At 48.9% G+C, this 72,089-nt stretch overlaps 1 protein-coding gene across 1 annotated transcript; it reads left to right on the top strand.

Annotated features, from left to right (window-relative positions):
* The first annotated feature begins 13,377 nt into the window (after positions 1 to 13,377).
* LOC144145501 (uncharacterized) lies at positions 13,378 to 66,666 on the top strand. The gene is made up of 9 exons (XM_077677153.1): positions 13,378 to 13,487; positions 28,286 to 28,344; positions 29,313 to 29,364; positions 35,719 to 35,786; positions 43,037 to 43,140; positions 51,223 to 51,282; positions 53,321 to 53,428; positions 56,793 to 56,824; positions 66,493 to 66,666. The coding sequence occupies exons 2-9, from the start codon at positions 28,293 to 28,295 to the stop codon at positions 66,614 to 66,616; spliced, it is 600 nt and encodes a 199-aa protein (XP_077533279.1). The 5' UTR covers positions 13,378 to 13,487; positions 28,286 to 28,292; the 3' UTR covers positions 66,617 to 66,666.
* Positions 66,667 to 72,089: the final 5,423 nt, after the last annotated feature.

The following is a 72,089-nucleotide window of genomic DNA, read 5'->3' as shown; positions in this document are numbered from 1 at the left end:
GTCCGCAGCGCATCTGTGGCCATTTTCAGTTTGCGAAGCGAAGAAATTGACAGCCAAACTTTTCAGTTCGTGTATGCATTTCCTATACTGACATGCATTTCTCAAGGTTCATCTAAATGTAGCTTAATGAGTACAGATTAGCATCTGCCCACGCTCGCAGCAGCGCTCGCATCTGCCTCTGTTGCTGTACAAGCGCTACATTGCATCCCAAACTTGCTGGATGCTAGCCGCTTCTTCAGGTGGTAAGGCGTATGGATCACGGTTCGGCTTTGCATGTTCTTGCACCGACCATGGATCACGATTGCCTCAGGCGAATGCTCACGTTGTGGGCACCGAACTCCCTGCGAAAGCTTGAACGGCAGCTCGTGCTCTTTGTTGCGGCACGTGCTGTCGTGCCTCTGACGCGTCTCGGACATCTGATTCCAAAGCGTGGAAAACCTCCGAAGCGTCTTACAAACCTCAGGCCTTTGCATCTCACGTCATGCCTTTGTATGATCATAAAAACCATGGTAAACGCCCGCCTGACTTGCTGGCTAGAAGACAAGCAAAAATTGACCCCCGTTCAGTCGACATCCTCAATCCGATGTCTCGATTTCCGCGCACTGTAGCAGGAGTCCATGTGAGAAAAGCCTTTGATGCCATGCCTGATGTCTCCAATATAGTGCAAGCGGTGAAAGAATAGGGAAACAGAGGGCGCATGCATAACTTCATTGCCACGTTCCTAGAATATGGGACCTCTCAAGTTGAAGTCGCAAAAGAAATTAACACAACCGAGTACGAGGGCTCCGTCATATACCCCACTCCTTTTAATGTCGTGAAGGCAGGCCTCCCACAACAACTAGTTCATCACCCGGTATTGAACATGCAATCTACGCGGACGTCACAGCATGGGCAGAAGCGGGACCTCTCGGAGAGCAGGAAACAGCCCTCACGGCGGCCATAGACGCCATTGACGTTTTCACAAAAATCTAGGGGTGTCAACAGCCCCGAAACTACGGAGATTGTGGCATGGAGGCAGGCGTACAACTTGATACAATTTGGTACAACTTGGTACAAGTATCTTGGTACAACTTCGGCAGAGCCCAGCATAGCGGAAAACCGTAATCCGCATCGTTGTACCGTTCCTAGATGAGGCATGCTCGTGCAACACATTGCACGTACGGATAATAAGCACAATGAAGCAGGTCAGGTTAGTTTTCGCCTGGAAAAAAAATCGACAGTGGGGAGTGAAAAAAAATCATGCACCTTCTGTATAAAGACGACGGTTGAACGCGAAGCCTTCTCGTGACGAATTCTTCGGCTGTCGTTCGCTCCGAGTTTGGATCAAGTTTCCACCATGTCGAAATAGTGAAATCGGACAGACGCCGCCGGCTTCATAACGCGAGGGACCCAGGTTCAATTCCGGCCACTGAAGAGTTTTTTTTTTACGGTCATTCATCATCATCATCACCAGAGAAAGTTGGCTTTCCGGCAGCGTTTTCGCGTTACATGCGCCATCAGTGAGAACACTGAAGCTTCGCTTTCAAACGAGAACTGCGCCACTTCATCCAAGCTTTCATCCACGCGCGCATACTGTACGGAGCACATATCCTTCTGACAAAAACGCAGTTCCTTGATTGATTGATTGATTGTAGGGTTTAACGCGCCGACGCAACGCAGGCGATGAGGCGCGCCGTAGTGGGGGGCTCCGGATTAATTTCGACCACCTGGGGATCTTTATCGTGCGCCGAAATCTCGTACACACGGGCGTTTTTGCTTTTCGCCTCCATCAGAAAAGCGGCCGCCGCGGCCGGGAATCGAACCCGCGACCTCGTGCTCAGCAGCGCAACGCCTTAGCCACTGAGCCACCGCGGCGGGTAAAAAAAAAAAAACGCAGTTCCTGAACGTATAGCACCTTAACAACGAAGCTTGCAGGACTGCAACCAACCTTACTGGATACAGTCCCTTAGATGCTGTCAACAGCTACAGCATGACAAATACTGTTGCATATCTCATCGTGGTTCAAATTCTCACGCAAGTCGTACGCTTGCAGTCGACATTAGCGGGGATTAATGAACACACTGGCGAAACTTGCGCATGACGTTAGTGTACTCCCCCTCTCAACAGTTGCCGCCATGGGAATGCATCTCCCTAACAGAGGCAAAGCCGTTACTACGGGACATGGCGAATGATCAAGAAGCCAGAAGGCGGGCATACGGCAAACGGCACGGGAAGTGGCTTCGTTATTTAAAAGACAACCCCTCCTGAGGCGAACAGAGTCACGTTTTCTACACCGATGCGGCATGTTTTACGCCCCCTCCCAACTTCGCCACCGCGTGGGTCAATAAGGACGGCACGTCACAAGAGGACGCGGGTTTGTTTCCCTGCAGCGGCGGCCGCTTTTGCGATGGAGGCGAAAAGCAAAACCCCCCGTGTGTTCGAGATGCCGGCGTACGTTAAAGATCCCCAGGTGGCCAAAATTTATCCGGAGCCCTCCGCTGCGGCTCGCCTGATCGCCTGAGTAGAGTCGGCGCGTTAAACCGGCAATCAATCAATCAATCAATCAATCAATCAATCACATCACAAGGCCGCAAACTTCCCATCACAAGAGAACCAGGACCAAGCACCGGCCCCGGGACAAAACCTCATGCATATTGAATTTAATCAAGCACCTTGGCTTCCAGCACAGTTCAGAAGACCGTAGTGCTCCGGATTAATTTTGACCTCCTGGGGATCTTTAATGTGCGTGAAATCTTGTACACACGGGCGTTTTTGCTTTTCGCTTCCATCGGAAAAGCCGCCGCGGCCGGGAATCGAACCCGCGTCCTCATGCTCAGCAGCACAACGCCTTAACTACTGAGCCACCGCGGCGGGTAACGATCATAGCAAACAATACTGATTGTACCGATCGTAACATATAATACCGGGCAGCAACGAGAATTCACGGTTAATTCTAGACCAGTTCTTAGCTATGCAAATGCCAACGTACACAAGTAAACCATATTGCTACCATGTTCGCCTGCTCGACTAGCATTATTTTTTTCGAGCATTTTGAAACTTTAAAACATGCAGTAATTTTGTCTGCTTTCGCTTTACGTCTAGGAGCTTTCTTTTGACGCGAAGCTCGTCTATGCACGTGAAGAATTTCAGAGGGAAGGCTGGAATTTGCATAAACACCCCAACTGGGCAATTCTGTGCGTGAAAGCGCTGTCATTCTTTTCCGAATAATTGTGCAGCGAAGGGAACACTAATCGACCGAAACCTTCTCAGCAGCTTCGGTGTTTTCACCATACGTGTAGCGCCACGCTTCTACGAGCTCCGTCCGGGCGACTTACAAGCGCAACAAATGGCAAAGTTGGGTAGGTCAGCAGTCCCTGATCAATGACTGCAGCGTGAATGCCTGTACAGTTATTCAAGATGTCTTTTTGAGAGACTGCCCCCGTACCGAAGCGATAGGAACCTGGTGAAAACGAATTGGCTTTAACGTGCGCCAGCCGGGCTTCCTCAGCTGCGCGCAACAAATACCATCGCGTACGATATGTTCAGTGAAAGTATGATGCAAAAATGCTGCAGGATCTTTCCGCAATTCTCTCGTGGGAAGGTTTCCCTTGGCTGGGTCAGTCGCCGGGCCGGCTGACTAAGTCGATTATAACTTTCAACCTCGTTATCAGACTCACTATAGCGACTTGTTCAACAAATACTATTCATGCTGCTGCTACACTGCCTCCACAGAAGCTGAAGGCCATACAAGACTACGAGACTACGCGGAACATTTCTGCCGCACGCTTGCTTTTTTCTAGTGCAGAGCACTTTAGGCGCTCGCCTTGTCAGCGTAGCTCGCTCGCTGGACCGAAGTAGAGCGACACGGCGTTCCGTCGTAGCGGTTGTCGTCCCCGCCGCGTAACCCGCAGGCTTCGGAAGCCAAGCGGTTCATATTGCCGTGAACCATGCATTGGGTTTGCTCGTTTACGTTTTGCTTTTACCGCCCGGCTGCGCCGGTCTGTGTTATCTGTGTGCCAAGGGAAGCGCGTGTTCCATTCTTTGTTTATATTTTATATGCTTCACGTGTTCTTTATTTTGATAGGGAGAGCGTTTCCAACTAATGTCAACAGCTTAGAATAATCTTCTTTGATCTACAATTTTCTGGATGTAAATTGACGGTAAATCGACGTCGTTTTTGGCTTCGTGACATCTGGGGGTGGTGCTGGGTACATGTACCCTAAACCCTCTTGACGTCGTCAACCAAGCCCAACTCGTGCCAGCCGCCGACAGCAAGGCCTAAAGCCGGACTTTGGACTACTGCCGGATAATTTGAAGGCGGAGTACGCCCCGACCGGTGCCATGAACAACGCATCCACGATGACCAACGCAGCGAGCACTCCTGTAGTACTGCAGCAACCCTAGGAGCCACCATCTTTTCACGGGTCACCTACGGAAGATGTTGAGGAATGTCTGGAGCATCTAGAGAGGCTCCGAACGTTAACCGATGGGATGACGACAAGTGAAGGCAAGTGTTTTTCTACCTTGAAGACTCCGCACGGATTTGGTTCGAGAACCACGAACCAGCTGACAACCTGGGAGTTTGAAAACGTTCGCGACTCTGGTACGCAAGGAACGGGCCGAGCAACTGCTGCATGCACGCACGCAGGATCCCAATGAAAGCGTGCTCGTGTTCGTTGACGAGTTCAAGCGACTTTTTCGCCGTGCGGACCCAGAAATGAGCGAAGGAAAGAAACTAAGGTTTCTGATGCGAGGGGTTAAGCAGGAGCTCTTCGCATGCCTTGTCCGCAACGCCCCGAAGACTGTGGCCGAATTCGCGTCTGAGGCGGCCGCGTCGGAGAAGACCTGGAAATTCGTACAAAGCAGTATACGACCGCTCCATCAATGCGATTACATCGGAGACGATCGGTGCCGGGCTATTAGCTCCGATACACTAAGCCAGACAATCCGTGCAGTCGTCAGGGAGGAGCTTCGGAATTTTTTTCCAACGACGCCGCAACCTCCAGTCGCTTCCCTGACTGACGTCGTCTGAGAAGAGGTTCAACAGGCACTGGGGACTTTTACGCCATCCGAAGCACCCTGCGCGCCAGAAGATATATGACCTACTCGGCAGCTGTTCGTCGACCCCGACCGGCCCCAACACGTCGTCAAGAGGCACCGCCGTACCGCCGCCCACTGTCGCCCGACCGACCCCCTGTAGTCCGCAACCAGACGCCGACGAAGACGCACGTATGGTGAACACGGGGTAATCGTCCTTTGTGCTACCACTGCGGAGAGGCCGATCACATCTACCGTCGCTGCCCCAGAGGCTCGGTTTGCGAGGGTTCTCCGTCGGCGCTCCACGACCCCGACCCGGCCAGCACCCTACTGAAATCGAAGATAATCTGTCCAACACCTACCGAGGTCCAGCGCGCTTCAACCGTTCGCCGTGACCTTGCCCATACCGATCACCAAGCCGTCGACGTAACGCGGTCTTTACGCGTAAAAGTTCCCCAAGCCCACGTAGGGGAAACTGAAAGCAGCAACTTCTGGAGGTAAAGTTGCACGACGGCGGAAAAATAAAAACCCTCCAACGACGCAACCACTCTCCGAAGACCATTATTCATGACATGCCCTCAGCCCAACGACCCGATCCAACCCGGACGTGACTACGGAACTCGACGAAAACGACACGACGCGACGCATACCCGAAATGACAGAGCCTGCCGCTGAGAAGACAACGACAATAACGACGCATAGTGCCCGACCGCCATCACGCACAAGCCGAGATACGACGCCCCGACGCACCCGAAACTCCGGGAAAGCGGCGTCCGACGTGCAGTTGTCCATCGACGGCTTTGGCGTAGTCGCCCTCATCGTCACAGGAGCCGACTACTCAGTAATGAGGGGGTCATTCATGTCTAAGCTGAAGAAAGTTATGACCAGATGGGACGGTCCGCACATACGCACAGCAGGAGGCCACCTCGTAACACCAAGTGGAACGTGCATATCGCGCATCACCATAGACGGCACCGCGTACTCTGCTGCATTCGTCATTTTGCCTGAGTGCTCCCGCGATGTAATTCTTGGGATGGACTTTTCGACAGACAATGGTGCAATAATTCATCGGCAGAAAAGGTCCATAACTTTTGCCTCCGTCATTCCACGACGCCAGTACGGAACTCCGAACACCGTGTTGCTGTAAGGATCGCCGATGATCACGTCACCCTGCCACCCAGCGCAAGCTTGATTATCATTGTCTACTGTGAGGATGCTGCTCCTGACATCGACGCTATCCTAGAGTGACCAAAGTTTGCTTCTCGACCGCGGTGTGTCCGTCGCAAGAGTCATTGCGCGCTTTAAGCTAATTTAAGCTAATTTAAGCTAATTTCACCGAGGGTACCAGCATCTAAACAAGGGCGCTGCAATTGCGTTACTCGAAGAAACGCAAGAAACAAGTCAAGTGATCGTGGTTGCCAACTTTGAACGCGCACGCTCAATGCTTTCAAGCTGCCACATTCTTTCGACGTGAACCCGGCGCTGCCACAAGAAAACCGGGACAAATTATTGGACTGGCTGCGTCGCTACAGCGAGTGTTTTTCGTCGAACTCAAAACTACGCCAGACACCCCTCGCAAAGCACCGAATTATAAGTGAAGATGGAGCACGACCCACCCGACAGTCACCGCACCGCGTGTCTTCACACGAGCGGGAAGCCATCCTCACACAAGTCGAAGACATGCTCAGCGACGACATTATACAGCCATCGAAAAGCCCCTGGTCTGCTCCGGTCGTACTCGGGAAGAAAAAAGACGGCACATTGAAGTTCTGCGTTGACTTCCGGCGACTGAACAAAATCACCAAAAATGACGTGTACCCCCTGCCACGAATCGACGACGCCCTCGACCACCTCTGCCACGCGAAGTACTTCTCATCGATGGATCTGAAGACCGGCTACTGGCAAATTGAAGTGGACGAGAGAGACCGAGAGAAGACTGCATTCATAACCCCGGATAGCCTATACGAGTTCAAGGTGATGCCGTTCGGGCTGTGCACAGCGCCAGCAACGTTTCAAAGAGTCATGAACATGGGCTAGCTGGCTTGAAGTGGTACACCTGCCTCGTATACCTCGACGACATTGTTGTATTCTCCCGGACTTTCGACGAACACATTGCAAGGTTGGAGTCTGTACTCGAGGCCATTTGTATCGGGGTTAACGCTAAAGCCTGAAAAGTACTGCTTCGCCTACGAGCAGCTCAAGTTCTTGGGCCACGTCGTCAACGCCGCGGGAGTCCTGCTTGATCCGGCGAAAACTTCAGTCATGGCGAAATTCCCAAGACCGAAAGACAAGGGCGTGCGAAGATTTCTCGGATTATGCGGTTACTACCAGCGCTTCGTCGCAAACTTTGCACGCCTTGAGGACTTACTCGCGCGCTTGACGAAAGATAGCACCCCTTTCTGCTGGGAAAGCGCCCAAGAGGAAGCATTCTGCCACCTTCAACATCGCCTGCAAAGCCCGCCTGTGCTCGCTCATTTCGACGAAAACGCCGAAACGGAAATGCACACTGACGCCAGTGATATCGGCTTGGGTGCCGTCCTCGTCCAAAAGCAAAGCGGTTGCGAAAAGGTGATCGCGTATGCCAGCCGAGGTCTGTCAAAGGAGGAGAAAAACTACTTTGTCTCCGAGAAAGAGTGTCTCGCTATTATATGGGCCATTTAAAAATTTCGCCCATATTTGTATGGTGGACCGTTCAAGGTTGTGACAGACCACCATTCGCTCTGTTGGCTCGCCAATTTGAATGACCCCTCTGGCCGTCTTGGGCGATGGAGCTTGCGCCTGCAAGAATTCAACGGCACAATCGTCTATAAAACCGGCAGGAAACACTCCGACGCCGACTGTTCGTCCCGCGTCCCCGTCGACCCACCACCTCAAGACTCCGATGAAGACAGCGCGTTCTTCGGAGTCGTGACTGAGAGCGACCTGGCTGCCCAGCAGCAGGCCGACTCCGATCTACGCGTAATGATCGACTACGTTTAAGGACGCAACGTCGCCGTTCCCACGGCCTTCAAACGCAACTTACCTGCATTCAGCCTGGAAAACTCCGTCCTCGTGAAGAATTTCAGCCCCGGAACGAGAACGAATTATCTTCTTGTCATCCCGGTAGATCTTCCTGACGAAATTTTGGAAGCCTGCCACGACGACCCGTCATTCGGACATCTTGGCACTGTACGCACTATTGAAAAAATCAAGGCGAAGTACTACTGGCCCCACCTTACAAACGATGTGTCCCACTTTGTCCGGAGGTGCCATGACTGCCAACGACGAAACACGCCGCGGACGAGACCCGCCGGATTTCCGCAGCCGATCGCCGTCCTATTGAGGCCCTTCCAACAGATTGGAATGGACCTTTTTGGGCCCGTTCCCTACGTCACGATCCGAGAAGTGGATTATCGGAGCGACAGACTACATGACACGCTACGCAGAGTCCACCGCTCGACTGCACAAGAAGTCGCAAAGTTCTTCATAAGCCAAGTTGTGCTGCGACATGGAGCCCCGGAAGCCCTAATCACGGACGGCGGAATGACCTTTACTGCGGAGCTGATGCAAGGAATCTTACGCTACAGCAACACGGATCACCGAAGAACGACGGCGTACCACCCCCAAACGAACGGACTAACGGAACGTTTGAACAAGACGATTACGGATATGCTGTCCACGTACGTCGACGTTGAACATAAGACCTGGCACGAAGTTCTCCCTTATGTCACGTTTGCGTATAACACGGCTATCTAAGAAACCACGCAGATGACACCGTTCGAACTTGTCTACGGAAGACGGCCGACTACGATGCTTGACGCCATGCTGTCGCCCGTAGAAGATTACGATCTCAACGCAGACGTCCAAGGATACCTTCAGCGTGCGGAGGAGGCCCGCCAGCTCGCATGAGTTCGTACAACGAACCAGCAGCTAGTGGATGCCGGAGGCTACAATCTCCGAAGGCGAGACGGCGATCACCACGCATGGGATCGTGTGTGGGTTTGGACTCCCATATGACGACGCGGGCTCAGTGAAAAGCTTCTGCGACGGTATTTCGGACCCTACCGGATTCTACGACGAGTTGGCCAGGTTACCTACGAGGTGATCCCCGACGGTGATTCCGGAGCATCCCGACGACGCACGCGGCCCGAAGTCGTCCACGTGGTTCGCCTGAAACCTTACCACGCACGATGAGGGACACTTGTGTTGTTTGCTCGGACTCCTTCATTTTAGCATCGGCTCGATGCACTGTAGAGGGGGGTAATGCCGCGAACCATGCATTGGGTTTGCTTATTTACGTTTTGCTTTTACCGCCCGGCTGCGCCGGTCTGTGTTATCTCTGTGCCAAGGGAAGCGCGTGTTCCTTCTTTTTTCTATGCCGCACGTGTTATCTCTTTCTCTTTTGATAGGGAGAGCTTTTCCAACTAATGTGAACAGCCTAGAATAATGTTTGATCTACAATGTTCTGGGTGTAAATCGACGGTTCAAGAAACACTCGTGCCGAAAGATAGAAGCGTGCAGAGCAAACGCCGCGGTATTCGACTCGCCGACGCTCGCCTGCACACGTCACTTTGTTGACTGCTGCTTCGCCGCCTGTGTATTCTTTGAGTTCTTAGGGGAGCACAAGTTCGCTCCAATAAACGTGTTTTCCTTCAAGACAACTGCGTCGTCTTTGCCTTCGTGACAATATAGTCATAAGCGTTAGAACCTCGTGAACCGCTGGCGCTTGTCATACATCCCCCAGTTGTTTAGCGCAAAGAAAACTGTAGGTACATTTGAGGCAAAATATACCTAGTTAACCGTCAGCGCCGCGGTCATTTAGTTAGGAACGCTCGTTAGGTTGGTTTTTACCATAGTAAGCGAAAACAGGTGGCAGTGCAACGCCGGCCCGTGCGGCAGGAAAAGCAAGCACAAAGAGAACAGACCTCCCGCTGGCGCTGCTTCAGGCAGGAGGCGCGCGAGCACTGCGAAGGCGGGAAAATTGAAATGCATTGGGTGGCAGCAGTGAGCGGATAACGGCGCTACAGCCCATATATGGCGAATCACTGCTATGCACTTCCGACAGCTTTTAAGTGCAATGCACTTCTTAAGCGACCCTGAACCTGCGTCCACCGGCGATGTCCGCGCACGTGGAGATGGGCGCGCGCAGCCTGGCCGCTGACATGGCACATATCCACGTGGGGGATTGGCCAGGAATCTCCTCGTCTTCCTTGGCAACGGGGGGAGATGGGCGCGCGCTGCCTGGCCGCTGACATGGCACATACCCACGTGGGGGATTGGCCAAGAATCGGGCGTGAGAAGGGCTAATGCACCTGCTTAAAGGAGTACTGACACGAAATTTCAAAGCTGAGATCCGCTCTAGCAATCAAGTACAACGACAACACAAATAGGTGTCTGTGAATAAATGCATCTTTCTTTCTTTGTAGTTGTGTGTGTGTGTGTGATCTCTCTTTCGCGAACATTACCGAATCGCGCAAATTCAACTCGTGCATTCGCACTTTCACATTCTTCCCCTCGGGGAAATGCGCGGAATTTTTACGTTGAGTTGAACGGCTTTAATTTTTTTGTTTACTCCTGATATGGATTGTAGGCCTGTGAGAATTGACGGCGCGCTGAGTGTTTTCTTTTCTTCCGTTCTCTTTTGGTGGGCTATATGATATAACGCACGTAAAGTGCTTCTTACTGCTCATTTTTTCTGATCCATGCTTGAGAAACCGCGCTGGGTGGGGTGGGGGGGTGGGGGGGTGGTACTTTTTTAAATGTACGCGCGCAATGAAACGCGTGGAACGCCATGGAACACGTTAGGAAAAAGTTGGCTACTGTGGGCCTTTTTGTGCATACGATATCCCGGTGGGTGCGCATTCGGTGGACGCTGAGCTGGGTGCGTGCTTTCGTCAACCAAGCCGAGCAACAATTTTGTGTTAAAAACGCCAACTTGAGGGCACCGTCAAGTCCACAAGAAGGTGCGCACTTTCCCCAGTGTGAATCGGCAAAAACTGAGCCGAACTGACCGAGAAAAATACAAACAGCGACCGCAGGCCGAGCTAGCGAGTATACAGCAGAGAAATAGAGATTAGTTGCAGTGCCAGCGGCCGCAGTGCTTTCGGAAAGAACCAAAAAATGGCAGAATATCCACTCCGTGGATGATGGAGAGGGTGCGGAGTACGGGGTCCCGAAATGACATCCAAAGTTCGCCCCGAGTGACATCCGATTTGCGCCCCGACTGTCGTTCGATTTGATTTTTTATTTGATTTTGATTTTTTTTTATTGTAGGGTTTAACGCGCCGACGCAACGCAGGCGATGAGGCGCGCCGTAGTGGAGGGCTTCGGATTAATTTTGACCACCTGGGGATCTTTAACGTGAGCCGAAATCTCGTACACACGGGCGTTTTTGCTTTTCGCCTCCATCAGTAAAGCGGCCGCCGCGGCCGGGAATGGAACCCGCGACCTCGTGCTCAGCAGCACAGCGCCTTAGCCACTGAGCCACCGCGGCGGGTTGTCATTCGATTTGAGCCGTGAGTTGCACCTTGATTATTCCCTAAATGAAACTGCGACTCGCGGCTGGCTCAAAGTGAATTTCGCTTAATTTTTGCTTGATGGTGGTGTGCACACGGATGGACGGGGACGGACACTGGAAGGTCCCAAGGTACTCCGCACCGTTACAGGCGAGGGAGTAAGCCGTTTGACTCTCGAGTACTAACTCACGGTCGTAGACCAATGGGTAAGACGACTGACACTAACTCTGTGTGGTCTACCAGTCACACGTCCGAATCCTGCCGGTGCCTGTGTGATTTTTTGCAACTGTAAATGGTATGCGCACGGACGCGGACGAACATTAGGCGGCTCCGCACCTAAAAAAAAGCCAAACAAGGAATAACAAATTCGGTATGCGGCATGGGTGAGCATGGGCAGGTTGCTATCTATAAAGCCGCTCGTGGTGCAGTTACGGTACAGTGCTCTAACTTGCGCCGCCGTTCGAAGCAGTTCACGCAGCTGATAACGTGGCGGAGAGGGGCGCAGTCGCTGGCTGTTTACCTACGCATGCCATTTGGTCGTCCCCTGACCTTGCGCTCCTGCCCGCGCTGTCATTACTGCAATGCCGCCGATACGGCCGCAACCACCCATTAAGGAAGCCCGAAAATTGAGGAATCCTGAGCCCTTCCGCGTATTACAGCCCACGATTACAAATGATTACTTTTGCAACTTTAAGGCGTCACGCTAAAGCATGGGTCCGTGTATAACTTCATGCATACGGAGCGCCTATACTTAAATATGTGTCGCGTTTCTCATTTTCACGCGTTTCTAATTTTCAAGCCTTTCCAATTTCTTGTTACAAATTCAGCATTACCAACCACCCACATTTGCACTGTTATAACGAAGCAATGTGTTCACTTGATCATCATCATCAACAACAACAGCCTATCTGCGCCCATTACTGAGGCAAAGGACTCTCCCATTAATCTCCAGTTACCCCGGTGCTGTGCTAACTGCGACCAATTTATCCCCGCAAACTTCTTGATCAGTTAGGCCTATTTTATTTCGTGTCGACTGGATGATTAAGGGGCAACGCACAGACTCCGCGCTGAGATGTAGTGGTGGTCGGTGATAAAGTGGGAAAGCCCGTGGCTCCGTCTGGGAAAGTAAAATTTCCCCACCCCTGCTTTTAACACGAAAGTGTTTTATGCCGGGATCCACCGAGATCTGGCTGACGTCATATCCGTCACGGAAATGACATCGCCAGAAAAACGCGGCCGCGCCAGGATTCGGCCGGGTGCTGCGTCGCCGCAACGGCAGGTGCAAGGCGCTTTACCGACTCCGCTACGGCTACGAGCTGGAGCGCAGACAGCCGTATGAACGCGCCATATATCTTTCGCATAACCTCCTCTATTTCGTTGGTGCTGCCATCTGAGAAGTCAAGCGAAGTAGTGCGTCCCGCTGCTAATGAGCGCCGACAGCTGGCGCCAGCTAGCGACGCGCCGGCAGGTTGCGCTCGCCAAGCGCACCCCAAAGACAGCCCCGAAAATCATGCTATTTCGCTGCAGCGGACCGTGAGTTCACCAAGCGATTCGCTGGCAACCCGTTCGGCTTTGCTCGCATGGTTTGCGAGCGCGTGTGGTTTCATTCGGGTTTGCGCAATGCTCCGGCGTGTGCAACCCAGTGTCTAAAGTTAATTCTGACGGTGCTATACCGACGAAATATAAATAGCGATGTGCAAGTTCATACCGATGCAGAATAAACATTTAACTGAGCGATCCTGTGAAGGCACATCTCACTTTCGTGTTTTACCGATTCCTATGAAAGAGGGATCGACCACATTTTTTTGGTCAAAACTTTATGCCTACTAATGGGTTTGCTTGTGCTCTTGCTATTTTGCAGCCAGTAGTTCCAGGTGAGGGCGACTTCGCTAAACTTATAGAGAACAGGAAAAAGTTTTTCGAAGCGTACTGGAAGCTTACGCCGACACCGATTGACAGGAAGTACCTGATCGCACGGTAAGACGCACCACTTTACAGAATCTTGCCGGTACGACAACGCGCAACATTGTGGGCGTGAAAATGTGTCGCGAAACTGAGAGCGCCAGCTGCAAGCTCCTGGGTGCCCAAGTATTGGACCCGTAAGAGATCGCTAGCTACGGTGGGTCAATTTCATTACCTGCCTCCTCCACGTGGTCGCAATATAAAGGATGATGGCAGTGATATAATTTAGGTTCACGATTGGCGCCCGTTTTACACACGCGTTAGCAAAAGCAGATGCATTTATCGCGACATTGCATCAGCACTGATTTCTATGCTAAAAAAATCATATGACCGCTTAAGTATGCTTCATTGCTTTGACGGGGAAAGCCTACAGCCTGTTTTTTTTTCTTTGGCGCGAATTATTTCGACCGTACTCGGATTCTCAGTGGGGATAGTTTAACCCTTTGATGCCCGAAACTTTATTTTCTTTGCTCAGTGTTGCGAAAACCTTTTTATTATCTATGAGGACTTCAGACATCACAAATATGAAGTCCAGATGACGATGTTTGGATTTTCATGGCGCAAGGCCAACTAAGGGCAAAGAGCGCCACAAATATGAATTCAGAAATAAATTTGGTTCATTAGCATGGACAAATCGTGCTTGCGGCTCTTTCTTCGTTGTCGTTTATTTATTTATTTATTTATTTATTTATTTATTTATTTATTTATTTATTAACACGAAGGTGTTTTGTTCCCGGCTGCGCGAAGATTTTGCTGACGTCATATCCGTCACGGAAGTGGCGCCTGTACAACGAAGCTAGCGGCCTGTAAAACGTATATACCCCTGCACACAGGGCCTTCTTGTGGGGAAGCAACCTTTAGTACTAAAGAGTACGTTATACTTACGGTTGTTCGTTTTCGGGTTTTATATTTCAACGCGAAAACGTTTTATGTCGCGATACCCCAAGATTTAACTGACGTCATACCCGTCACGGAAATGACTCCAGTACACCTTTGCCGAAGCGACCCGCCAGCAGGACATCACTCGCCAAGCACACCCAAAAGATAGCTGCCGACCCGCAAATCGCGCTCAGCTGCAGATTTCGAGGCACATTTCACTTTCGTGTTTGACTGATTCCTTGATTGATTGATTGTGGGGGTTCAACGCGCCGACGCAACGCAGGCGATGAGGCGCACCGTAGTAGAGGGCTCGAGATTAATTTTGACCACCTGGGGATCTTTAACGTGCGCCGAAATCTCGTACACACGGGCGTTTTTGCTTTTCGCCTCCATCAGAAAAGCGGCCGCCGCAGCCGGGAATCGAACCCGCTTTGACTGATTCCTACGACAGAGGAATCAACCACAGTTATTTATTTATTTATTTATTTATTTCGGTCTTTTAAACACTCAGGTAGTTTTGCAGAAGGGAATGGATTTTTGTACGAGCATTGGAAGAAAAAAGCAACACAAAGGGAAGAGTGCACGGAAAAACAGCGAAGCCGTTAATGCAAGAACAAAGACACAACTCACCGCTGGAAATGTATGCAAATACACAGGACAGAGAAAAAAAGATAACGCTGGGAAAGTGACACAAGCAAGGAGAATACACAGAACGACACTTGTGAAAAATATCCACATACATTATTATTTCCAAGAAAAAAATATACAAACGCGCAGAGCATTATACACACGAAAGGGACGTTCACTTTAAAAGGGTGATCTATGCGCTATGATAAGAGACTGGACATCATCACAATTCCCACTCGGATCCTCGGTGGGGATAGTTTCATTTGGAGCATTAAGAGGGCCAGGACTTGCCTCAATGTCTCCTCCTAAGAGTAGCAGCTTCACAACAAAAATTCATTCACAAACAATGTCACATATGTACAGTGCCCGGGCTTAGGAGAAGTGGCAAGTTGACATTGCTAGAGCGCTTAGCAAACTGAAAAGCTCGAGGACCAACCTGGGCAAGGCAGAGCAAAACGTGAGGCAACCGCATGGCAGCTGCTCTCCCAAGCCCACCGAAGAAGTGCGTAGTCGGGCCGTCCTTATATGGGCGCCGAAGCACTGATGTTGATGACGAGGGTAGTTGTACGGGAGCGGCCACAGGAGGCAGATCCTCGTGGAAGTAAGCGGGCGGCGCCGGGCTTCGCTCCTCCGCCACCTCCGCGAGAAAGGAGCACAAAGAATACAGTGACGTACCCGTTCGGTGGGCATACTAATCCCGAATTGGGTACAGACATAACCGAGGCAGAGGCACGACTGGCGATTCGCAAAGATATATCTAACTAGGCTTCTGGTCCTGGCCGCCATGCATCTAGACAGCCTCGTCTCAGACACTATCCCGCTAGGCAGTCGAGGCACTCCACAAGGAGCCGTCCTGTCACCATTACTTTTCAATCTAGCAATAATAAATATTCCCCTAAAATTAACATAGATTCCCCGCGACACATCGAAAACGGCAGGAACAACGAAAACGGCAGGAACTTATCGAAGCGTGAACGTTGATTGACAACGCCTGTGCTAAACAGAGCAAAACGCGAGGCAACCGCATGGCAGCTGCTCTCCCAAGCCCACCGAAGAAGTGCGCAGCCGGGTCGTCCTTATAAGGGCGCCGAAGCACTGATGTCGATGACGAGGGTAGTTGTACGGGAGCGGCCACAGGACGCAGAAGATCGTCGTGGAAGTAAGCGGGCGGCGCCGGGCTTCGCTCCTCCGCCACTTCCGCAGGAAACGAGCACAAAGAATACAGTGGCGTACCCGTTCAGTGGGAATCCTAATCCCGAATTTGATACAGACATAACCGAGGCAGAGGCCCGACTGGCGGTTCCCAAACTTAGGTCTCACCCGGCTTCTGGTCCTGGCCGCCATACATCTAGACAGCCTCATCTCAGACACTATCCCGCTAGGCAGTCGAGGCACTCCATTAGGAGCCGTCCTGTCACCATTACTTTTCAATCTAGCAAAAATAAAATAACATAACAAAACTTTATTACAGAAGGTGGACGCGTCTGTCAGCATGGGGAAGAAAAGAAGTGGGGGGGGGGGGGGGGAGAGTTAAAAGGTTACATTCGGCGGTCGACGCCTGAGGAGCCCGCGACCTCCCACAGAGAAAGCAGCGTCTGCCGTGCAGTGGCGGGTTGCAGCGGGGTTGTCCACTCCACAAGCCGCCGGACGCCTTGCGGAAGACACTTTCCCTAAAGTAATATTCCCTTTAGGGGAATAATAAACATTCCCCTAAAATTAGCACAGATTCTCCGCGGCACCTCGAGAATCGCAGGAACGTGGCGTTGATTGACAACGCCTGTTCAAAACGTGAGGCAAAAGCAAGGCAGCTGCTCTCCCAAGCCCACTTATTCGTCTTGCAGCGGTAATTAAATCAGCACACATCACAGCCTCAGCACACATCAGCACACATCCCAGACGAATCGAACACAAGAAGGATGCCGCCTGCCTTCGAGGAGGCGGTGCGGACTGAAGATCAAAATCTTCAGGCTGTCCAGCGAGTCAGCGTGGCGCTGGCCAGGCAAGCTGACCCCAGCAACCCGGTGACGGGGAGCGGGGGAGCCCCTATGGCCGGGTTGGCTACATCTCCGGTGACGACTCCGGCCAAGTCATGAAGACCTAGCAACAGGACTTTATTCGCAGGCCCCAATGAAGTTTTGCCAATCCAATTACGATTTTTTACAAGAATGGTACTTATTTGGTTAAGTTACTCTTCCCAGGCCATTGTCCAAAACACGATTGTCAAAAAAATGCAGACATTTCACTAAACCTATTTGCGAGTCATCCTTCGGAAGAAAGTGTGGAACCAGAGCGGTGCATTAAGGGGCGCAAGATCGCTATAGTTACAATTTTTCACTGATTTGTGCGTCATTTTCGTGGCTACTCAAAGCGGCGCTTTCGCGTGTATGCGCGCGGGACAATTCAAGTTATCTAGAGAGGAGTTCAATTCTTGCTTGGGAGGCGAGTTTCGCTCCGCTCTGCCGGAAACCGTGTTCCAGCACTCGTGAGCCGATATTCTGCTTTAGCATTCTACAAACGGCGCTATGACTTCAACGTCCACTACCGCGGCGCTCCGAAAGTCTCCTCGGTCGGAGGTAAGCTGCCCCCATTTCGGACAGCGGTCCCCGCACTCTGGTTCATGCAAGTTGAATCGCAGTTTTAGCCCAACGCATCACAGCAGACCTTACAAAATATCATTACGTAGTAAGCATGTCTCCCTCCCGTTAAGGCAAGTCAAATAAGAGATCGTAAGCAGTCTCTCTTCCGCTAGTGAAACAAGATCTTTCTCCTCGCACCGCCTGCCTAAATTTCATATGCAACACTTAAAGAAGACCTCTATCGCAGAAATCCATCGCAAATGCTCCCTGTTCGCATACGCGCAGCCTTGTATTCCGCATTAGGTAACAGTGGCCGTCTCCGATGCGATTTTTTAAACCGTGTTGCAGCATAAGATGAAGCGGAGAGTGGCGAGAACTTTGTTCTCTAGAGAACTGAGCCCGTTCAAACGGTGGTACCGCACCTTTGGTACGGAACTCCTAGCCATACACGCTGCTATCCGACATTTCCGCCACTATGTAAAACTCACGCACCACAAGCGCTGCGTGCGATGAACTCGGATACTGGTGAAACCATGGAACGAGGCTCCGCCAGATGATGTACATCGCAGAATTCACGACTGATATACGCCATGTGAGCGGGGGTGCACTACAATGCTGCTGCCGACACCCTTTTGCGGAGCGCAGTGAATGCCGTCAATCTGCTGGGCGCCGTCGACTTCCCCATCCTGACGACGGCTCAACGCTGTGACAGAGAGCTGAATCGCCTACCGACGTCTACAGCTAGCGCCTTGAATTTTCAATGGTTGACGGAATCCACAGGGTTCGTACGCTGCGATACGTGTCCACAGCAGCGCCAGACCGTTCGTGCCCTCGAACACGTGCCGCAACCGTTTTTACTCCCTGCACAGCCTGTCGGCCCCGGGAATCCGCCTCTTTCATTGCGGTGTGCTGCCACCTAGCGTGCCTAGCGGAAGTTGAAGCTGTAGGGTTTGCCGGCGTTTCCTCCGGCTGCCTTCTCGTTGTATGCACGGCAATCCCACATTACGGCGAGGAGCAGCCGAAGTTTTTCTTCTGTGTTGGTGTTATAACACCTTAAGATGACAGCCCCTGGTCATCACATAATACCAGGCGGCTTCTTATCACTGAATGAGGGCTGGCAGAGAAATCTCGGACAGATCCGTGTGCCGTCCGAGTAGCAGAGCGAGCAGTACTTGGAGTCGTCTGGCATGAAGTGCGATCGCCAGCTCAACAAAGGCCGGTAGTTCGCAAAATGCCTTTAAGCGCTGGACACATGTACGATTGGTACACGCGATTCACATGCGACTGATCGTTACGACTGTCGCCACGACTAGTCGTACGCGTGAATTTGAGACGGCCCGATGCGCGCATGAGATGCGTCGTCGGCGTCGCTCCGCCCATTGTTTTTGCTCCATGGTCAACTACGATGATCGCTGAGCTGAATTTGTAGATTCTGCGCGTTTGTTCGCAAGAAATGGATAAAGCAAGCAATCGTGAAGCGTTTTCTGCCTTCGGAAACAGTCCGCGCACACGCCGGCCGCGCCTGCCAGCTCGGCACACTCAGCGGCTCGAACCGGCGCAGACCACGGTAGCAACCGCGCTTGTCGCTGCTCTTCTGAATCAATCTGATCGCTAAAAAGTTCCACATGCGAGAAAGTAGGTGTTAGTGTGGTGAAAAATTGTGCTAGGGATTGTTGTCAGGGCTTATTTTAAAAGCGGCGATCAGATATATCTGCCGCGATGGAAGCCTACGCTGACCGGTCGCCGCGGCGCGCGGTGCGCCGAGCGGCCGAGAGATGGCGATACCTGCGCGGAAGCATCGAAACAGGCTACGCAGATGTCTTGGTCACCGATCGCTCAAACGGCAGCCATAACTTAAATAGAGTTCCACATGCGAGAAAGGGGGTGATAGTGTAGTGAAAAGTTGTGTTGCGGATTGTCATTCGCAGTTGCACAGATAGCAGCGATCAAATATCCGCCAGGATGCTAAGCCTAAACTTCCCATCACCCGAGCCGACGCTAGCGACGCAAGCCGCCGTAGCCGATGGCGTGCGGCCGACGGGAAGCGATAGAAGCCGACACCGTTCCCTTTTCGGCACTCCGAGTTACAGCGGAACGCAGCACAAGTTGTGGACATTGTTCCGCGCATAACGAGCACATACAAAAAATCAAACGATGTAAATACAACCACGACCCCTTCCCGCTTGTGCGGTAGTTGTGGGGAATGTCGTCTGCTGCCCCTACTGGATTGCTTAGGGACTTGGCCGCTAGGGGATTGCGCATGCGCAGTGGGGTTGTGAAAGAGGCGGATTCCAGCCACTCAGCGGTTGTGCACAGCGATGGTCGTGTGACCGGTAACAAAAAATTAGCAGTGGCTTAAAAATTAGCTCCATTTAACAGGTGTTCCATTTACCGGGAGCGATGGGCAATAGTGCAAATTTATGTGCGTACGCTCTCTTAATACCACTTCATGGAACTCTAAGCACTAGAAAGTGAATGTTTTGCAGAAAGCAAGATAGTTTTGCAGAAAGCAAGAAAACAAGAAATTTAGGCATAGCATTCACAAAGTTTGTTTGGCAACAATTAGTCACTGCGCGCTAGAAAATGCATCAATTTTTTTAAGCCCTTGCAACTGCTTATTCGGGATGAGGATCTTCAGCAGCTTTGCAGATAGTTTTGCAGAAAGCAAGAAAACTACAAGAACTTTAGGCATAGCATTCACAAAGTTTATTTGGCAACAATTAGTCACTGCGCGCTAGAAAATGCATCAATTTTTTTAAGCCCTTGAAACTGCATATTCGGGATCAGGATCTTCAGCAGCTGATGCTCATGGGCAATGGGTCTGGCAAGAAGTTCCATTTTCGGTTCCGCTTACACGGTGACGCAGAAATTTAGTTTCGATTACCGAAAGTTTTTCACGTTATCTGAATACAAAACAAACTTTCAGGCTACCGTTCCGTTAAAGCGGCAATTCCGTTTAAGCAATTTCCGTTTTTAGAGAATCTACTCTAATTCCGTATGCCTCCGACCACGCAAGGTTACTAGGCGCCGGCCGCAAAATACATTTTCGGGCGCCATCTGGAGTACGGGAGTGCAAGTGATGCGGCGGTGTGTCGAGCGCGCCCTTAAATTAAATCGCCCTTCGTTTCAGTACGGATTGCAAGTGTCCGTGTGACCGGGGTATAAAATGCATGCCGTAAATTTCCCGAGTGCAATTTACAAAAGCTTGAAGTCGGATAAACCACTCATGCTATTTGCCTTTTGTTCATTTACTCTGTTAACTCAATATCAGGTACAGAGACGTGTAACCAAATAAGGAATATAAAAATGGATAAACAACGTCAAGAACACCGAGAATAAGATACAAGAACATACATAAATCATGGTTATGCAGTGTTTGCTAGTGATCTGCCCAGGAAAACAGGCTAGGCGAATATAAAAAAAACAACGAATCTAGAACACCGCGAATGGCGTAGAGAAGCAGAGATAAATCCGGGTGTTTGCCATCTCATTCGGTTATTCGATGCCTGCGAGTGATCTCTGGTTATACAATGTTAATGATTCCTTAGCAAACCAGGGAATATGAAAATGTTAAAACAAGCACCTTAAGAATAGCGCGAATGGTTTGAAGGAGCACAAATTGGTCTTTGTTTTGTAATTTACGTTACTGTCCCGGTAACAAGATATACACTATTAAACGGGGGAAGAAGCCCTCATGAACTTCGCGAATGGGTTGTTGCAAATATTAGAGAAAGAAGAGGTGGCTATCGGCAGCTGCCCACCAATATCACCATCATTGTACAGCTCCATCCTCCATTAAACGGAATCCCTCACGTCCCGCGGTCCTCGCCTCGGTTCTTTAACAGAATGGTGCCGTGACCAGGATCAAAGAATAACACAGTTGAAGACCTGAGTGCGCACCGCCCCACAACGATGACGTGAGTGACCGCAACGATGGGACTGAACTGTTACCGCTGACCATTGACCGCAAGCGTCCATAAGAAAACTTAAGGAATTGAGGACGAGCCAAACGTGCATGTACCGAATCCCACACCCTCAACCATTTTACCGATTCTTGACGGACACCTCGTGGAAACCAGTGAAAGTCGACGACAACGGCTTCAAACTTTCACCTCACCGATTCTTGGCGTAAGCTTTTTGGAGACTAACGGACAACTGCTTCAATTACACCGACCATGACCGTTCTCGACGACCAACCGACACTAACGACGCCGAGCGCGGGCATGGAGTCTCTGTATGAACGACGAGCCCTCATCCGAAACGACACAATTGCACTGATTAAGGACATCAGGACAGAGATGAATGCTGAAGCCCCATCGATTCGGAAGCTGATTTTGCTCAAGAAAAGCCAAATCGAAAAACACGCGATTATAAAGAAGCTGGACAGCAGGATTGAAGAACTTGTCGCCCTGGATGATCTAGAGAGAGAATGTGAAGCATCATACGAATTCGAAGACTCTATCCTGCTGACAAAATTTAGAATGGACCGATTGTTCCCGGAATTGCAAAAGCACTCTACCGACTACACTGTAAAAATAGCCCCGGAGGAAGAGTACGGTACCGTAAACATTAACGAATCGGCTTCGCAGAACTGCGACCTTCTAAACAAACAGTTATTTGACGACGCCATTTAAAGAAGCTCATCAGGAACCAAAAGTCACCCAACCAGCTGCTTTCTTACAAGGAATTATCGAATCAACTGGCGAAGTAAAGGCAGCCACTTCTGTTGATTGCTCAGACAATTTCGCTCCCAACGATGAAGTTTACCAAACTAGTCATAAGAGTAACGACAACGCAGTGGGGGAATCTGACCAGTCGTCTTGTCCGTGAAGTCCTCCCGAGGCGGGGAGATCAGCGCGCCAGGAACGACTTAGTGAAGGCCCACAAAAACCACAGGTTAAGAAAGGAGCACATCATAAATATCGACAACCTAAAGAAAACCTAGGCTCACCGATGGAGACAACTGATAGATGTTGTCATCACAGCAGCACAGCTTCCACGGCGATTGTGTGGGCCAAGGCACAACGTGCAGATCTTAAGACCCTGGTGTCAAAACGTAAAAAGCGAATAAAGCTGGACCCACGAAAAGCAGGCACAAGTACCACAAAGACGGCTCCACGGAACTACATGAAAAATTGCCGACTGAACGGGACAACGAGGAAGAAAGAAAAAGCCCCGTGTGAAAGGATCGCTGCCCGCATAACACGAGCCAACCGATACCAGATACCCTCCAAGCAAAGAAAAGCGATCCGACGCGCATGTCTCGAGACGCCTGCACGAGCATTGACAAGTCATCCAGGACAAACAACGGTCGAGACAAGCCACTTGCCCTGGCCCAACTCCACAAAGTGCAGGTATCACCGACGCACCAAGCATCGGTGGAAGCAAAAGTACAGGCTAGCAAGGGGCGGCTACAACGGACAGGACATCGCTTGGTATCATGGACTGATAAACGAACTTGAACTTCAGCTTGTTGGGGCGACAAAGGCATTAACGCGGAACAAAGGCAGTAACGCGGAAATTTAAACATCTTCCTGTGCTAATCGCGCACCCGGGAGGATGTTGCAAATATTAGAGAAAGAAGAGGTGGCTATCGGCAGCTGCCCATCAATATCACCATTATTGTACAGCTCCATCCTCCATTAAACGGAATCCCTCACGTCCCGCGGTCCTCGCCTCGGTTCTTTAACATGGGTGTTACGGGAACATAAATGAATCCTGATTAGGTAATGTTTGCTGTTGATCCCGTAACAATATATTAGATAAGCAAATGGGAGAAATCGTTTAAGTAATTAAAATTTAAAGTTTAATTTAAAGTTTAATTTAAAGTTTAATTTAAATTTAAATTTTAAATTAAAATTTAAGTTTCAGTAATTAAAAGTAATTAAAATGGGGTGCAGAAACTAATAAATCTCAGTTAGATAATGTGTTCTAGTGGTCTCTCCTAACTAAATGTTTGATATTCACGCATGTAAAATATAGGGGCGATGGAAATGAAGAAACAAAGCCCTCAAAATTCCGCGAATATGCAACATAAATCCTGGTTATACGATGTTTGTTATTGAGCTGTGTAGGCAAATAGAGGACACTGAAAGACAAACAGACCTTAAGAAAAAGAAAACTGCGTTGTGGTGCATGAACGTAAGTAAATTTAGGTATGCAACATTTGATGGTGATCCCTGAAGCAAAATAAAGGGTAAGAATAACAAAGCCCCAAAGAATTCTTCGAATGGCAAATCCTGGTTGTACATTGTTTATAGATCCCTGTAGCCAAAGAGGGCGTACAGAAGGGAACGGAGTACATGAACAATAAGTCCTTGTTATACAACGTTTGGTGGGGAAAAAAATGCAAACCCCAAGAATTGCGTGAATCGGGCGAAGTATTAAGGCGAAGCTCTCTATGCTCCCGTGATAGCGATGTAATAACGCCAAAATGCTCTGCAGGAAAGCCAACTTTTCCCAATGTGTTTCCACATAGGACGCACGATGAGGACGATGGTGAAACGCGAAGCCTTCACCGATATAAATGCTCTACAGGACAGCCAATTTACACAATAAGATTCCAGAACGGGCGCATGATGATGATGATGACGACGACGACGACGACGAAGACGATCATGATGAAACGAAAAGATTTTCCCGACATGGATGCAAGGTCCCAATCCAATCCGCTAAAGTCGTCCAAATCAACGATAACGCTGAGATAAGCGAATCAGCACATTCAGATGACCCAATGGCGAACTAATAGAAAATGACATCATCACATTCGGTTAGCTCAGCGTTGTAGATTTGGACTTTGGCGGATTGGATTGTGGACTTGGCATCTGTATCGGAGAAAGATTCGCGTTTCAACCATCTTTCTTCCAGGAAGGGGCGTAAGATACTTGTATAAATAATTCGTGGCTATTCGAAATTTGGCGGCGATTCCTGCAGCAGAATAGGGTCATTTGAAATGAAACAAAGCACTCAAGCATACCGTGAATCGCGTATAGACGAAGGTATACAGTGCGTGGTAAAGACAACCCCTTCAGCAAAAAATCGAAGCCTTTCTAGTCGAAATACCAAACAGCTTTGATCGTGTAGGAATGTCGCAATCGGGTAGATGTCGGCTTCATAAAGCGAAAGACCCAGGTTCTATTCCGACCACGGTGAACGTTTTCTTTTTCTTAAAGGGGCCCTGCAGCACATACCATCGACTGCTAGGAATGGATTTGGGGGTAAAGTCTATTGTCCCAGCAATCTCTTCCCGCAAGAATTATGAAAATCGGTTCACTATCACCGAAACTACGCGCCATGAGAAATTGCGCATAATCGTTCCCTCTCAACTCGACCGCGGACAACGCGACGCAAGCTGCGCGCTCTCTCCCGGAGAGGGGGGCGGCTCGCGGCGTTCTCTTCCGCGGCCTTTGATATCTCACATGCCGGGGAGCTTTCGCCCTTTTTCCGCAACGTGGAGGTGGTCTATATCCGGTGTGGTGCCACAAAAAAGCAGACATGCGTGCCTGCTCGTACGCGCGCGCTCGGTATGGTTGGTAGGACGTTTTTGAAGCAATAAACGTTTGTTGTCGAGTCGTCTGGTCGAAAGGGAGGTATTGAGCTCATCACTCAAACTCCGCGCGCACTCAAAGCACAAAAGAAACGGCAAAACTGCCTAAAGGTTAAGGCATAAAATAGGTTCGTACACAGCGCAGCCGACGGCGGATCGCCACAGAAAAAACGAGCAATTAGCCCCGAAGTTGACCAGTGACAGCCGATAGTACACCATGGCCTCAATGACGTCGTTCAGGTCATTCCAGGGGTGCATAATGAGAAGAACTGAAGAGAGCGCGGTTGGTTTTTCCGCGTCTTTCACAGCTACTTGCGCGCTCACCGTTTCACGTGCACGTGTAATATTTGCCTCAGGTATTCCTGGCAGTGTGATCTAAACATCGCGCAGGTTTACTTGCACTGCTTGTAGAGTGTTGCAGGGTACCTTTAAGGGGCTTGATGTGCCTTTCTGGAAACCCATTGTTTAAGTTGGCTGTCCTGCAGTGCGTTTCGAGCGTAAAAAGTTGGATTTTTGACTTTGACTTTAAGCTTTGAAGGCATTGGCTTTCGACGAGAGAAAGCTTCTGGTTTCTGCCATCTTTCACTTCATCCACGATCATCATCGTCAGAGAAAGTTGGCGTTCCTGCCGTGCGTTTGGGGCAACGTCGCCATCTGTGACGCATAAAAGGCTTCGCTTTAAAATATGGGCCATGCAAACCTCGATGCAAACAGAAGTGTCAATGCCGCGAATGGGGCGCAGGAACATTAATATATCCTAGTTACACAATGTGTACTAGTGATCCGTAGTTATATGATGTTCGCTAGTAGTCTCCTGTTGTGCAACATTTGCAATGATACTTGATAATAGCACATTTTTTTTGCTAGCGAATTCCTGCACAATGTAGAGGCTATGCAAATGGAATGCTGCCAATGAGGTACGGAGCGTCACACAGCGTGAGCTGGCGATGCCTAGTTAGGGGTCCCTGGAGCAAGTTAGGTCTAAAAATCGAAGCCTTCAGAAACACCACGAATTGGGCCCCGGAACATCAACAAATCCAGGTTTACGTTCTTTACTAGTGGTTCTTGGTTGTGGAATGTTTGCTTGTGATCTGCGCATACAACTTTGTTCAATAGGAAAAGAATTAGCATTTGCTAACTTCCTCAGCTTCATTCTAGCCACGAAACACCCTTTTTGAACAACAAATAAAACACGTATTGAAAAAGTGCTACAGTGACGCAATGTTAGCATGAGTGACGCAGTAGACGCCATCACTAAACGGTTATCAGTGTTTTAACTGCACGTTAGAATTCAAATGATACGATCAAACGAAGCTGGAGGCTCCCTCTACGGTCACTCAGTCATGCTTCTTGGCGGCACCATTGTTGGGGAGCGCCAACCACAGAAACAATATTCTGTGACGTCATAGATACGTCACCAGAAAGTGACTTCCTAGGGAGTCGCTACCGCTACATCTACTTCCCTTAATATCTCCGATCTTTGTTGGAAGTTTGGGATGGAATTTGTATCATTGTTGTCGGGGCAAAGCATTCTTTAAAGAAGCCATGAAGACAAAATACAAGTTTGTGTTATTCGAAAGATTTCGTGTTTTATAGTGCCCCCAGCGCTTGTCCGAATGCAAACGATGCTTTATTCACTGAGAAATTAATTAATCTAAGTTGGTCTGCAATGACATCACAGGAACCGACCACTCTGCAGCCTATTAGGAAACCTTGGTTACTGTTAGTGAACCTAGATGGCGCCACCATACCGTGGCAAACCGTTTTCTGCCTTTGGTTAGTTTTTGACTGTATTTAAACCTGGCTTGTTTTTGTTCAGGGAGGAAATAATCGTTTAATGAAACATAGTGCTCGCTCGACAAATATGTTCACGTAAGACACCATTCCTTGGGCCAATCGGCCAGTGTCGTCTGAGACAACCCCGAAGCCCCATAGTCCTGTGCAGCTAAACCAAGCATATAGCGCGCAGCACCAACAGCAGTACGCATCAGTACTTCTATGTTTAAGTGTGCTTCGGAACTTCCACTGTTTGTCCCACCATTCTTACGGCTTTAAAAAGAATGTGCCCTAAATGTAAGCGCAAGTACCTCGTTCGCCAAGCTTATAAACTCTGCCTAATTTGCTTTTGCTTTTGCCGCCCTCTGCCAGTCGCAGAGCTGGCTGGTATGACATCATAGGTTCTGTTGCGGGAAATAAGCTAGTGGGTCGCATGGCCATTCGCTTTTTTCCTAGTTATGTAGCTTATTTGACCGAATTTTACGTTAAAAGTGGTGTCAGTATGATTCTAACAGGGCAATCTTTTGAATGAACCTTCTTGTGTTTTCTCTTTATGGCTCTTTTAGTGAACCATACCTGTATTTTGTCATTATGGCCCTTTTAAGCGTCGAAGTTGGTCAGTATAAAACGAACGCGCTTCAAGGTGTGCTTAATGGGTGAGGCTAAATTGGAGTCCCTCTGTCTCAAGAAGCCGAGCGCTGAGAAAGGCTTCATTATAGGCATAACGTTTCGGTATTTTTTTTTTTGTGACACTGAAGCACCCCAAAGAATATCCTTTGCGACAGGACATTGGATGCACTTAAGCGTACGACCGGAGAAGTCAATGCGACAAATGATAAGCCGAGCGACTCAAAGTTCTATTCTGCTGTTCGCCCGGTCGTTATTCAAAGCGACTACGCTATTCCGCAAAGCATATCACTAGCTCGTTTGCTTTCAGTCAAATTCTGTGCCCTTAGTTGCAGGTGCGATAGTGCCATTTAGCGTCACTAAATAAAGGCTTTTAGAGTATCGGCACTGTTTTCTCGCATTGTTATGTGCCGCCAGGATTTCCATTTGTCGGTCGCCACCACGTGATATTTGTTTACATATGGGCGCAGCCATTTTGTTTCTGGGCACCTCTCTCTCAAGATTCTGTGGATTCTACTGCGCGGGCGCTGGAGCGGCCGGTCACACTCTGCCTGTCACAACTGGCGGCGGTTTCGTTGGGAGGGATGGCAAAACTGCAAGCCAGAAACAAAATGGCCCTCAGACGCTTCCGGGTGCAGGAAGTGGCGGTACTCTTAAGCGTAGCTTATTTAGAGACGCTAGTGCCATTGGATGCGCACGCTGGCGCGCGAAATAAGTTGCGAGCGCATGACGTAGTTTGCGGGTGCACCTCGTTTTGACCGTTGCCCTGTTTTCCTCTCCAGGCATCCCATGATGTACGGGGACGACGAGGGAAGCTATGACTACGGGTCAAACACAATGTGTACGTACATCCTTGCACTGCTCTTGCCTTCTCGGAGCAGCTGCATAAGCAGCGCCTTCTCTGCACACGGGCCAAACATGGCCCGTAGTCAGCAGAGAGCAGAGTTGGGACCGGGATGGAAGACCTTTAAAAAGTCCCGTACCTGGGCTCTAGTACGGGAAAGTGTTGAAGTACTGGAACATGCATAGAAACCCAGCTGTATGCGTGCTTCTTGGCAAACGGAATAGGCGACTCTCCAGGCGAAGGAACGGTGGCTGGCAAAGCACAAGTTGTCGGGTAAAACGCTACATGGGATAGATCCGACTCCACCGGGCAAAAAGGATGTGGTTTTAAAAAGTAACCGTAGAATGCGGAAATGAGGTACTGCTTTATATGCCTTGATAAAATCTATACACTCTTAGCCAAACGAGAGCAACGGTATACCTCTGAGTAGTGAATGTAGCCGCGGTGGATAAAATGCGTCGTTCTTGTTTGACCACTGTGTGTCTTCAGTAGGTTGCAGAGGAGCCAATACGGCGCTCACATCGTGGTTATGACGTTCAGATAGGCGTGTGGGTTGCCGTATACTGTAAATGCACAGGACGTCAAATAGAAGGCCGTGTGCGAGTGCATTCTAGTTAGGTCTAGCATCTTTACCAATCAAAGCGCATCAACTATAGCCATAAAACTAGTAGAGCGTACACGTATACTTGCATTTAGAAGGATTCAAAGACCCGGGAAAAAAATAAAAATACTGCACATCTGCCAGCGCAACAAGGTGTTAGATACGTCGTATGGGGTGCATGGGCAGGACCTCGCATAATGTAAGGAAACTTGGAAGCAGACGGAGGCTCTTGTGGCTGGCCTATAATCTACTTGAGCGTTTCAGCGCACGAAGACCCCGGAGGAACGAATAGGTCGCAAATTGATTTTGCAGTCATTCATTTTTCAGTGCCGATAAATCATTTCCTCATCTCTTTCCTCACCAGACGTGCCTTTCGGAATGTTCAGGCCAACGTTCTACAGGGACAGTACAGTTTAGTGAGTACACCTCCCTTTCTATTTCTCCATCTCACTGCGTAGTAGCACTGCTGCCACGAAGCTTGGGCCGGAGGCAGATACCACTGTTGCGAAGCGATTGCTACACCTTGCTTGCTTGAATTTATAATCACTAGCAGTTTGAAATACCAGAGTTATCTAGGCTTACGATAAGAAATATTTTGCCACGCTTGGCAGCGTCGAATAATCTATAACTCTGCCGTATCCCAGGTATTTGTCAAGGTCAAGGGTTCGACGAAACTTCGTCCTCTCAGGCGTGGAAATGAGGAAATGAATCACGGACACCAATGAAGTCTCACTATGTATTCCACGTTTCGGAATCACATGGGAGTTCTTCATTCACTTATTCGCATACCGGTTCATTGTACTGTGAAAAAGTAACCTGTAGGCTGTTCCGGAATGTCGAACACGTTGTCAGATTTTTAGTGTCCGTGATTCCTTTGTTCATCCTCAGGTACTTGTGAATTGAAGTGCACTAGTGCACTTAGCACTTAAATTACTTCTAAGTGTAAGGCAGCTGCGTAATGGAGCTTTAGCCAACTTTCCAGTGCATGGATGGTGAAACAAAGTGTACTCAACTAAACGGCCCCTAAAGACCGACCTCCATGCAGCGAAATGTCGGCGAATATGCGGCGAACGACGCCCGGCGGCGGCCACTGTGCCTCTGGCGCCTCTGGTGGCGGCCACTGCGCCTCTGACGCTTCCGGTCGCGCGGCGGCGAACGCGACCGGAAGCGTCGAACTCTATTTTGAAGCTACAGCCAATCACAGCTTTCTACTTCCTGTCTGCGCAGAGCGCCTGCGTACTCAGCAGCCAACAAGCAGACGCTCCTTTCACGCCTTTTTCCGTGTATGACCCTTTTCTCGTGGACACCGCGCCCAGAAAACTGCCAAAGTGCCACAGTAGCGCGGAAGTGGAACAATTGATGGTCATTGCAGTGAAGGTCAGTGCAAAAAACTTGAAAGTAGCGGCAAAGCTAGCAAACAAAACCATAGAGGTAATACTGACAAACATCAAACACGAACAGTTTTACTTAGTGTTGTCATTTGGAAGTGTTTTTGTGCTATGATGCCAATTTTAAAAAAAAACACCGCCCTCACAATATACAAATAAATATTAGTTGTGCCGTTTATATCAAGTTTTATTATTCAGTATAGTTGCTTTTTATTGAAAACCAGGGATATGTTTAGGCTCAACTTGTTTCGGATTTGACATCTCGCAACCTTGATGCAAGCAACTCACTCATGGTGGAAAGAAAAGCTTGCTGGTCGGCGGCGTTCGCCGCTTCATGTTGCATGCAGGTTGGGTCGACGAAAACTGCGCGGCGCGTTGATCCTCGCCAGCCGCCGCGAGAACTTCGCCGACGGATTTCGCTGCATGGAGGTTGGCCTTAAAGCAGTTTTATCTAAATTAATGCCGGAGTAGTTTTCAACCGGATGAAATGGCCCCAATTTTTCTGCGGCCAAATGGTGTTTTGAGAAATGGCTGTAAAGTATGTTTTCGCGAGAATTCATCACTGGGGAGTTTTCCGTCTGAACATCGCTCTTCTCCGCTATACTCGGTGACAACTTAAGAACGGCACCGGAAGTTGCTGCTGTGCCTTATCACCGTAGCCGGATGTTTCTCCGCGCGGCGCAAGTAGGGCGTTACTGGGAATATTTTGAACATGGCGTGAGCCGTTCCCGTGAGTTTTTTGGACTTAATATGCTTATAAACGACTCCAGTGACGACAAACAAACTGCGTGAGACAAGGCAGACGATATCACGCATTCATAGCAAACCCCTTTCAAAACGTGCGCGCACTGACGTCACGGGTCCGGCGCTTTGGCGGAGTGATACACTACATGAGGTGGTGCCGTTCTTGAGCTGTAACCGAGTATAGGACAAACGTACAACCCTTCGTAGTTTACCCAGCTTGAGTGCACGCAGAATTGGGTGTACACTTATGTTAAAGCATGGCGACAAATGACTCTAATCGTCGCCTTCTTTGTATAAACAAGTTTGACCGAAAAGTGATCCCCAGTTTTGTATCTTCCGAATGTTTTGTCATAAAGTCTATTTTGTAAGTATGACGTCGGAATTATGATATAGAAAGTATGGCGGCATATCTAGCAATCAAGACAGTGGTACCAGCGGCGCGTATTCCCTCGTTCACAATAGATTTGCTCGTTCGTCTTCAAGAGCGCCAGGCTCTGAAGACGAACTTGTAAGAAGCGTTTTTAACACCCAATGGCAGAGCCTGGTGTCAGTTTTCAACGTCACAAGCTTTAGTTCAGTTCAAAGGAGCTTCACGCGGCTACACCGTGAAGTTTTTGTCAATACGTATTTTTATCAAAGCAATGTTCCCTCCGAGCCGTCTACCTTTCTAAAACTAAGTATATGTTCATTTTCTAGTATGAACCGACCTGGTTATCGTCAGTATGCGTTTCACTTAGTCTTGTTGGGCTTTAACTGGTTCACATTGAATTGAACATAGTACCAAAGCTAGAGGACACAATTGTAAGGGTCATAGTAGATAATACAAGGCGTGTAACATGTCGTCTTAGGGCTTGTTTTATGTATCGGGACCCCTGTTTGCTGGTTCTGTTGCCATTTACTTCGGAAGACGTCTTTATTTATCAGGTTCACATCAGTCACTCTCCGTACTCGTGAAACCTGCCTAGAGTTCCTAGCCTAGTGACTTGGCTGTTTTGCGAGTCGACCCAAACTTTTGTCGCCGTTTTTTTGTGCTGCGAAAAACCTTTACGCGCCAACTATGCGCTACTGCACGAAAGTTATCTTTTGGCAAGCACTTTGCAGTGACTGATATGAAACCGATGACCCTGCGCTCAAGAGTCGATCGAGTCTCTTATACATCAGGCCTCCGGGCCAGGTTCTGAAAAACGACGAAAAGCGCAGAGCAAGAGAAAGTTTCAGATAATTAACGTCATCTGTTTCAGAGCGCATGAATCGTTAGCGTGTTAAAAATTTTACCACGTTTCGGCCTATAAACAATAAAAGTACAGCTCTTTCACAAAAACTCTAAAGGAGTGCATTGCTTTTCTAAGCCTGAGCGGGTCGCTTGCGAACAGACGCTTATTAGTGAGTAGGCAAAGGAATACTTTCATTTCATTTCATTTATTTACTCTCAATGCCGTTCAGGCGTTACAGAGAGGAGGCAGCGGGGCAGGAAGAGAAGAAAAATTGCAATGAATGAAAGAAATCGTAAACTGCCGACTTGAAGGTGACAGGCTCGGTGATGCAGATGGTGGAAGTGGGAAGGCTGTCCCAGTGCGCGCTGGTTTTTTGGAACAAGGGAGTCATGATAATGTTTAGTTCTGAACAATGGTAACCCAACTTTGAAGTTGTGGCCGATGCGGGGAGATACATAAGTGGGGTCAGCAAAAAGCGACTGTTTAAGAATTTGATTAGTGTGATAAATTTTGTGAAGTGTACACAAGCTAGAAACGATGCGTCGTGTTGAGAGGTCAAGATTTAACTGTCTTTTCGTTTCAGTTACACTGACCAGGCGCTCATAGTTTGATATGAACCTAGCAGTACGATTTTCAGCAAGATTTGTTGACGGGCTAGTTGGTCTGATACTTGACAAGCCATGAGGATTGCGCTCGTCCTGTAGTCTCCTCTTCGTGCCGTCGTTCCGCGAAATCTTCATGGCTTGTCAAGCACGATTTTGCAGTGATTCTAGAGATGAGGTGAACGATTTAGTACCCGGGTTCGTAATTGTGCGTAGGCTGTGGAAAGGAACCAGAAACCGTGCGAAACATTGTGGGTGCGAAGGAATGCAACCATGCAGTCCTCAATGAGGGCGACGCGCAGCTGAATTAAAGAATAAAGTGGAAAGTAATAGAAGCGAAGTAAAAAAGTTCAGAATATCGAGGAGAAAAAAAAAGCGTAGAAGACTGGAAGAAACCTCCAAATCATAAACCAGACCATCCAAAAGGTGCAATAGCTTATAAGCAGTTTCTTTTTAACCCAGAAGGAGAGATAATGTGCAGCGGTGTTTCTACAAATGTCGCCGTGCACCGTAATAAGGGGGAGCCCTCATCAACAGCATCATGACCAAATGACTCGGTGGTTCAACGAAGCAGCGACCTCGCCTTATGGCAGCATGGCCCCAGGCGAACCCGTAAACGTAAATAGATTCCAATGCGTGTCGTACGAGAACAGAAAAGAACGCGTGCAGTGGCGTTGCAGTATACAGGAACGGCATGACTTAATTCCGTTACTAGCTTTAGCAGACCGTTTCTGATGATCCGCTCCGCTCCGATAGCAAGCGGGAGCGCCATTTTGCACACGTGGCGCGCTATGGCGCTGGCGGCGATACCGGACGGGGCCCCACTCCGCTAGCCGAGGCCTCTTAGCGGACCGTCACGGCAGCTTGCGCTAGCGCGCGGAATTACAACATGGCTGCCCCCCTCGAGGTGAGCGCCCTGCGGCGAGCTCCGTTTTCCTCAGTTGAAAACGAGCGACCAAGCCGCTAAAGCGCTTCCGAGTAGGCGAAGGTGCCACGCACCTCAACGGGCTCTAGAACGGAAGCACGGAAGCGAAAAGCTTCGACCGAAGCGTGAGCGTACTTCTATGCAGCGCATAGAACATAGAGTTAATACTGCCTAGAAAGACATCCTTATCTTAGCTATTCGAACGTTGAACGGCTTCTTTTAAATCACTTAAAACCATTATGCCGCATCAGCGGCTATATTATATTGTAAAAGGAGGAATAAGGCACAAAACACTGTATTTTACTGCATTTGAGTAGCCAAAATACCAATTCTTATCTTCACTTTGGGATCACGTTTTGGTTTACACACGCACAGAACACGACCAGTGACGCCAATGAATCCCCGTGGAGGGAGATGCCGTCATTGCTCAGCTAAAATCGTTTCTGCCGCTAACGCTGCGGTTGCGCTGAGCGGCCCGCCGATATGGTGCGTCCCGTCTGTAACGGTCAGCTACACTATTATAATCGCCTTCGCTTCCGTGAGAGTGGAGTTCCTGTATATAGCTCCCTTAGGGGAGCAGAGTTGCGCGTCCATCCGCCATCTTGCGTTCTATGTCATGCGGGAAAGCCACTCGTTCCGCATGTACGAGCTGCCGCAGGGCCGCCGCGCCAGCGGCAGCGGCGAGGAGGAGTGGCGAGGAGCGGTGAGGACAAAACTTACTGAATACAGGGTCTTGTGCGTAGCACTGAAAGCGGGCTTTCTTGTCGAACTCGAACCCGCGGCATGTTGCAATCAGACGCGCAACGCTTGCGCTACGCGATATTCAGGAATTCTAAGTCAGAGTTCCGAACGGTACCCTCTCTCGGATGGTTAGCATGGACGGTGCTAACAATAGGGTGCGAGCGACGCGCACACGTGACCGAAATAATTACATTGGCGCCGTTCCATTGTCAATACACATTACGCCTGACACACTAAGTGAAAGTGTAGAACTCCCGTCGGTGGGTTTGATAAGATAATTTCTCGGTGGTGCATTTCATCTGCCCATAATTCTTTGCAGAAGAACATGCCGACGATTCTAGAGAATGTAATGTCGACTTGCCCAAGCCAACAAACCGGTAGTAACTACCACCGCATTAAGTTGCTTTTCTCGTCATCGTCAGCTCGTTGATTTCAACAGTCTTTTGTTAGAGAGTACGCATTAATGTAAACAACACGCATCTACAAGGAGAGCCACACAATACATACACTCCGTGGTTTCCAAAGTAGCGAGTTTCTGGGCTTATTGTGAACCCCCGCATATAGAGGACACGGTCGCTGCAGTGTCACCAGTTGACCTTCTCAGAGGGTGGGAGAGAAAGCTGATGGAAATACTGACGTAGAGCGGCAGGGCATAACCGGCTTGGTCTCTATCCGTGTCTTAATGACGTAACTTTCGCTGAACACGTCCGCTGTCGTCATTACCGTTGACATCAAGACAGTTCAGAGAGACAGTGGTCGGTGCGGACTACTGCAAAGAGCCACGAACATAGAGCCTATAAGGTCAACTGAAAAAAAAAAAAAAACATGTAAAAGTGTGAACGATGACTAGACACCTTAACAAAGAGCAGTTAAGAATCGTGGTGTCCATTTCAGAAACATTGCTTAAGTAAACCTTTCGCAGACATTATTATCGCACACGATGCATGCGAGCTCGGTAGACCGATGAAGCACTCTTGGATGCTGTACAATAAATCGCCGACGGGTATCGATTTTACGTCACAAATACGAAATGCTTGAAGATAAAATCGTAAGCCAAAACAGTTGGTGTGTAGGTATGACGTCACACACCGGCGTGTCTGGCAGATTCCAGTGACTTCGGAGACATGAAGGGGGTTCCTGGTATATTTCTTTGCAGCATGGGAAACTATGCCGTGTTTGGGTACTGGGGCTCGATGAACATCCTGAAGATGCTGGACAATGCCGGTGAGTGCGCAATACTTTTACCGTTGTGGGCCTACGAAGCTCTTAGACATTACTGGGTGTATAATAGAATAAACATTGAGCACGTAAAAACCAAGGAATGCCTGCACGTCAGGTGAACACGAAAATACATTTACCTTGACCAAACGGAAACATACCTTTCCGGAATACGGAACATACCTTCCCGATGCGCAACTAATGTAAAAAAAGTGTCTTGTAATAGGAAACTACCTCTTTAGATCAGTTATGTAAAGGGCATCTTGAGCATTCTATAGTAAAGCCAGTGTTTATTTTCCTTGGAGTTGTTTACAATTGCGGCACGGCAAATCGTGTGCCGCGATGATGTAAAAGGAGTTTGTTCCTTTCGAAGTAGGTCTGCATTAGTGAACATGTGGAATTAATACAGTATAGATCATTAAAAGGTGAAAAAAAGTTTTTCAGAGCCTGATTAAATTTTTGTAATCGGCACGGTTTCAAAATTCAAATATTTATTGGTGAGCTCCTAATCGTACTTTTTTCGCGTGCGTGCCATGAATGCCTTCGTATCAACGTAGTACCGTACTTTCAAAAGGTGCAGTTTGATCACTATCCGGGAGCCGTTTTATATTGAGGCAGAGTGGATAGTAGAAGCAATGCATTAATGCAGAGGCAATCTTCTCCCAAAAACACGCTCAAACCGAACGCAGGGCTACCGTTAAGGTCAGAGCAGCGCAGAGTAACACAGCTTGTATCGACGGTGACTTAAGAACGACGCCAGCAAGTTAATAGAGAGGCTTAAGGTAGGCCTCTTCTGGCGGGGCTCCTCACGCTCAATTTCATCGCTGTATCTCAGCAGCATTCGTAAACAAGCATTTATATCTTTGATTGTTTCTGAGCGGAGCACTCAAGCCCCACATAATAGAAGTTATCTCAGCGAGCAAGCCGCGTCATCCATCTTTTTGACAAATTTAACCCCGTTACATTTCTTTGACACGTGCCCAATTTGCTGCTCCCCTACAACTAATATCTCCGACATTCCTAGCAATTTTGGTAAGCTTCTGACTGTCGGCTGGACTCTTAAGACGGTACTCAAATGAGGCGGGTCCGCTACGACTAACTTAGGGTTAACCAATGCGACTCCGCCGCTTCATCTGGCGTGATTCCCAAATGCGTTCAAGATCACGGCCCAGCTGCAAACCCAGCTTCTCACTTGCAAGTTATGGCACAGTCCTAAGTCCTCGTGACCGCCTTAACCTCGCCAATGTCTCGTCATTGTCATTTCACGGGAATTAAGCCCGTTCTACATGGTGGGATTTTCAGTGCGTATTCGCAGATGCGGCGCCGCTGTTGTTGTTGTACTATGTATTTATTGATCCTATATACACTCCGTGCCTTGACCTTTGTCATCGCCGGAGGGGGAGATGGGGGAAGGGAGTTGGAGGAAAGGGGGGGGGGGGGGCGGTGAGTGTTCCGACTAAATGTGGTCCTGTATGGCGGCTTCTCGAACATATACGAGAGGACCATCTTCCTGTGTTCTGTAGACCCTTCGGGATGGGTCAACTACCGCAGCGTTTGAGGCCTGACTTGAGGAGGAATGAGCGCGTGTGCGCGGTTTCTCTGGTCCTTCAAGACAGGGAATATGCATAGAAGATGGTCAAGGTCAGCGACTTTGTCAGGTGATTCGCAGAGTTTGCAGGCACCGTCACCGGGGTGTAGACGAAAGCGTGCCATGATGTGCGGCGTTACAGTAGTGTTCGTCCGAATGCGTCGGAGTGTGACCTTTTTTCCTTGCTGCGGCAGTGCCAAATATTTGGAACGGTCGAGCATCCCCCGCGAACGCCGCTCATGCGGCCAGTGGGAACACAGCTAGGTGAACGTCACGGCATCACCATCTGCACGCTTAGCAATCAGATGGCGTTGTTTGTATACGCGCGGCGTAAGCGCGGGTGCACCGAAACAAACGCTCGCGCATTCACAACATGATAATGCGCGCCGTTTCCTCAAATGCTTAATCGGTATCCGCGCAAGTGGCGGACATCACAACAGGGAACAATTCCAGAAGAACCCAAGAAGATCCGGCCGAGGTAAACCGAGATGGGCTAGGCGCGCACACCAAACGAACCGAGGGTTGCTTGCTGTGTTTGTCTTCTCTGCTGTGTGTGCGTGTATTGATGAATAATTCGCGGTTGTTGTATGAAACGGCAGATAAACTCATATTTGTTGCAAAACAGTCTGAAAAAACTTGCCCAGAAGGTAAAATAAAACGTTTTTCTTAAACCATAACAAGCTTTGCTCGCAGCAGACTTAATTCGGTCAGCAAACAATGTGCCTTTGAAATGCGAAGATCGTGACGTTCGCAGGCCATGTAGACGACATTTCCAGGCATTGCGAACTTCGCAAGTGCGAACGTTCGTTCCACCGAATTCGCAGACGGACAACTCACCATGTAGAACGGGCTTTACCCTGACAGGCACACTGGCCGCAATTCGCACGCCAGCTTCTCCCCAGTGAGCCCTCTCTTTCGCGGGCACCCGTTCTTCGCACGTACCGTCGCGTTCACCTGTCTACGCTTCACGCTTATTCTTGTTCCATTCTGGCATGGTGCCGGGTTAGCGCTCTGGTTAGCGCACTTGACTGCTGCACCGGCGACACGGTTTCAAATCCCGCACGGACCCAAACGGGTTTTATTCGTATACAGCACCCGCCGTTTTGGTACCATTCGTATTGACGCCGCCGCCGACGGCAACTACGGTCACTTGTCGCGCATGGCAAGATATCGAAGGTGTTCCGCCTTAAAACTCTTATGGCGGACATTTTGGAAGATGCGTTTGCGGAATACGTTGATGTGGACACGAGCGAAGTGGTTTTCGGTGTCAGATGAGGGCACCATTTGTCAAGTCGGAAGGGCAGAACGAAGCTGTCACTGCCAGCGACGAGGAGTACGAGGGCGAATAACCACTGCGCCGGTACGCTCCAGAGTCATACCCGATTGAACACCGCTCGTTCCTGCGGTTTTGAAGAAAACGAAGAGGAGGTCTCTTGCTACAATCGCTCGTTGCAGCAAGAAATGCTGGCTGTCGTCCTCAAGGACAAAGACTGCATTCACTGACTTATTCAAGCATCGAATTGTTGACGCGCCCTACTACTTCCCATAAGGCACTGTTGCTATTCTTTCCTCTTGTTATTTCGAACTTTAATTAGGACTGAGATGGCTTCCCCTTGCGGTTCGAACTACCGAGCCTCTATTTGACATATAATAGCAAGGACCTCGGTTCTGGCAGTCTTGGTGCCACAGCCATTATTCGAGGGCTCATCGCCAGTGAACTGCTCCTGACAAGGCGTAGACGTCCGAGTGATTCATAGAGTTTTATATTAATATATATTAGAAAGAAATCTGGCGCTGCAATCCCGGGCCGCCGTGGGCGGTGCCATTGGAGCTAGCGACGTCCTCGCCTACTTGGCTTGGTTAACCACGTGGCTTTTTTGTCTCGAAGCCAAAATCAACAAGAACGGATAACATTGTTTTCTCGTTCATCTTGCATGAAGCTTGTAAATTATCCCTGACAAATTAATCTTTCTTCAGCTTTAATTTTTTAATAACAAAACAAATTCGATTAATTTTCTGCAGCGATATTGTTGCTTTTCCGCAGCCAGAGGCAACTTTTCAGCCTGTTCGTGAGCCATGCCAAGGACAAGTGGAACGTGCCTGCCCGGCATAGAGTTTCTTACAGTATACACTAGAGAGGAATCTGGCGCTAGCGTCTATGCGGCTCACATCAAGGTCGTCTGTGTCGTCATGGGCCGCCATTATACATCGCGCTCGCCTTAGTTTCATCATTGGCTTGGATTGAAACGTTTTAGTGACCGCAAATTTAAACAAAGTGCCACAAAAACGCGAAGAATAGTGTGCAATTATGAAAGTGGAAAATAAAAACAGGCTGTTTTTAAACTAAGAAAAAAAGAAGTAAAGCGTATTTTTGCCGGAACGGTTGTGCCTGCTATTCCGCGGGCCAAGGTTGTAGTTACGAACAATGTTATTATTTGGGGGGTAAATCATTAGAGAATGTAATTTTATTAATTTTACGATTATTTCAAAAAATAAGTTGTTTGAAGAGTTTCGAAAGTTTTTGGAGCGTGCCTATGAAAACGTTGCCTTCGTGGTGAACCGGTGCACCGCGACCGCCAGCTAGTATAACAAGAAAAAAAATTCTCTCCACCTTCCCGCGAGGGGAACCCTGGGGTGATGCAGGCATCTCACGGGGTTCAATTCGCGTTTCCGTTATGTCGGTTACCCAAACGTGGTTGAAGTGTAGCGAACCTTAAATGATGTTCAATCACACGTAGATTTCCAATTACGTAAAGAACGTCATGTTAGTGTCCATTTCAACTCATCGGAGCAGCAGGTGGAGCAGCAGTCGGAGCAGTAGCAGCGAGAGCGATTGACGGAGCGACTGAGGAGCTCGCCGCAGATACCGCGGTTATATAGCCGCTGCGGGAGAGAGAGTGATGAGAGAGACACGCGCATGGGCGCTAACATACATCTGGCATGGCGAGGAGAACGAGAGGAAGTGTAGCATACGCGCGCTAACGGCGCGCTGACGCACAGCTGGCATGGCCAGGAGAACGCGCTAACGCAGCTGGCAGGCGATGGGAAAGGAGGAGGGTTGCGGACGCATGCACGCCGGATGGAAGGACAGGCCGAGTGTAAGAGATGCCTTGCATCTAAAATGAAAACGTGGCGTTAAACAGTCGTGGACGATGACAAGATAGGACGCATACAAGCGCCCGTATCTGCCGTATCTTGTCTTCGTCGAAGTACGTTTTGTTTCTTCTTTTCGTCGGCTACAAATTTCGCGGCGGCATATTACCCGCTCAGTCATACGTCCTTCGATTACGGCATGAGCAACGTCAGGTGCGATCACGCATTGCCTGCTGTTTCACTGAACACGGCTACCACAGAAACGGGAGGATTTCGGCTTCCTTATAGCTCGTAAACGTGTGAATGCATAGTGAAGAAAGCAAATCCCAAAAACCGCTTAAGAATCCAGTTGTCATGCCAAGCCAAGCCAAAAAGGATGTCTTCCCATGAACCCCCATGACGACATGGCTTACGAGGCGCAGTTTCCTCTCTAGTATACTTACTAAGAAACTCTATGCTGCCCTGTACATGACGCCACATTTCCCTCTAGTATATATTAGCATGAAACTCTATGGAGTGACTGTGGCACTGGGTAAAAGAAAGGTCCCACTCACCTGGATACATGGTATATGAACAAGGCAGGCGAGGACACGTCGCCCCCTATGGCGGCCAGATAACGTCGTAAGCGCTTGGCCTATGTTGAGCCTGCTGCATCTGTCGCGGAAGAACAAACTGCGTGACCGCTGCGATTTGACTGCGCAGCCTCGGAGCGAATTGTGGCTGCTATTTCGTTCATGACGAGCTACCAACCTCCCCTTCGCCGTCGCAGCTGCGAATCTTTGTAGTCCGCGTTCTTTTTCAATGTGGCGTTATCTTGTCTCTCGCCCGCGACAGCCGCAACGAGCCGTTTTGCCTTGATTTATTATTACTTAGCGCGCAGCTACACAGGCGATTTTGGCCACCCGGGGATCCTTAACGTGCTCCGAAATCTCGAGCACACGGGCGTTCGCGCTTTTCAACTCCTATATGTCCTTGCTCCGTGCCCGGAAGCTGTCGAAGTTGCGCTGGCCACCACCCCTGAACAGAGAAAACGAATACAGACACATCAGCACAGAAGTAAAGTAAGGGGGGGGGGGGCGATTTACTCTCTCTGCTATTGTAGAGCATCGCACACACCCAAAAGGTAGTGGGTTCGAATCAAATCTCAAGCCCAGTTTTATCTCGATTTGCTTTCTTTACTACCATTCTCAAATGCACATATTCCCGCAAGAACGAGACTAACTGCTTCGCCTATGCCGCCTTAACTGTTGGATTGCCATAATATTGTCACGGGACTTACAGGTGAGCAATACCCGCAGCGTCATGACCATAGGCCAGCGACGATGATGACGGAAGGGGTGGCGTACCTGGCGCTGGCTATCTGATGGCCGCCATGTACATAATGTAAATGGATTGTTGGCCTTCTTCATGGCTCATGCCGTTTGCTCTGCCACCACGCAACATTTGGGGGAGTGTGCGCGTCCATCCCCATCGTGGCCCCAGCTTCACCACCTCATCGGCTTCGGCGCAAACATCGAGGGTACGTGAACCGTGTCGGGAAGCCCCAGCCCCGCCGTGACCAGAGCTCGACAACGTCCCACGCCCCGTGTCCCCCGCCCAAGACGAGTCGATCCAGAGCCGACAAGACCGGAAGAGATGTGACCAATCGATGATGCGTGTCCCCCACCTTGTGGTTCGACGACGTCTTTGCCTTGCGAACATCGCTGCTACGGGGCCAGTGCTCACAAAACTTATCATCATCATCCGTGGCGGCAAGCGGTTCTTCCTCGTGTATTTCATCGCGTTGCTCATCTGCATGACCGTCCTCACCGTGCCGCAGCGTCGACCGGGATGGTCGCCCCTCGACTGGGGGTGATGTCACTGGACATTTAGGTGGGCAATACCCAAAACACCATTACAAAAAAATTAGCAGTGGCTTAGCTCGGCTAGGCCAGGATATACGTAGCGTGAGCTAAGGTTCAGCAATACAATCGAATCGAATCCAATCCAATCCAATCCAGTCCAGTGCAATCCAGTCCAGTCCAGTCACTGCTCCTCGCGCCTGCACAGCACGGCTCTCCTGGAGCCACGCGAAACGGATATCAAGCGGCTCCGGCGCCGCGTCAGACTTGGCTACTGCGCAACAGAGGCGCACAGCTGGGCAAGCGCCGGTGCGAGTGCGTCTGCCGCGGCTATGACGTCACTCCTCTGTAATGCGCAGACCGCTAATGTGCAGACCCAATTCTCTACGCACCGGTACTCCATATGGATTGAATTACCAATCCAATCTAATTTAAGCCAATCCAATGCAATGATCCTCGCGCTTGCGCAGCACGGCCCTTCAGGGTCCACGCGAAACTGCTCAACCTTGGCCAGTGTAGCTTCTGCTGCAAAAACCAGCGGTGACGACGACGAAGGGGCTGGCGTACCTGGCTCTGACTATCCGGTGGCCACTATGTAAATAATGTAATAGATTGTTTACCTTCTTCATGGCTCGTGTCATTTGCTCTCCCGCAACGTAACAACATATCTATGCAACTATCGGTTTTACGCCCGTTAACGGAATGACTATGCGTTGTGTGCAATTCGAACGCAGGTGCCCACTCAAAGGTTGGCTATCAGCACCCGGTACTTTGGACAGGGACGTACGCTTACGGCAAGATGGCCTGGCAATACAGATGCTTAAACCCCGAAGCAAAAGTAAGTGCACCCACTTTTATCTAAGAATCCTTCTCTGTAGAAACCCGCGTGGTGTCGAACAAAGTGTCAGTAGCAATACTTGGCGTGAAGCTTCGAAAATTCTCCAGGAAAAAAAAAGTGAGCAGTTGCAAGAATCTGCAACGAAGCAGCATTATGTCGTTTTCAGGAGCGCATGAAGCTGTTTAAGTAAAATTGCAGAAGAGCTGCAGTAGTTTGCCTTCAAGTGTAGAAAAATTTTATAGCGCCTCCTTTCGGCGCTGACTGAAGCCCCCGCGCGATCGCAAGGCGATGTCACAAAAGATGGCGTGCAAGCAGGAGCAGGGCTACCCTCTTGTGAAGTGGTACCCTCTTGTGTGACAGTTATGCTTGCGTGTGTTTGCCTTTTTTTAATTGCGCATTTTTGCCACAGGGCATATGTAACAAGAAAACCATGGACTAAACAGGACACGGGTACGACACAGAAGGAAAGAAAAAAAAACACAATGTGATGCGGGCGCACTACAGGAAGTACAGTTTCGTAAATGGATTCCAATAGTTTCTTGTAAAGTGCGTCGTGCGTCCACCGATGAATATCGGGAGGGCGGCCTGGGCGATGTCCTGTGGTCCCCATGTGTCGAGCTCGGGCTGGTTGGAGTCCTGGACACGTCCTTAGGAAGTGTTCCAATGTCGCCTCAGCAACAGGGGCAGGGCAGTAGGGGCAAGTTGGGGAGGGATCCGCAAGACTAGAAGTCCACGTTGCTCGCAAAGCAGGCGTCATTGCGGCGTCCTGGCGGATTCTCCGAAGCACGACCTCTTCATGCCGGTTTAAGCCGGCGGGAAGTTCAGACCCGCGCGGAGGAAGAAGGGCACGCGTGGAGCGCCGAAGAATATCTTTCTTGATGAGTAAGGTGTCTTCCAGTCAGAGCTGCAGAAACGGGAGTGCCTTCAACTTTTTCATTGTTTTCTGCTTGGCCAGAGTACTCCCAGTGCCGATTCGTTACAAAGGGCATGACCAATAAATCATAATCATCATCAAGCAGAGTCCTGTATGTATGCCTCGCAGAGTGGCGGGTCTCGTCTGCTTTATTAGAGCCGCCGCGCCGCCAGTTCCACTGTGGGGCCCACTCTCGACTTCATAAATTGACGGTGAATTCGCCATGATTTTTGCGTAAGCAAAACGTCAGCAATCAGCGACGTGATGCATGCGTAGGCTAATAGCTATGACGGCATCCAGTGTAATTCGAAGCTAAAATCATAACAATCACAGCCCAGCCATCAAATATTCCGCATAAAAATATAAATGCTTGGCACGTATTATAACAATTACGACGGCAGCGGAGGTAGGCAAGAGAAACACATTTATTCAGGTTAAAATTGGAGTCGACAACACAAGGCGATGAAGTAACTTTGATCCAAAAGCTAGCGATAGGCGGGTGTTGAGCTATAGAACATCACAGAATCTTTTTTTACCGTATCTATTTATTTCTTTCAATCCCTTTTAGTGACGCAATTGAGCTCTCTGCTTCAACGCAAGCTTTGTTGCGTTATCACCTTCCCGGCCGTCACCGCCGCCACGCTATCGTCTGTTTCTATGTTACAAGTTTATGGCGCCATCACAGAAAAAAGAGGGCCGTGACCATCGGTTGTACGATGCGGTAACAACAGGGAAGCGCTACGCCTGATAACGGCGGGGCGTACCGATGCCGCCGATTCACTCATTCGTCAAGCTGGAACTCAATCAACGCAGTAATGAACAAAATAAAAGTCAGATTTCTTGTTAATTTTTTCTTGAATTCGATCATGTCACCCGCCAGCTTACTCGGAGGAGTGTGGACAAATGCCATGCGTCAGGTTCATTGCAATGAAGAGGATTGTACTGCCCTCCAATGTTACTGTTACGCCAAACAAATCATGGCTATTTTATTGCCAGACATAAAAACAAAATACAGGACGTTATTTGTATGCTCCGTTATTGCTGACCTGGAAACCGTAAAAACTATTACTTCTCTCGCTAGTAAACAGTTTTAAATCGCGCGATTGCGAATCTGCGCATGCTGCAAGTTCACGGGGATTTCACGGCCCTGAAGGTGGGTGAAATTTTTCGCCCTATTTCACGGCGACGGTAGCCGCCGTTGGCAAGCTGTTACGTAACATCACGCAACTTTTACGCAGACTAAAGTTGCCAATGTGTGACGTAAGCGTTCCCGCAAGCTGCTTAAATTACGTCACGCCTGCTCAGCCAATCCCAGAGAGCGTGTATTACAAGCAGTATTGTTGTTGAATAGCATAGACAGGCTTACGTTGTCATGTACACTGCATTCCGGCTATTTTTTTATTGCTGGCCAAGAATTGTGCGCTTTCAGTAGAAAGAAGTAAGGCATACCTTCAAACTGGTGACAGCAAACGTCATGAAACGTCAAAATAACGAAAGCACACACAACCGCTTTGTCAACGGGAAGCACGTGACGAAAAGTGAGAGCCAATCAGACAAAACATCCGGCGATTCACAGTTCAAGGTGAATTTGCAGAGTCGAGAATAGGGTCCCGTGACAGGAAAGCCCGCTTCAGGCGCTGAGCACCGAGCTCCGGTTGTGCGTAAGTCAGCGGCTGCGGCTGCACCACGTTGCGGCCGGTGAGAAGGGTGCTTTCCCCCCTGTCCTTGGAAGTCAAGATGACAGATGTGCAGGTTAATCTGCTCCCGTAAGAGAGCAGAGTTGTGTCCCAGCTTGCCCCGTTGCGCACAGCTTTGAAAGGTGTTTGGGCTAAAAAAGGGTGTAAGGATGAAAAAAAAAAGGTGTTTTTGTGAACACCCTCAAAAAAATGTGTGGGCAGCGCAGCTACGCGTATAAACGCGGATCGGCTGAGTGGACAGAATGACAAACATTCAACACGCACCAGTCACACTTGGAGCACAACTGAATTGCTCGGCTTTCCGTCCGACATTTTCCTCGGTGTATTTCATGTAAGCATGCACCCATCACCGGTTGCCGGTTTATGCGTACACGGGTTGCGAATGAAAAGGGGGGGCGGGGGTGCATGCACGCTTCATGCCACTCCCGGTGTGCTGGTGGGCATAGGCGTCCGCACAGGAGAGGGGGGGTGGGCGCCAAATTTGCCCCATACCTTGCCGATGTTACACATGAAAGTAAAAACTTCTGCGCAGAAGTATTTTGCATGTGTTGCAAATCCATCGCATTGAGATAAAAAAAAAATATGACCATTCCTCGTCTTTGCACTGCTTTCGCACCGCTTCAGTGGGAAGAGGTCTGGAGTTGCTAAGGGGGGGGGGGGGGGGGGGCGCTGCGGTAAGACTTCGCCCCCCCCCCCCCCCCACCCCTGATCGAGAACCCTGTGCACGCCTATGCTGGTGGGAGATTTAAACATGGAGGTCTCACAGCTCAATACGCCCTGTCAGCTAACTTCCGTAATCGCGTGGTTTGGGTCTGGGTTGGTCTGTTACACGGACAGCAAGATGCCTACGAAGGGGGAGGGAAACGTACGGCCACATGTTTGTCCGCTAGAATAGAGCTCGAGGCCTTCCACGTTTTATTAAAACTCGCTATGGGACGAACGAATGTCGTTCGCTTGGAGTAAGAAGAGCAGGAATTGAAGTAGCGTCGGCTCGAACAAAAGCGTGAATGGGCTTGAAAACAACGAAAAGCCGCTGCTGCCGCCGTTGCTACCACAAGTTCCAGATCGTCGAGTAGCCGCGAGTGCCTCCTGGATGAACAGAAACTTTACCGCTCTGAATACCGACGTGAGCCAATATTACTTGTTCAGCTTAAAGGGGTTTCAGAGCGACATTTTCGACAGTGCCTTTCACTTCCAAGAACGCACACGTACATAACCTGTTGCCGATTTATGTGCACACGGACTGGAAGTGGAGGGAGCGGAGCGGGGTGCCTGCCCGTGCAGCTGTAAGTTTCCTGTACTTACTGATGACATGTACTGGCGGGAGGTTTAAACACGGACGTCAAACAGCCCAATGTGTCCTGTCCGGTGTCCTCAGTGGTTGAGCCGATTGGGTTGGTGTGTAATAGCAACAGTAAGATGCCTAGGGAGGGAAACAGACAGCTCCATGTTTGTCTGTTAGAATAAAGCTCGGGTCCTTCCAAATTTCATTCTTCTGTTGGGCTAGAAAGTATCATCATCACTGTGGAAGAACGTCCAGGGAGGCAAGGGAGGAGGCCGTCGTCGATAAAAAGCAGATATATTCACACTATTTACAGAGAACCGTTCAACGCTCAGCCATCTTGTCGCCTCGCCTGGTCGTCTTCCTCTTCATCTCTGGGTCTGTTGCGCGCGCTGCTTGCGTCGTCCTTATCGTCGTCGAAAGTTCCAACAATCACCATCATCATCACCAGCCTATCTACGCCCACTGCAGGCCCGAGGCCCCTCCCATTAATATCCAATTATCCCGGTCCTGTGCTAAGTTGCGACGAGTTTATCCGCGCAGAATTCTTGATCTCATCTGCCCATCTAACTTTCTGCCACCCCCTGCTACGCTTGCCTTCTCTAACGATCCACTCTGTTACCCTCAATGACCAACGGTCATCTTGCCTTCGCATTACATGCCCTGCCCACTAGAAAGTATTCTGAGTCGCAAATTACAAATAAACGTGTTTTGTTTCGTGCTCTCCGTGGACTGCGTCCAGTTTCGCAGGTAATCTTTCTCCACAGAATGGACGGGAAGTAACTGTTATTACTGGGTAGTCATTTGTTTTGAAACTATGAATATAACCAAGAGCACAGAGGTATTCTGAACTAATCAACCACTCATAAAAAGCATACTTAGGTGTCTTTCCCACGCATGGTTTGGCCAGGACTGTGTTTGGACTTCGCCCATGCGCACGTCTGCGTGTCTTGCGGAACCTATCAGAAACAGTAGTCATGACAAAGTGAACAGGTTGAGGGACACGAGGCGACTCCCTTTCAAGAGCACCCATGCGTGCATACCCCATGGTTCCCACCTACCAGCTCTGAAGCAGGACAACTTTCAGCATATCATCTGTGCGCACATTCAGCAAATAAAAGCAAATACAGCATTTACAGATGTATAGGCGGGAAAGATATGTCTACGCGTCTACACTTACATATGACACTGACCAGGGGCGTATTCGCACTGGCTCCTGTCGTGTGGGGGTGAATACCTTCGACTACGGCAGAAGACCTTGGTAGGGCCAGTTTCAAATTGGCGCTTGGAGGAGGGGAACGGCGATTCACCCCCTGGGTTCGGCCACTGGCACAGTCTTTGTTCTGGTAGTCCTTTCTCGGTGGCATGTACTGTTCTCTATTCAGCTCCTTTCAAATTACAAAACGGTACCACGTAAGAAAATGTGCGCGTTCTGCGTGCACTACTTGCAGATCATCGAATAAATTCCCCGAAATTTAGCAATTCATGATTTAATAATCGCTTTACTGAATGACTGCAATGAGTATTAACAAATGGTATCCCCGACGTAAGACCTTCCCCATCCCGCCAGCACACGTGGCATTGAAAAGTACCGCTTGCCCGCAAAAAGGGCGTCAGGAGCGCAGAGGCGGCCTCGAGAAATATCAAGCGCTTCCACATTCAAAGTGTTCAATCCAATTGGATCAAAGATTAAGAATGGAGACGCTACGTCCTCCTTGAAGCAATACAATCACATTTTTCGGGGTTTCGTGGAACATCTCGCACTATTCTGACATTATTGTTGAGACCGGAATTTATCAAACGGGTGAAAGGCCGGGTAGATTGTAAAAAGAAACATTTATGTACCATTTTTTTGTGAAAAAGTAAATATAATAGATGTTTTGAAGAAAACTCTCCAAATTTAAATAAGGCGTGACTGAGCGCAAACTCATGGGCGTACAAGGGCCCTTGAAGCCTGTTTTTTCCCCCTCCGGGCTGCAAAAACGGGACGTAATGTAGGGCGCTTCTAAAATCGCTTGTGGAAGAGACGCCGAATGCGGTCGGGGAGTGACCCTAATTCAACGGACCCCTTCGTTTGGGCCCGCTTTGCCGCGGCCCGACAGAAAAACAGAAAAAAAGGCTGCCTGTTTTCCTCGTCACTCTATTTTAAAGCGAAGCTCTACTACTTTCGTCCAGCGGTTTCGCGGAGGATACGCAAGGTGACCTTAGCCCTGGCGACACACCCCTCAAAGCGCATCGCGTTATTCGCCGGGCACGCTTTCGGCGCTGCGCACAAGGCCCCATTTTAAGTCGTTCTGCACAGATCGCGGCCACTCCAGTCGCGGAGCCGACGAAGCGGCCGCTCAGCTGATCGGCAGCCGACGAAACCCGCAGTCTCCCATGCATGCGCCGCTGGGGCGTCTCGGGCTATGTGACTCATCTTGCGCCGCGTCCGCCATGACAAACGCCGTGTTCGCCGGGAATGAAATCCGGGTGGGGCCTCCTCCTGTAAGCGTTGCACGGGACCGAACGGCTTTAAGCCATGGTCGGCAATACACTCACATCAAAGGTTAACCAAGCGAAACCAAGACTCAAATAGACTACGCCAAGCTTTTGCTTTGCATATCAAAGGTTAGCTGTGCTAAGCAGCTTCTATTTTTCGGTATTCGTACTAGCGTAACAACACGATTTGCACACCCAAAGTATTCTCTCGAGAATTTCTACAATTAGTATACATGTACTGTAATGAACAAAAAAAAAAAACAATTGTCTACGTTCGCTCGTTAAAACGGTTATTGTTGCTACGGGGCGACAGGACACAGGACATGAACCGCGAGCGAGGCGAACGATGTATTTTCAGCGTTTACACTGCCGTCATTACGGAGCCCGCGCTGGATGCGCGCAAACAGCTTCGTCGTCGAATGATTGAAGCCGCTGCGGTTTGCGCTAGTACTCTCTTCTTCCTATTATCGTGACAATAAAAATGCCAAAACATTAACTGCCCGCATCAAGCGAAAATGCGACATCCGGCGTCACTTCACGATGGTCCGAAAAATGACCTAGAGTGCGGGCGGAATAAACCTAAAGAAAATAAAATTAAGTGGGTCTGGGGTTTGAACCCAGAACGGACCTACACAGTGCGTTTCCAATACGCATTCCGAGCCTTTCTTTCGGAAAACAATGTGTATCCAGTGAATGCGCTGCAGTCTTCTTCTTTGAAGCGTTTGCCCAAGACATCTATTGGGGCCTTCAGGAGTAATTTGACCATGCTAATTCTAGAAGCACAGAGAGGGTTTACGCTAATAGCGAATATGTAAGCCTCACAAGGGCGAACGAGGGAAAAAATAACCGCCCGTGAGTACAGGGCAGAATTAATAAGAAAGCCAAAGACAAAACGAGAATGACGGAACGTGGAAAGGACCACGACGGTGGCTGTAAGAGGACGCAGTCACGCCGTTGTTGGCCTACAGGAGTATTTGATCATACGGGAGTAGTAAGTCGTGTTTACGCTAAGGACGTAGGTGTGTTGCAAAAAGGGCCACTGAGCAATTTTTTACAGACCTCTTTACAAAGAGAAAAAAACGATGCAATCGGAAAAAAGCTAATGAGGATCACACAGATTGAAATAAAAGGTAATGCTTTCGCAATACCACACGTAAGCAGGGGTGTCTCCCTGAATTTTCTTATAACCGTTTCGCTAATCAATAAACACACAAAATATAGTGCCGTATGGTTGGCGCGGTCTTTTTTTATTGTTAGTTTGGCATAAAAAATTCAACACTACCAGCTTTTATAGGGGCGATCGAAGCCCCTTAGGGGCTCGGGCTGTCGGCGTCTCCTGTCGTCGTCGTCGTCGTCGTTTCTTGTAGACCCGGTACTAACGCACGGGGCACTCGTTTTCCTACGCCTCGCGCTAGAACTCTTCGTGCTTCAAAGACCCGACAAAGCTGTATACCTCAACCACCCAACGGTTTCATCTCTACGGGCAAAAACGCCAAGGCTCCAAGAATACTTATACACTGCATGCTTCTTCGCAGCCTAAAAGTTTTACGTTAGTGGAGTTGTCCCGGTTTTTTTTTTTTTTTTTTGGGCCATGCAACTTCCCCACAGATGTACGCAGGGCGTTGCGAGTGCGTCTAAGTTCCAGTTTCGTTATCGGGATGAACTGAAATATGCACTGGATTCACTTGCCTCTTGTTTTTTTTCCACAGAATGGTTCCGATGCACGAATGGTAGCAAAAGGCTCAAACCCTCTCACCCCAGGATACCGGGTGAGTATATCATTACCTTTATCTTTGGCGCCAAGGAGACACTGAAAGCTGAATGTTTGTTTTGTTATCGATCAACTGAAAGATCGCATCTTCCGTGGCTATGTAACTTTTTTTCCCCTGGTTGGCGATGGATGCTTTATGCGTTTAGAGCCCGTGGCACTTTATTTTGTGAAATTTCACTGTGGAGGGAGTTTTATTTTTTTTTTCCAACTGATCCAACTCACCACTGCTCGCTGCGCATGTGCCGCGCATATTGCAAGACAAGTGTTTCAATTTTTTAAACAACTACCCAAACCGCTACCGCTCAGTGACTAGATCGACTCGCGTTTATTTATTATACTTGGTTAATCGTATCCTTCAATCGTACGCTCGCTTTGCTTTCTGAAATTATATTGCGTCGGGCATTATTTTAAAGAGAAAGCCCGCAGGGCCCTTTTCAGCGGGAAACAAACGTTGTCACTGCGGTCCCGTACAGAAAATGGCCGCCACTTTTAAGAGTAAATAAGAAACACATTCGAGCTCGTACGGGAGTCGAACCCGCGTCTTCAGAGCAGCAGCCAAGGGAGTTACCACCACGCTACCTTAGCAGGCTGGCAGCGGCGGAACAAAAGTTTTCCTAGTGCGGACTGCGCTGAAGTCATTGCGTGTGACAGGGGAACGTGATGCCGTGTGAGTAGAACAGGAGCGTCTTAGCCACGGAGAACTGGGGAAGCCGTGTAGTGGGGTTGCACCAGTCTTCCCTTCGGAGTAATTGCGCCAAAACATGGAGACGCGAAAGCAAAGAAAGTGGCGCGAACACTATGTAGCCGTAAAGAAGTTGATTGATTGATTGATTGATTGATTGATTGATTGATTGATTGATTGATTGATTGATTGATTGATTGATTGATTGATTGATTGATGGATGGATGATGTTGCAATTAGGCGGCCTCTAGACGTTATAGGAGCGTTTTCGCCCATTTGTTCGACATGCATTCAATTTCTCGCCTTCAGAAGAGAGAAAAATAAACTTGGCGCAGCTTGCACTCGTAGTACAAGGCTGGAGAAATAGCGGAGCTGGTGGCACCACCTAGCTTATTCTTGGTTCGGCCAAGTTTTCTGCTTGGTTAAGCTTCGAGACTCGGTCAAGTCTTCTGCGTGGTGTAGTCGTTAGCCTTCGAAAGAGCAATGAGCACACGGTCCTTAAAGTATGTACAATGTACGCGAGCTCATAACTCCGGATCTTCTGCAACTCGCTGACGTTTCGCCGCCGCTTCACCGGCGCGATATTCAAGATTGGGGCGAAGTCATCGCATCCGTTGTCGAGTAGCGGCGCAGCGGCTTTCGCGCCGAGCTTTCTCTTCTTCGGAAGTGACGCTCTTGATCTGTCCCCCCGCCTCTCCCGTCGTCGGAGACGCGGCTTTTGCACCCCTCAGAGATTTCCGAACTTGTCGCTGAAAGTTCTCTACTGGCAGGCCTGATCGTTTTGTCAGCAGGCATTTACATCTCTTCCAAGGTGAATCGCGTTGGCACACGCGCTTCGCGAACTCGGTGTCTGCTTCCCACGTGAGGCGATAAACGCACGTGAACTGGCAAGAAGAGCACACGTGAGATCACGCCATGAACGCTGGGCAGAGTGTTGTCGAAGTTCGAGCGGTGCCTGCACGCGCGATGACGCCATACCTAGGCGGGTGCCCTGCCCTTGGCTCCGTTTATGCAGCTGCGTGAAGGTCGTGCCGGGCGCCTCGCGTAGGAGGAATTTTTTTCTTTGTATATTTTTTGCTAACGCCGTGCGCTCCGCGGCGTTCACAGCTTTGCGGTTAAAAGAACCGTTAGCTGGGGATACGTGGTGCCTGTCTGCCGGAAGACCGGCCGCTCCTGTACGCATCGAATCTGGCAATAGAATTTGCCGCGCCACCTCGGAAGCCAGATCACTGGGACGCACATGTGTTTGCTGCTTCAGTGCAGCGCGGTTGACAATAAAATCGTGAGGCGATGTGGCGGCGCTCTGGCGTAGTTTCACGTTCTCGTTCTTGATCGTTCTCGTTCTTGATCGCAGTTCTTCCGGAAGATGGCCCTGGCCAGGGCCCACCCACGCCCAGAGTACCGGCTCGACGCAGACGCTGAAGCCACAATGGAGCAGATCTACCTCACCGCCGTGGCCCAGGTGCGCATCATGGTCGAGCCGCCTCTTCGGCGCCGCCTGACACTGCTTAACGTTACGTTAAGCAGTTTTACGTTAGACAGTTCTGCATTACGTCAGAGGGGCTGACATAACATTAGCAGATGACGTTAACTGCTTAACGTTACATTAGAACAGCTGGAATCATTGCAATGACGTGAACACGTTCGTAATGGGGCATTTAACCTTCTTGGAATTTTTAATACACAAGCATTCTTTGGCAAGAGCCCCACCGAAATAGCTTGAATCCCTATATTAGCAAAATCAGTCCATTAACACCTTTAAAGGGGCCATGCAGACGAAACACAAGTTTGCTTCATTCGAATGATTGCCTCATTAGAATCATGCTGACACCACTTTTAACGCACGCATTGCTCAAGTAAGCTATATAATTAGGAAAAAAATGGAGTGACCGTGCGACCCACTAGATTACAGCAGAACCTATGATGTTATATGTGCCTAGCTGTGCGATTGGCTGAGGCGGGCAAAAGCAAACGCATATTAAACACGGCTAATAAGCTTGCCGAACGACCCATTTGCGCTTAAATGTAATGCATTCATTTTACAGCAGTAAGAATCGTCCGGTAAAATGAAAGTTACGAAAATACACGCATGCATAGAAGTACCAGTGTGCACTGCTGTTGGTACTGGGTGCACTGTTTGTTTTAGCTGCACGGCATTGGACTTGCCTTACACGACACTGGCCGATTAGCGTAAGCCACGTTGTCTTACCTGACCCTGTTTGTCGAGGATGCCTTATGTTTCACGAAACGATTACTCTCTGCAGTAACAAAAACAAGCCAGGTGCAAATACGCTCAAAAACAAAACAACGGCGGAAAGCCGGTCCGTAAATGAGTATGGTAGCGCCATCTGGGAGGACTGATGGCAGGCAAGGCTGCAGAGCCACGGCCGGACTGGAGCAGCGGCGAGCGCGCACTTTCATACGGCCTGCGCACCCAAGAAGGAACCAATACAGCAGATTCTTTACAGTGGGGGCGCTTCGAACCAACCCTCTGCCCTTCCAACCCGCCTTTCTGTTAGTCGACGCATCGCCTCTGGCCGAGCAGCTGTGTGTTTTTGACAGTGCGCTTCGCTGCCGGCGGGCCGCTCAGCCCGACCGGAGCGTGAATAGCAGAATCACGTTTAGCTAAGCGATAACCCTATCTCCCTCGACGGGAAATCATTCGCGTCACTGGTCGTGCCCTGTGCCTGTGCAAACCAAGACATCATCCGAAAGGAAAAATAAAAAATAAGAAATGATATTTCAGTCACGGAAAGTGCCGTGTTTATTAGCGTGTCTCACCATTTTCATATAATACAGTCGCTGATAAGATATGAAGGCCTCGCATATTTTTCTTCATGTGCCCCGAGTTAAAATGTTTCTTTCAATTTTTTGATTAGGCGCTTGCGAGTGATAATGTTAGGCTGTTTGACCCAATTAGACCGAAAATTCAGAAGGGGGGAGGAGTCGCCTATTTTAATGACGCACATGTAAATTTACACGGACAGGTATCGCGTGTAGCCACGGCAGGGCTAGAGCTGTGGCAAGTGCGCGCGCGCCGCCGCTCTACCTACCCCGCGCGTGCTGTAGGTCAACCGGCGAGGGTTGGTCCGCAGCGACACGAACTAGCGGCGGTCAAAGGTGGGAACTATACCCGAAGCGCAGGCCGTATGAAAGTGCGCGCCCGCCGCTCCTCCAGCCCGGCCGTGGCAAGGGTTGGTCCGCAGCGCCACGAACTAGCGGCGGTGATAGGTGGGAACTATACGCGAAGCGCAGGCCGTATGAAAGTGCGCGCCCGCCGCTCCTCCAGCCCGGCCGATGGACGCAGTGGAAGTTCGTTTAGATACACGCACTTATGACTTCACTGCTGACGCGACGAAAACACACGATTTGGCGGGAGAATCAAAATTTTAACCTAAATTGATAAACTTCTCTGTGAATACGGCATCATTTGCTGCCCGACAAGCGCTGGGGAACTAGAACACGCGAAATGTTTCGAATAAAACAGGCTTGTATTTTGTCTCCATGGCCCCTTTAATCGCTGAAATAGCGCAAATGTAATGGATAGTGAAAATTTGTTTCAAGAAGAACAACGCATGGCACGATGCGCTAGCAATGCGTTTGTTAAGTTATGCCAACTTCAAAGCAACTCGGTGGGAAGCCGTGCGTAGGGATACCTTAGGCCTTCATTCTTTGACATGACATTGCCTCTGGTAAAATGTCTTCCCAGTAATGCGTTCGCGCCCAGCAGTAAAGATGTTTTTAAATGTGTTCGTTGTTTAGCAGAGCGGCTGGAAAAGAATGCTTCATTAGTGAAGAATTATCAAGATTTCTAGCATTCTTTTTTTTTTTTTGGCGTTCTTATAGATACGTAAATTCACTACAGTTTCCGAGTACGTTGCACAGTCCGTTATGCACGCACGTCTTGTTTATCGCCGCATTTATTCTTATTCTGTTTTTTTATTTGATATGGGCTGTAAACATAACAACTAAGTCGTGCTGGGAATACAAAACCTGGCCCTCATAATCTTCATATAAAGCAGCATTTTTACCTCTTTTTGTATCTTTAGCTGCAAAAACGGCATAATTGTAATCTGGCGCACCTTTTTTGAAAACATAACCTGCATCCGAGCCTGACATTCTACCTATTATCAGAAATGCACTGGGATGATGCCATAAACCTGTCATTTCGGATAGTACCATTCCGGGTGCCGTACATGCATTTCCTAGTTAGTTTAGCCAGCCGTAACCTGAGCTTGCTTATGAGAGTTATAGCGCGCGCTGCATTAACGTACCTAAAGCATACAAAACCACCAGAATTGGAATCACTTCCCTAATGGACCTGCAGTGGTTGAAAACCACGGTGTAGGAAAATATTCAACAGAAATAGCCGAAACCGACCTAAATAGGGAAAACCCGCAAAAACGTACAAGGGGCAGTATCTGAAACTGACCAAAAGGCCACGAAAATACCCGAAATACCATTTATAATGCATAAAAATGCCATAGATTCTATGCGGATAACAAATGTTAATATTAAAATATGACAAACTCTTGAAATAAAAAAAAAAGCGGTAACAGGATTTGAACCCGGGTTATGAAGTTTGCTTCGCAGGAGCGGAACTACTACACTGCGAGACCAAGCTGTTCTGAGCGATTAAATCGAGGGCCGCATGCACGTGGACATAGCTTCAAACATACCCCTATATGGCGCCATGTGTCGCTTGGATGTGCTGACTAGGAAACGCCTATATGCTTCCGGGAGTGGCAGGACCAAACACACCATGTCCGGTACCGTTGTTCTGCCGACGTGTCCGCGGCTATATTGTTTGTGCTCTTTGCTTGCAGACTTACTGCCGCTACAAGAAACTGGATACGACGTGAGTACCTTAAACGCTTTTCACCAGGCACGTCAAAATTGCCTCGAGCTCCAGCATTGTCATCGTACTTTTATTAAGGGCGAAACCCTTTAGGACTCCGCAATGTCCGTGCCGATGTCTGGAGTTGTCCGTGCTCAAGGGGCTTTACGTGCGCACAGCATTGTCCGCCATCTATCGAGAGCGGCGCACACTGTAGTACCATCCGCGCGCCATCTGGGGAGAGCAGTAGCAAAGAGCGCGAATTTCAAAAGGTACAAAACGCAAAAATACAGCAAAAATTCTAAACTATCTAACGATAATTCGCGGAAAAAGACGCCGTGAACGATGCCGAGGGTGAGAAGTACTAGGACGCGAATTGTCTTTCGTGTGGTGCTTGTCATTTACAGTGCATTTACTGCACCTCAAAATCACTTAAAACTCAGAGTGCATCAGCACGCATGGACGATGACGCTCATAACACAGGCAATACACAACTTGCGTCCCAGTGCTTCGCACCCTCGGCATCGTTCACGGCGTGGAGATGTGTGATTTTTAAAAAAGATGATGGCGTCATATTGGCAGTTATAAGTAGGACGTTCTGCTCGTAATCTTGGTGCATTTTTTTCTGACGTGTGGTTATTTATATGCGCTTTCCACGGGTCGTGTATTACTGTTAAACATTCAGAGTGACAGGAAAAAGAGGACATCGACGAACCTATAGCAGGAACTGATCTGGCACGGGGGACCACAGAGTTTCATACAATAGAGGAATCTGGCGCCAGTGTTAACGCGAACTTTACGCCAGCGCTCACGCTCCGATTGGAACGATTAGTGTAAGTGGAACCAGATTGCGTGGGTCCGAAAAGTGACTACAGCTGCGCTTATTGCATTTATAACAAAAAAAAATAACTGGCGCGGTTTGCTGTTTACAACTCACACTGTGCAAAAAAAGTTAGTTGTTCACAAATTACACTGGGCACATGAATTGATAAACCACCCGACTCGCAGGTTGAGTTATTAAAAATTTCCATTCAGCGCGGCGCTCGCGCGCGTGCGACGTTCAGTTTAGAGAGAAACTTATTTCAGAACGCTTTTTCCCGCCATGTTCATGCAAGCCCACGACGAAAACGAAACTGGCTGCACGACCTAATCCGTAGTACTTCCGCGAGCCACCGAGTGTCAATTCGAATCCGCTTCTAACAAGAGGTCCCACTACAGTGTTTACTTTGGGACCTCTTTCTGTATATTGTGTTGTACGACATTCACCAGGATCTAATAAACCTTGTTTCAATTCAATTCAATTCAATTCAATTCTAACCAAGTGCATCGCGGCATACGATCGTAGCGCCATATTTCTCTCTAGGAATTGAGTTAAACCCTACGCGTGGGACCACGGGGCGGGTGCTGTCATCATCATTCCAATTAGAAGATACCCCTGTGGACGCAAAAAAAGTGGACCTCTGTCTGCCTCATCAAATCTGAAATGACCCGATCTTATCTCAATCTGTCTTCAACATTTTGATTCCGTGACCAGGATGCGCAAATGTACGTTTAAGACCCAGCCGAACAGCGAGCCTCCTGAAGAGAAACAGACCTGCAAAGACCAGCCGATCAGGACCAGCGAACCTGTTGTCTGCAGAACCGGACATTTTCCATCGGTCGACTGAAACAAAAGCCTGCGCACCTTTTAAAGCTTGAAGGAGCCATGCACACAAAATACAAGTTTGTTTTATTCGAAACAATTCGTGTTCAGCTCTTGTCCAGAAGCAAACGATGCTCTATTCACTGCGAAATTAAAAAAAAAAGTTAAAATTTTAATTCTCCCGACAAATCATGTGTTTTAACGGCATTTGCAATGCCATCATAGAACGGGTCTTCAAGCTAAACTTGGTGTGAAGCGGAGACTTGTTTACCGTTAGTCAACCTAAATAGCGCCACCTACCGCAAGGGGGCGTTTTCTGTCTTTGCTTTTTTTTTATCATATTTGTCCCTGGATTATAATTGTTCAGGGAGAAAGTAATCGTTTTCTGGAGCATGGTGCTCGCTCGACAAATATGGTCCCGTAACACGCCGTCGCTTACGCCAATCGGCCAGTGTCGTCTGAAACAACCCCAAAGAGCCGCAGTGCTGTGCAGCTAAAACAAGCATAGTGCGCGCAGTACCAACAGCAGTACGCATCGGTACATCTATGTTTGCGTGTAGTTTCGTAACTTGCACGGTTTATCCCACCATTATTATTGCTATAAAAAGAATGTGCCCTAAATTTAAGCGCAAATAGCTCGTTCGGCAAGCTTATACGCTCTGCCTGATTGGCGTTTGCTTTTACCCCGACCTCAGCCATTTGCAGAGGTGGCGCGTATGACATCCTAGGTTCTGTTGGGGGAAATGAGCGAGTGGGTTGCATGGCCATTCCCTTTTTCCCTAAGTTAGCTTATATAGCTTATTTGAGTGAAGTGTACGGTAATAATGGTGTCAGGAGGATTCTAACGAGGCAATGTTTCGAATGAAGCAAACTTGTGTTTTTTCTGCATGGCCGCTTTATTGAAGTGTCACTTCTCACGTTAGACGGAAAAATTTGAACAGCTTGTTGCGGATGATGACTTGGACGAAGAAATGAACACAGTAAGTCGCTATCAGGAGTCGACTGCTGCCACGCAGTTTCGTGCTTAACGACTTCTATCGAATGTTATGCCCACCACGCAAACGTCAGGTGCTCGCATGCGAACGGTGCGCTGACACCCGGACGAGCACAAATGAGGCTGTCAAAACTAAAACTGACCAAGTAGATTCAAATTGCTCCCTCGTGGGACGATATTAAATCTACGATTCACAGAAACGACGCGCTCGCAGGCGTGGATAAAATGAAGTACTTGCGGAGCTATCTTGAATGAAAAGCCGGGAATATCGTCAGTCGAATATCAACTACAAATAAAAGCTACTGAACCACGATGGCCCTGCTGAACAGCAGAGATTTGATACGACCACATGAGCACGCTGCGAAATCACAGAAAAGGTGAGCAGTGTGATAATTTGGGAAGGCCTTCAGAAATTGCAAGAAGATTCACAACTTATCTTCGACCTTTAAAGACTCCTCTGGGTGTCGCCATTGAGGCTCATAGTGTCCTACTGAAGACAGCAGTACTCCACTTCTTGCCAAATGAGCTTGTACTGAAGTGGACTCATCACCCGCTCACGGAAGCATCAACGCAATGGCAAGGGGACGACTGGACAATTTCTCTTCTCTTCTACACATCATAAATGTAGAAGTAAGGAGCCTAGAATCTGCACAGGTGATGACCTCAAGCACCATTCGTATAAGTCATCACAGAAAATACAAAACAGTGCCCGCTTTCAAGGTTTAGGTGCCTATTCTGGCCATGCATCGGTTTTCTGACCCCGGCTTTTTTTTCCGAAAGAAAATACCTGCGACAGATACCTGCATGTCAGCTGAATACCGAAGAAAAGGAGAGACAGACTGCAAAAAAACTGGGACGCTGCTTGCGTGAACAGGGATGGAGTGCGGGAAGATTCCGTTGCATAAAGTGCAGTGGACACCGCATCTCATCGATGTGCTTCTTCAACTGGAAACGTGTGATACCAGATAAGGTAACCACCGTTCCCAGCTGGGCGATCGACCAGACAGAAGGCACTATTCATTTGCTGACAGCGATTGATTGGGTCAAAGGAGCAGGAACCGAACCTTTTGTGGGGGTCCTTTTTCATGAAGCCAGTGGGCATAGTTTATTACAAAAGCACAATCGAAAAGACTGCGAACTGAATCGATCAGCTATAGAGTGATTTAGAGATTCGCAAGCATTGAATTTCATCGAAAAAAGGCACTGAAAAATGCGAGTCACTTTGCACAGTCAATGCGCCAACCGACCATTGCAAATCGAAGCACTTGTGTGCCACAAATATGTAAAACCCCTTTCGTCCAGCAGACAGCAACGCTTTTGGACAAATGAAGGATGGCCACCTTCGACGTCGAGCCTGACCCAGGAATTAGCATTCTTATTGGAGCAGACGTTTCAAGTCGACGTTTGTCACCGCAGAGATCAAGCATCTGAACGGCTCCCCGACTGCTGCAAGCACCGCTGTCGGGTGGACTCTTCACATGGACAGTAACCAAAGTGGTCAACATCAGCTTGGAAAAAGTAAATAGCATCCACCTATTCACCGAATCGCAAGGTGTCTCATCTTTGCAGAACGGGGCACCAGCGGCCCCGAAACAGATTGTAGTGCGCAACCGATGCCGATGGCACCAATACAGATAACAGCAATACTGAATGTCGAGGGACCTCCTCCAGTCATGATACGTTAGGCACAACGGTCAGAGGATGTTTGCCGAATGCATCATAGAGCCAGCCTGGTGTATGGAGGCGTGCGCAATATGTCGGTCGAAGTGCAGGCACTTACGCATGAGACAGCGCGCAGGCTGGAGCTTTAATTTTAAGAGAGATCTGCAGAAAATGAACGAGAATTGACGCTACAGTAAACACTATTTCGGAAGAAGAAGAAGAAGAAACTATATTTAAAAGTCGTTCATTTCGGACCTGTGTGGTCATGTGAAAGGGAACATGCCAGATGTGTTCGATGAGCTTGATTCCATCAAATATGAGATGATGGTGCATTAAGCCTCTACCACGGCGCTAGGAATGGAGGAGGATACCATGGAGAAAAGGATTGGAGGTACGGTCAGAAATCCTTTGAATCCTTGAAGGACATCCTTGAAGAGAATGGAAAGCTGAGCACAGTGGCTGACTTGAGTTCTATCGAGATCATAAAGCCTCTGCTGAAATTCAGAGAGTTATGTACTAGTGGGCAGCATTCTTATGCCGCTTGTCCTGAGTGTGAGTTCTTTACTGCCAAAGTTTTTGGTTTTTCTAGATCATGTCCGACCAATTATCTCCATTTACGCTGTTAACAATGATTAGGAGTGAAACATTCATGAAATTGTATTATTGTGGAAATTCCACGCGTTATACGCTTTGCGATTTTCCCACATTTTTTAAATATTTTTTTTATGTTTCAGTTTTTCAAAATTTCGCCCGACCGATTATCTCCATTTAAGGTATTATGATGAATATAGGTGAAACTTTCGCGAAATCTGTATTATTGTAGAAATGCCATCGTTATACATTTTGCCATTTTCCGTAATTCAGGGCGTTGCACGATTCGCCAGTTTCCGGAAGTACTTTTTTGTTTTCTAAAATTTTGCTCGACCATTTATCTCTATTTACGCTATTATACCGATTATAGGTGAACCTTTCGCGAAATCTGCATTTTTGTGGAAATGTAGGGCGTTACACGGGTCGCCAGTTTCCGTAATTATTTTATAATTTTATTATAGTTTTTAGTTTTGAAAATTTCGTTAGCTCAATTATCTCCATTTACGCTATTATACGATTACAGGTGTAACTTTCGCGAAATCTGAATTATGGTGGAAATGCAGGGCGGGACACGTTTCGCCGTTTTCCGTAATTTTTTGAAGTTTCTTATTTTAGTTTTTCAAAATTTCGTCTGACCAATTATCTCCATTTTCTTTATTTTTATGATTACATTTAGAACTTTTGCGAAATCTCCATTATTGTGGAAACGCAGGGCGTTTACATGATTCGCCAGTTTCCGGAATTTTTTTGTTTCGTTTTTTAAAATTTCGCCCGACCAACTATCTCCATTTAGGGTACTACAGCGATTATACGTGAAACTTTCGCGAAATCTGCATTATTGTGGAAATGTAGGGCGTTACACGGTGCGTCAGTTTCCGCAATATTTTTTTTTGTTGTTTTCTAAAATTTTGCTCGACAAGTAATCTCCATTTAGGGTACTATAGCGATTATAGGTGAAACTTTCGCAAAATCTGCATTATGGTGGAAATGCAGTGCATTACACGTTCGATATTGTCCTTAATTTCAGTATGTTTCTTATTTATTAGTTTTTCACTTTTGTTCGACCAGTTATATCTCCATTTACGCTATTATAACGATTACATGTGGAACTTTCGCGCAATCTGCATTACGGTGGGCATGCAGGGCGTTACAGGTTTCATCATTTTTCGTGATTTTTTTAGATGCAAGGCATCTCTTACACTCGGGCTGTCCCGCGTTGACCGGCGTAGTCCGCACTCCTCATTACGCATTCGCAAACTCTCCTCCGTTCTTCTCTCCGACAGCTGTGCGTTAGGCGCTCTCTCCGGCTCATTATCATAACAACAGCTGGCGCGCTTCGTATACGTTCGCATTTTCTCCGGCGCGCTTGTGCGCGCATGTGTGCGCATGCGCAACTTTCCTCCGCTGTCTCCTCTCCTTCAAGCGCGCATATAAAGCGGTGAGCACTCGGCGCCCGTTCAGTTAAGCGCGCGCTTTCGCTTGACACAGTTGCTCGACTCCGCTTGACTTTGCTCGTGCTTCGCTTGACGACGACGACTCCGTTGAATTTTCCGATGAAGGCGGTCTTTACGTACTTGTTTTTTAAGGTTCACTACACTTCAACCACATTTTGGTAACCAACATAACGGAAACGCGAATTGAGCCCCGTGAGATGCCTTGCATCACCCCAGGGTTCCCCTCGTGGGAAGGTGGCGGAATTTTTAAGTGCGAATGCACTTTATAAGCGACCCCGAACCTTCCGCCGTCCGCATAGCAACAGCTGCGGGTGCGCGCGCGCTTTTCGTCTTCCTTAGCAAAGGGGGAGATGGGCGCGCGCTGCCTGGCCGCTGACATGGCACATACCCACGTGGGAGATTGGCCAGGAATAAGTGCGAATGCACTTCTTAAGCGAGCCTGAATCGTCCGCCGCCGTAGTCCGCACAGCAACAGCTGCGGGTGCGCGCGCTCCTCGTCTTCCTTAGCAACGGGGGGAGATTTCCAACGCGTGAGGGCGCTCGCATAGCGCCTCCTCTCCCCCCTCGCCTACTCTCCTAAAGCCCCTTTACTACTCTCCAGCTCGCAACACCCTCTCTCGGCGCGCCAGCCAGGCCACTACACTATATATAAAAAAAACAGCATCCGGCGCCAGGTTTCGATCTGCGGACTTTGCGGCCGCAGCGCGACGCTCTACCGACTAAGCCACGGACGCGACGCTGATATCAGTGTTAGTAACGCGCCTTATATCTTTAACGCATTCAAACTACGTCAGCGGCGTGCGTTGGCGACTCAGCGGCGTTATAGCGGCTTGATAACTGCGTGGTGTACACGTGATACTACAAACCCGCTAGTTCTGCATTCTCTCACGTGACTGCGCCTCCTCTCCCTTCACTCCGGTCGGCGCTTCGCAGCTGCGGTGCGCTGCGGTGCGGTGCGCTCCTCCTCTCGAACATACACGTTAATTCACCAAGATTTCCGCAGAGGGACAAACGAGGCGTGTTAAGCCGAACGTGATCACGAGGGGGTGTTAATGTAACTAACGGGCAAAATGCCACCAAACTTCAACAAACTCCCCCTCATAGCATCACCCCGTGCTTCGCACTTCCTCATACTCCCCTTCGGGGAAATGCGGGGGAATTTTTCTGTTTTTTTTTTTGTTAGCTTTTCGAAATTTCGTGCAACCAGTTATCCTCATTTACGGTAGTATGGCGATTACAGGTGAAACTTTAGCGAAATCTACAGTGTTGTTGAAATGCTGGGCTTTACACGGCTCGCCATTTTCTGTAATTATTTTATATTTTTTTTTTTGTTTTTCAAAATTTTGTCCTACAAATTATCTTCATTCACGCTATTATAACGATTATGGGTGGAGCGTTCGCGAAATCTGCATTATGGTGAAATGCAGGGCGTTACATGTTTCTGCATTTTCCGTATTTTTTGTATTTTTCTTATTCTTTAGTTTTTCAGAATTTCGTGCAACCAGCTATCTCCATTTACGGTACTATAGCGATTACAGGTGTAACTTCCCCGATATTTTGCTTTTTTGTGGACATGCAGGGTGCTACACTGTTCTTGCTGTGGGGGTAAGGAATGCTACTTATTAATAAAGGACATTAATTATTGTGTGAATTTTTATTGTCTGTGTTATTGTGTGCAATGCTGCGATATGGTATTTCATTATTGTTAATAAGTGCCCTGTTTGTCAAATGTAGTTAGGTGCAGAGGCCCTTGTCAGGCTGCAAAGCCTATATAGCCTCTGCTCCCGTCCCTGTAAAGACTCAGGACAAATAAATTCTTCTTCTTCAGTAACCGAGGCATGAAAATCATGTCAGACATTGAGCAGACCCTCCTTCGGTACATAGCTGTAAGCTCGAAAGACCAAGAGAAGGCTTTCAGGCAGCAATACGAGATGCGGAACACGTGCTTGAAAGTGTCCAAAGAACTCAAGCCCACTTCAAGCCCAGGGACAGGGAACAAGGGGTCAGTGAGCTCCCGATCGAGCAGGACTATGACCGATTGAGCATGCCCAACGACACGTTGGGTAGTATAATAACGTCGATGGGACTGGACTCAAGGCTGTAGTGAAGGGCGCCGCAGATTCTGCAGGAAGTGACGTCTTCGACTGCGGAAGGGCACACCGCGCCTCCGAAGTGCAGGACCGAGATTCTCCACGAAAGGGTGCGCAACTTTGATGAGGGCATTCACGACTGGAAGAATAGTTCGTCGGGCACAAGAGATATAGAAGGATTTGAAGAAATCGTCGCCAAGGTCGCCAACCTGAAGACGAAACTCGATAACTTTGATGTCTGCAGGGTTATCTCCAAGGAACCAAGGATGCCCTGGGACCGATAATAACGACACTACAAAAGAGCTGGAAGAGCCCCGGACAAGCGTCTGGATTCGCTTTATACATGATGGCAAAGCGTCTGGATTCGCTTTATACATGATGGCAGCGCGAATGCCTCCAAGAATTTCGCAATGAACTTATTGCACATCAATGATGGACACTAATTACATTGGAAGGTGTCAATTTTGAAGATGAAGCACCGCAGGAAAAAAGGTGAAGAATGGCTCTTCTGTTAGTTTGTGTACTCAATTTTGCGCCGACCGATGCGCACTTTCTACACTACTCAGACACAAACATGGTTTCTGTATTACTGGCCGGCCCAGATCCTGTTACAAATTCAAAGCGACTGGGAAAAGAGCAAGATTACGAACTTATCAGGCACGGATATCACGCGTAGGGCGGGGGGCTGCTATCATGATCATTCGCCGATTCTCGCTGCTTATGAGGACGCAATAAAGTGGACCTCTATCTACGACTCCCGCGGCCGTGTCTTCATCAATTACTTCTCTTTGGGCTTAATTTATTATGTTCTTTATATTACTGCTGATGCTTAATTGAGGGGAAGCAGTCTGTGAATGTTTTATGTAGTTGCTACCCATACAGCGACACTCAATGTGTTCGATCTCCCTTAAGGCTTATTGAAAGACCGCGTTTGAAGCCCTCTGAAGTCCAAACGCATACTTCCGCTCGTGCGTTGTGCTGCTGGAGTGCAGCAGAGACAGTAAAACCAGAAAGTGATGCTCTAGCGGCCTTCGACGCCAACCATAACAAATGCTTTTCATTACTTTCGAAACTAAGTGCTTGCTCATGAAACGGCAATGCCCTGATCCGAAATGCTGGATATGCATTAATACCTGTGCTCTCCGAATTCGTATTTTGGCGCTGTCGATACTCCGAAAGCCCCCGGTGCGCTCACTCAGAATTCTAGTTACTGGTAGTCTTGCTTACGCAAATTTTGTTTACGTTTTCTCCTGCAGGATCAACCAGATGTTCCAGCATGACTTGTACTTCCAGAAGTCTTACTGCGCAAAGGGCGGGAAATTAAAGGTGGACCCGAATAAGGCGTGTTACATATGGCGAAGCACACGAAGGAACTACTGAGGTAGCCCAAGATTATGCCCAACGCAAGCGCACCGGCCAATAAAAGAGAAGGCAGCAGCAGACTTGCGGTGCTCATTTCATTTTACTTGACATAGAGGACGACGGGTGCACGGAGCTCCTCGAGGCTTTCATGGGGATGATTTCCTGAACAGTGCTCGGCAAGGTTAATATAAAATTTTGATCAAGCAACAAAGAACACAGACACGATGCACATGGAGTTACAAAGCTAAATGGTTGTCCTCAAATATCTTTTCTTAGCAAACCACTTCATCATATGTACTAAAGCTCCTCATGGTCATAGTTTTTTTCGTGTATTTTGTCACGAACGATAATACCCGGGGAGAATCTAGCGTTGAAGATCTTACCCCTGGATATACAAAGCGACAACTCCTTAGACAAGACTGCACATTTATTTGCAATGATGGCAGCATATCCGGAACAACTCTGTTAAGCTCAAGAGGCCGTCAGACGACTGGCGTAAGTCCGCCAAACAATCCCTCATTCGTGATGTCTCTTCTCCTAGATTTTATTCTTCTCGACCCTCAGGAAACTTGGTGACTACTCTGCGTCGGGTCGAAGGTGGCTCCTGCCTTGTCCATTGCCGCATCGTGCGTCATCCATACCCGGCCACATTCTAGATTGCCCGGCGTGAGCAGTCGCCGCGTGGTACGCTGTCCAGAGAGGATCGGAAGTTTTTCCCCGACAGTCGCGGTACTAATCGCCTACGCCAGCTCCACAGCGGCCAAGCTGGCAGGCCTACACCTGGCCGCGGACAAGCTGCTAGAGCACCCCCCACCGGCGGCCACCATCTTTTGTGACCCCTGCCGGCGCTCCTCCGCCTGAGATATCCAGCTGCCTTAGCCTGATGAGGCATACGTGCAACGGGGGCGAGGCGGCCACCTCGAGCTTTCCCCTCGTTGCCAAGCTGCGCCCCCTGCTGGAAGACGCCTGCGGCCTCCGCCTGCAGTGGCTTCCCGTCCACGTTGGATACCAGGGAACGAGGCCGAAAGCAGCCCACGACTCTCGCATGGCCACAGTCTGTGCGTCCCTGGTGCGCTCTAATGTGGCCAGGGGTGTGTCATCAGGCGACAGGTGGCCACACGCCACCCCTGCAGACGTGTGGCCGTGCCGCGACTCCTAGCGGTTCCTCCTCCAACAAAACAAACGAAAACATTAATTCACAGGCTTCACATACCGACAGCCTATGTTCGTGCAAAAAAACACACACACACACACCTTAACTAACATAAAATATGAGTGCTTCCGTCCAACGTCGGAATGCAGCTCTGTACCACCTGAAGAGCACTAGCCACGTTTAACACAAACTCAACCGAAAATTGACAGCTGAACCGGGAAGCTGTAGTCTTTCAGCATCCTTTCCAAACGAAAAAAGCCACACGCTACGCAGAAAACGTGCTATACCAAAAACAACGTTTTAATAAATTGAAATGAGCTTGAAAGTTAAGTTGCACATCAATTAAGGCAACTTTATACCTCAAAACTCGAAAGAACCAACCCCGCAATGCTATGTTGAAACTCGGCGCATAGCTTGAGACAATCTCCTGGCTGCCAGACTGACTACAAACGCTTTGGCGATTCCGGTAGCCCGCGTGGAGCCAGAGATTGCTCGACTAGAGAAAACCGAACACTATCTGGCACCCCCAGAAGTGATGTATAGAGCTACCCTAGAAAAAAGCCCTGGAGATTACTATGATCCCTAATGCGAAATTTCTGCGCAGCGTGAACTGCAGTCTTCTCGGTCATGGCGCATAGCTGCTGCGTCTCGGGAAGCGCGTGATCAGCGAACGCGCGGCGGCGCGCGCTACTCTGCCGTTACCTTGCAGCAGTGTTGTACACGTTCCTCTAAAACAGGAACGTTCCTCGATCCTTCCCAATTTTGAAACGAGTTCCCGTTACAAGTTCCTTTATTGCGAAAGGAACGCGTTCCAGTTACACTTCGAACATTTTAACGTGTCGTTACATTAACGTTACATTTCATTTTTTTAATTAAAATATGGTGCCGGATAATCCCGAGGCGAAATAAAGTGTGCGACTTAAAACTCGCACAAAACTACGTATATTTTACGAATAGGAACACCGCCGGCACCAGATTATCTGGAGATAAAAAGAATCCGAAGAAACGCTCCTAAACAATTTTTTGCAGTGAGCCCTGGACAAACTCCAGACGTGCCTAACTCCGATTTTGGTGCTCGTCTATTATGGGTGCAACACATATGGCACTTTCCACTTCGGTCTTACGAATGTGCAGTAAGGTTACTGCACTTCAGATGTGCAAATAGAAGGTTACATGAAGGAACATAATTAAATTTTTTGCATAGGAAACTGTGTCGAAAGGAATAATACGTAGGCGTTTAATGAGTGGTTATTACAATATTGCAGGTTATTTAAAATGCTTTACAGGCCCTGTGCAGGGAATTTAGTAAGGGGGTTACAAAAGTGACGCTTTGCGGGTCATACAGCACAAATTCGCGAGTAACAAAACACAACAGAACAAGTAATGGCTACAAGGTTCATAACACAAGGTAAAGTCAAGAAGAAGAAGAATAAATAAAGTCAGCAGCGTAGTCACACATGAAATCTACGCGCAAGGATTACAATGTATAGCGAACATAATCAGGGTAGTAGATAAAGTAAACAACCAAACATAGCCAAATATGTGGACGCGACGCACAAATCAGTTGCTGTGGTTAGAAATACGCATAAGGGAAAAGCACAGGAAATAGCGCGGAGCATAATCACATGCGTTAAAAACATTTACACTATCAAAGCACAGGTTGCAACCGACCAACTAAAGTAACTCTGAACGCTGGCCGTCCATGTACGGGCGGCCTCTCTCAGGTATTGTCCATGCGGCACGCGACGAAATTATGCACAACAATGACGAAATTCCTGTCCTTTGTCAACACGACGCGTGCAATACAAAAGGTCCTGGCACTCCCGTCGACCCGTTTTTGTCGACCCACAGACTGCGCCATGACGAACTGCATGCGTACTCTGCAACTTCGAGCAGTACAGCAACCCGAGACACGGCGACGCGCCCAGTCCTATTCATAGCCTGTAATACTTCGAATGACCTCACAGCGAGTGCAACTCCCCCGTCGGCACCCCACGGCAGACAGTGTCGGGCCCTTTTCACCCATCTATCGTCCCCTTAAAACCTCAGCATAGCATAGCAATGCGACCGCGGCTCGCGCGCACAAATGCGGTAATTACCCCTGACAATATACAGATACGGTAGTTTCGACTTAGACAACCTTTCCTCCGCAGGGAACAATTCTATCGGCCAGACGCACATCCTGGCCTTTCCAGAGAAACGATGAAAGGGGAAAAGCATTCTCGCGGCTGCGCTATTCACCCGTCGAACGCCGCGTAAGCTCCGTCGGCATGAAAGCAAGCACAGGCTGCGGCCCGCTGCGTGGTTATTCTTCTGCCTTTGACTTTCGAGGAAACACGTTCCGCTGAAGGGCGCGGTCAAACTGGCCAGCTTGTAGGAAGCGAAACACACTAGCGACCTGTGGATTTTTGTACTCGAGGCTTGGCATCAAAAACAGCCACATCCTAGCAATGTAACGTTTGCAGAAGGAACGCCGTTCCTGCCGTTCCTTGATAAACCTAACGAGTTACCGTTACAGTTCCACCGACCGTTAATGGAACGGTGGCGTTCCTCCGTTCCTCCAAAAAGGAACTAGTTCCAGGAACGCCGTTCTATGTAACGCCGTTACGTACAACACTGCCTTGCAGCCCGTCGCCGCCGCCGAGCATGCTATTGAAAATTGTGTTTGAACCTCCCGCGCAAATGTCACGTGGTTCTGATGAGGCGCGAATGCAGGAGGAATGCCGGGTGAAAGTGTGAGGGTAGGGCACTCCTCAGCGGCTACGCATCGCGAAAGTGAGGGGGAGGCAGTGAGAGATCCCGCCAAAGCAGCGCATGCCGCCTTCCCCCTCCCACTTTTGCCAGACGCTCGTTTTCTTTCAACCTTCTGCGTCTCCGCTCAATTTCAAATGACGAAGTCCGAACAGACTGAAATTATGTCTTAGCCCAGCTTGTTCGCACGCAACTACTCGCCCCACAGCTTTGCCCCGAAACTCACCTTTTCGACGCGTCTCAGTAGACGGGGCGGAGGGTTGTGGTGAAGTATTCTAAACAGCTCCGTGGCACCAGACGGTCGTCCAGTTGGGTGGGCCGCACGCTCATACGCGTGCGCTTGAAGAAAGGCGTGACAAACGTTCGAAGGAGCAACATTGCCGAGCGCAGAAAGGGTTCAGAAGTCTCGCTCACAGTAGGCGACCGGTCACGACGCACTAAAAGCATAGAGACGAAAAGCTAAAACGCCACTTAAATGTCACGTGTTTTATCTTTCTCCGCGTTCCTAAGTGCCACCAACGGCGCACAGCTACTGGGTGCCCAGCGTCTCTACTTTCACTCCGTCGCCGCGTCATCTGCTTCTAGAACAAAACTTGAGCAGTAAACAAAGAGTGATAAAGTTGGCAGGACCGAACACCTAATGAGCCGTGAGCAAGGCGAAGTCACCGCCGAACCGTGACCGGGCAGATTTGCTGACGTTGCATCGGTGGCGTCTGCTACGTTCGCACGCTTCGGGCCCGCAATCGCATTCCTTAGTTCGGTCTTCCGCGGTGTGCGATTTTCTGCTGGACGATGTGATGACGCTTCTGCACTTTTCATTGCGATTTTCTGCTGGACGATGTGATGACGCTTCTGCACTTTTCATTAAAGCAAAGCTTTGTGTCGCACTTGTAGCAGTGTCGGAAAAACCGCACTGCAGAAAAGCCACGTTTACTTCAGGAAAGCCAACTTTACACGATGGGTATCTACAAAGGGCTCATCAATTACAAACCACATAAACAATGAAATGTCTTTACATGCAGAACGAATTCTGTTACGGCAGACGAATTCATTGTAGCCCCATACGGTTGAACGATGATGATGATGATGATTATGAAAGTATTCTCTGACAGGCGCACAGATGGCACGTTGATCACGCTTAGCCAATGGGAAGCCCAAATCGACGAACGCTGAGCTAGCAAAATCGGCCCATTCAGATGACGCAATGACAAACTAATAGATACAAAATCATATCACACCCGGTTAGCTCAGCATTGTCGTAGATTAGGACTTTGGCTGATTGGATTGCGAACTGTGCCTTTGTATCGGAGAAAGCTTCGCGTTTCAATGATCTTTCTCCCAGAAAAGGACGTTAGATTTTTCAATATATCTTTTAGTTTTCAAGTTATTGTAAAACTAAGAAAACCCCAACATTTGGATGTCGCTAACAATTCCATATAACCCCACTGATAACATGCAATTGCACTACAATAGCCGCCATGGAAACCCTAAAGGGGCCGTGAAGACAAAAAAAAATAATTTGTTTTATTCAGAATATTTGGTGTTCTCTAATTCCCCAAGCCCTTAGCTTTCCCGCACAATTGTGTA

Source organism: Haemaphysalis longicornis, unplaced genomic scaffold, assembly GCF_048455015.1.
Source record: "Haemaphysalis longicornis isolate Haplotype H1 unplaced genomic scaffold, Haemaphysalis longicornis Haplotype H1 scaffold_7, whole genome shotgun sequence".
Taxonomy (NCBI): Eukaryota; Metazoa; Arthropoda; class Arachnida; order Ixodida; family Ixodidae; genus Haemaphysalis; species Haemaphysalis longicornis.
This window is presented reverse-complemented; position numbering and strand designations above follow the sequence as displayed.

Excerpts from the sequence above, each read along its gene's own strand:
- LOC144145501 (XM_077677153.1), top strand. The coding sequence starts at position 28,293 with ATGATGTACGGGGACGACGAGGGAAGCTATGACTACGGGTCAAACACA. Across the intron at positions 53,429-56,792 it reads ACCTCACCGCCGTGGCCCAG|ACTTACTGCCGCTACAAGAA; the intron begins GTGCGCATCATG and ends CTTTGCTTGCAG. Across the intron at positions 56,825-66,492 it reads TACAAGAAACTGGATACGAC|GATCAACCAGATGTTCCAGC; the intron begins GTGAGTACCTTA and ends TTTCTCCTGCAG.